General features: G+C 34.0%; 5 protein-coding genes and 2 long non-coding RNA genes across 7 annotated transcripts in view; 6 read left to right on the top strand and 1 right to left on the bottom strand.

Moving 5' to 3' along the window:
• Nucleotides 1-4,602: 4,602 nt before the first annotated feature.
• Nucleotides 4,603-27,414, bottom strand: LOC134250284 (E3 ubiquitin-protein ligase RBBP6-like). The gene is made up of 19 exons (XM_062732630.1): nt 27,295-27,414; nt 23,006-23,225; nt 22,656-22,755; nt 22,488-22,524; nt 19,083-19,136; nt 18,715-18,803; nt 18,442-18,550; nt 18,149-18,285; nt 17,745-17,914; nt 17,090-17,540; nt 14,774-14,834; nt 14,552-14,618; nt 14,397-14,427; nt 14,178-14,248; nt 13,628-13,823; nt 13,325-13,405; nt 12,436-13,197; nt 11,276-12,301; nt 4,603-6,483 (listed from the first exon to the last, which is right to left on the bottom strand). Exons 2-19 carry the CDS (start codon nt 23,169-23,171, stop codon nt 5,316-5,318), a joined length of 4,776 nt encoding a protein of 1,591 aa, XP_062588614.1. The 5' UTR covers nt 23,172-23,225; nt 27,295-27,414; the 3' UTR covers nt 4,603-5,315.
• Nucleotides 27,415-27,804: 390 nt separating this feature from the next.
• Nucleotides 27,805-44,741, top strand: LOC134250291 (coiled-coil and C2 domain-containing protein 1-like). The gene is given in 29 exon segments (XM_062732638.1): nt 27,805-27,981; nt 28,911-29,046; nt 30,331-30,452; nt 30,758-30,949; nt 31,386-31,503; nt 31,756-31,875; nt 32,242-32,357; nt 32,504-32,588; nt 32,792-32,902; nt 33,275-33,384; nt 33,891-33,963; nt 34,184-34,423; nt 34,539-34,681; nt 35,121-35,177; nt 35,308-35,436; nt 35,959-36,017; nt 36,118-36,234; nt 36,683-36,756; nt 36,937-36,992; nt 37,383-37,434; nt 37,730-37,829; nt 37,989-38,079; nt 38,538-38,675; nt 38,891-38,905; nt 39,012-39,046; nt 40,576-40,633; nt 40,990-41,119; nt 42,970-43,094; nt 44,046-44,741. Coding segments are annotated over 29 exon segments (2,907 nt in total). The 5' UTR covers nt 27,805-27,918; the 3' UTR covers nt 44,088-44,741.
• A 2,990-nt stretch (nt 44,742-47,731) lies between these two features.
• Nucleotides 47,732-48,644, top strand: LOC134250270 (uncharacterized). The gene is made up of 4 exons (XR_009988457.1): nt 47,732-47,795; nt 48,159-48,230; nt 48,405-48,473; nt 48,588-48,644. It is a non-coding gene; the product is annotated as an uncharacterized LOC134250270 (long non-coding RNA).
• Nucleotides 48,645-52,607: 3,963 nt separating this feature from the next.
• On the top strand, nt 52,608-55,012 carry LOC134250285 (uncharacterized). The gene is made up of 9 exons (XM_062732631.1): nt 52,608-52,718; nt 53,031-53,145; nt 53,473-53,510; nt 53,770-53,887; nt 54,002-54,048; nt 54,187-54,304; nt 54,606-54,643; nt 54,737-54,853; nt 54,945-55,012. The coding sequence occupies exons 1-8, from the start codon at nt 52,667-52,669 to the stop codon at nt 54,850-54,852; spliced, it is 642 nt and encodes a 213-aa protein (XP_062588615.1). The 5' UTR covers nt 52,608-52,666; the 3' UTR covers nt 54,853; nt 54,945-55,012.
• A 2,327-nt stretch (nt 55,013-57,339) lies between these two features.
• LOC134250260 (uncharacterized) lies at nt 57,340-62,948 on the top strand. The gene is made up of 2 exons (XM_062732612.1): nt 57,340-57,715; nt 62,366-62,948. Exons 1-2 carry the CDS (start codon nt 57,340-57,342, stop codon nt 62,725-62,727), a joined length of 738 nt encoding a protein of 245 aa, XP_062588596.1. The 3' UTR covers nt 62,728-62,948.
• A 173-nt stretch (nt 62,949-63,121) lies between these two features.
• Nucleotides 63,122-65,642, top strand: LOC134250286 (uncharacterized). Its single transcript, XR_009988462.1, has 4 exons — nt 63,122-63,490; nt 63,594-63,640; nt 65,439-65,476; nt 65,561-65,642. It is a non-coding gene; the product is annotated as an uncharacterized LOC134250286 (long non-coding RNA).
• A 5,506-nt stretch (nt 65,643-71,148) lies between these two features.
• The window catches only part of LOC134250273 (uncharacterized), a 5,097-nt gene continuing 4,156 nt past the window's right edge, over nt 71,149-72,089 (top strand). The window contains exon 1 of the mRNA XM_062732620.1: nt 71,149-71,681. Within this exon, the coding sequence (XP_062588604.1) occupies nt 71,339-71,681 (343 nt within the window). The 5' untranslated portion in view covers nt 71,149-71,338. The remainder of the gene's footprint in view (nt 71,682-72,089) is intronic.

The raw sequence follows: 72,089 nt of genomic DNA on the forward strand, positions 1-72,089 counted from the left end.
AGCACAATCAAAGGATCAATGTCCGATGAAGTACTAATGATAAATAGAAGCATCTTCATGGCACGCTAATTTTTGGTAAACAAATTCTTTACCAAAAGACGTTTTGACACAAGGTCATTTTATTGAATGGTGGAACTAGAAGTTGGTGTGAACTTGAGCTTTTGAGTAATACCGATTTGTACACATATGAACCGACAGCTTAGAATTTGGGATAAACAGGTTTGGTCTTTGACACGATATACATAAGTATTTTGATATACTGGAATGCCATTGACGAGAATTGCATGACCAAAGCCATGACTTACAATATAAGCAAGGTTCTCGATCAGAAATCATTCTGAAATCTGAAATTAAAATCTTGCAATCTCGCAAACAGTTTAAAAACTTTATGCATACATTTGGTAGAAGTTAAAAAAAAAAGTTAAGACCGAAAATGTTAAGATCTCAACATCACTCAATATTAAATTTCAGAAATCAACAACTCTCTGAAAGTGAAATTATCAATTTCCGGACTCTTGCGAGACTTTCCAAGCTAAACTTCTGCTCCAGATATTAAAATCAATAAAGAAACTAATAAGCATGCGACATCGGTAAGAACTCATTCAAGGTAGTGAGTAATTACATCTGATCAGGGGATGTATACTTTCTATCTTCTGCAACCATTTCATCGATTAGGCATGACATGCAAAAATTCATGACAACATAGCAAAACAATTCGAAAAAGAGTTCACAACAATGTCCATTAATTGCCAAAAATTTTATTGTTCGCCAAGAGGTTCTGTGATTGTAAACTATCATCATATTGATTTTCTGCTCTGATGTTAGTGTATGTTTGCTAACTAGAGTGTCAATGTTCATTTTAAACAGAACAACATTATAAAGTGTTAATCAATATAGATATAACAATTTTTGTTAAAAATGTTTACCAGCAACAAGTATATACTTATAAATATATAAAACATGTAAACTAAAACAAATATATTGATATTAAAAATGTGATATAGGCCTATTCGTCTTCAAAATCACCCATTACTGCCTTAAATTCTTTACTACAATTGAAATGAAAATTTGATGCGTTTTTGAACACCACTGGGTTTCGTCTAGTCGCTGAAGCTGGAATGGGTGAAAGAAGGCGTGGTATATGTCTCTCCCAGTTTCCGTTGGTGCGTTCTGTATTCTGTTTTTCCTCTTTCGAATCTCCATGTTCTTCATTTTGATGAATTGAAAGTGAGTCAATGCTTTCCAAACTCCCGTGCTTCTTTAATATAGATCTTGGAGTCTTTGAATGATCCTCGCGTGATGTAAATGTGTTCTTCAATGCTGGAAGTAGAACAGGTCTTTGATTCTTTGGAAAGAGATTAAACTCTACTTTACGATATTTTGATTTTTTGTGTTGTTTGGCATGGTTATAGTTTTTGAGAGTAGATGCATTGCTACTCATGGAACCTTGTGTTAGCGTACTAGCTAAGCTAATCGTGTCTTCTTCCGGTCGATGGATGGCGGGTAAAATCACACGACCGTGACCACGATTTTGTTGCGTAGCATCATTTCGGTGGTGGGGGTGGTGCTGTTTGTGGTGGTAAGTGTGTGGCTCCAAGTGGTGCCTCTCGTGGGACTCGAAATGTTTATGCTTTTCATGATCAATATGACCATTATAACGCTCCACAATCTCTTTCGAGTTAATAGAGCTGTCTCTTGAAGAAGATTTTATACTTTTTGAATGCTTAGGATGGTGGAGTTGCGGGGATTCCATGGCCGCCACCTTTTTCTTGGCTTTTCTGGTGGTCTCCTCCAAAAATCCATGGAGAGATGCCACAAATTCACTATTTTCTGCATATCTTTCCTTGATTTCTTCTATCTCATGAATATTTTGCATCCAAAAAGAATCATCTATATCATATCTTGAGAATGAGAATGGGCGGCTTACAGTAGAAGTAGTACTAGTTTCGGAGGGTGCTCGATCTTTTTTTACACAGGGAAGTTTGGTGGTGGATGTTGAAGATGTTGTAGACAAGGCTTTATCTGACATTTGGGAACCACCTAAATCCCTTGTCCGAACTACCTTAATTGGAGAATGACTTTCTTGGGAGTGAGAATCAGACTCCGAATTTACACGAGAGCGTGGCTTCCTTCCATCAATTTCACCACCTCTGAAAATCTTTGGTGATGGAGTTTCGTCACCAAAGTGCGATTTTTTTCCAAGAACATTAAACTGATCCAATTTATGTTCATAAGGCACTGAGAGTACGGTGGTATTTAGACGCTTTCTGATATTCGCATACGTTGAATCATTAGGATCCCCTGACTTATTATGGTTTCTCACAATCTCGCGCTTTGAATATCTTGGGTAACTAGGCAACACATCGAATTGAGAATGACGATCCATTGCGAGCTGTAATCACTGTCAATGCTGTATACACCTGGTATATATATGTGTGTCACATCCTTATTATTTTCCATAAAAAACATAAACAGGTACACTTTTTCATTATCTGATTCATCAATGGCAAGGCACGCTCTGGTAGCACATATTTAAGATGTATTTAACAATCATGCAATCAGTGTAGAAAGTAAAATTTTCCAAGCCACTTCCGATCTTCAGCGTTGTGGTTCATTAAGCCTTAATCCAGTAATATATACATGTGTTTATTATAAAAATCCAAACATGTCCTGTTTTGAAGCATCTCAGAACTCCGCTCTATCAATGAATATATTATTATCTATTCCTTCACTTTCCACACAAAATTTTTGAATACGCAGTCTCAATAAAAACGCCTTTAATATCCATTAGCAAGTAAATAATTGCTACTATGCTTCATTTAGATGTGAAAAGAATTTAACAATCTGATTAAACTTAATGCTCATACGAAACTACAGAATAGAACAGATGACCCGGGACAAATAAGACAGAAATATTGATACACAGAATTAGGCTACGCCTAGTCAATTTGAGATCTTTAAACGAAGAAAACATATCGCTGAAACTATTGAAGGTTTTATATATGCAAAAGATAATTCATACAAATAAATAGTTTTTCAATTTAAAGGGTTCAATTTCCGACCCTTAAGTACAAGATCATGTCTCAGTAAATTTGACAAAGTTACTCAGATCAAGTGAAAATTTTAATAAAGCGGGAAAACAAAGCAATTTTATGGATCACTCCTTCATTTGCATGAAAGGTTTAATGTCTTTGTTTTCGCAAGAAAGAGAATTCGTGGTGACATTCTCTTTAAGATCTTGATTTGTTGGTAAATACACGGACAAATGTTGACTAATGTAATATGATAAGAAACGCGCAGGTCGAAAGTCGATGGAAACCTTCTTTGCCAATTAATAAACCATGTATTTGTAAATAATTAGAATTACTAGATTAATTAGATTAAGAGATTATCCATGCAGGTGCCAAAATTGTAATCAGGGGTTGAAATACTTAAACAAAAAAGTTCGAAACTTAGAGTAACACTCATAGAGTTGAAGAAATAATGTGGACCGAATGAAACGAAGAAAATGTTAAGCAACTGAAATCCGAGCCCGTAGGAGCAGAAGGGGACAGGGGTTAATTTTTTGCCAGTCCATATATAATATAAGCAAAAAGAAAAAAAAGTTAAATTACGTCAAGAGACACTGCCTGGTCCAGAAATCTTAAAAAGGGGGGCTCCGACCAGTTTCGAATCAGGGTGGGACCCACAGCCACACCCTAAAAATTGATTCATTAAAACGTATGTGTGTCATTTGAACACAAGGGGGACACTCTAAATCCATGAGTGAGTGAGTTCTGTAAACCCCACGGTCCCCATCCCCCAAATGAAATTGCTTCCCACGGGCACGAACTGAAACGACCCGAATGGCAATGTATTTTCCTGCTCTCGGTGATCTAAAACAGTACTTTAATACATATATTCATTAAAGGATCCTTGAAAAGGTTAATCTCGCACCACCAGATGTAGATTTTTACCATAATTAAACACATATTTATATAATTAGTCTCAAGGCATAAACGTACAATAATTTTCTTCCTCGGTGTAATTAGAGGTATTGCCACTACTGACCGATGCTTGCCTCTTGAATATATCCGAGTATAAATATTGACTTCCTTTCAAAGGTTTTTGTGTGCACAGAGGCTTTCATTAGCTGTAGATGGCTGTGCTTCCTGCCTTCCAACACTAATTATGCAATAGAGTCTTGTCAAAACAACAAATTTCTGTCTACCAAATATTATTGACGCATAAAATACTTTAATTTTTTTTTAATATTTTCATAATCCCCCCCCCCTAAAAAAAATATCTACTTCCTTTTGAAAATGCATAGAAAAATGTACAATGTATAACAATGAATTAGTCTTCTTCCAATAACCTATTATAGGATGACAAAAAGATTTTTTTTTAATTTTCGCTTTGACAAACAAGTGATTTTTTAAACAAAAATCTATCCATAAAATCACCCTGGACCACTTCATCAATACTCTTACAATCAGTACTGGTCTTTTAAAATATGGATGACTACAGCCTATATGCTTCTTTCTAGTAAAGATATATTACTATTTCACATTTTATCCACCATATCCTGATAACAAACATAAAAGTATAAATTATTCCGTGTTTATTCACTTCATTAGTATTTACAAAATAGTATACACAAAATTAAACTAAAATAGTACTTGATCACTTTGATATACAAATCAAATAAAATATAGTTTTAAGTCATTTAGACTGATTGAAAAGAAATAAATATGACAATGTTTAACCATTTTTAAAATTCTAAAAACTTAAAAAGATGGATAGTACCACATTTCTTCATTTTTAATTAAAAAAAAATGTTCAGTACTTCTAAACAAAACTGAAAATCAGCTTCTTCAGGCAGAAAGACTTTAACCTACCAATCAAATTACTTCATGATTTATTTAACGCAAAAATAACATTTTGTCTCATTTCTTACTAAAAAACATTACATAAAAGTATTTATCAATTCTGTTAACGTTTGTATTACTTAGTAATACTACATAGTAATGTACTGTCCTTAATTCTAGTTCATCACCATTTGTCACACTCACACACATTCATCGAATTGCACAACTTAGTTTGAAGGATCCAGATATATAATTAATGAACACATGAATCAACCTTTTCCTATCTTGAGACTTTTGTAGGAGTTGCTATTAGCATTATCTCCCTTTTGTAATAAAGCAACATGACTGCAAATTGGAAGCAAACCAAGTTTACCAGTGCGTGTACATATGATAATGCCCCTTGCTGATGTGTAAAATAGCTTCCATAAAAAAAGGTCAGTTATAGACAGTTATAAGTATTGTTATTTATTATGAAGACTCGTCACCATCGTCCTGCTTTTTATGCTTTTTCTTATGCTTTTTCTTGTTCTTTTTATGCTTCTTATGCTTGTTCTTCTTCTTTTTATGTTTCCTCTCCCTCTCCTCCCCCGAGCTCTCTTCCTCACTTTCACTCTCCACTTTCTCGCTCTCTGCTGTGGAGTACTGTCTCTTCACCTCCGGCTTTGGCACCTCTTCTTCTTCCTCACTCCCTAAGGCCTCATTGTAATCCGGCTCAAACGAGGACTCATCCATCACCGACTCCTTTCTGTCGTGTCTTAGTGATGACTTCACTTTGTCTTTCACTTCCTCTGATACTTCCTCCTTCGCTGACTTTTTCCCATTCCCTTCCTTCTTCTCTGTAACCTCAGCACTCTCTCTCTGGGAACTTTTCTCCTCATTCTTCCTCTTGTCCTCGTTCTTCTTCTTTTCCTCCATCTTCCCTTTCTCCTCCTTCCTCTCCTGAGAATTTTTAGAACTTTTCTTGGCACCTTTATCCTCTTTTTCTTCCTCTTTCTTGGACCTTTTTGGAGATTCCCTCTCTCTAGATTTCCTTCTACTTTTTTCTACAGTCTTTTCTTTCGAACCAGATCTTTTTTCTTCACCATTGTCCTTAGCACTTGATCGAGAATTTGATGACTTGGAATAACTTTTTGACTTGTTACTTAACCACCCATCATTACTTTTGTCATCTTCTACAAAATCCCAATCCTTTTCCCGGGAGTAATTCACAGAAATCCTGTCATCATGACTGAATCCCTTTCCTCTGGGTTGATCCCATTCCTCCGTTGATGAACTCCTCACTGAAGCCCTTCGCTTTTCCATTAAGGATTCTCGTAAATCTTTAACCTCACCCTTTGATTCCTTGGACTTTTTCTTGGACTTGACATCCCCCGACACAGTGATCTGCATAGACCTATCCCGACTCAACACTTTCCTGCTGTCCTCTTCAACCTTTTTGTTGGACTGGCTATCCATGAAAACTCGGCGAGATTTCCCCTCAGGTGACCTCAATCTGGAGGGAGGGGATTTCATTCTGTGGGGAGGGGATTTCTCCAATCGACTAGCGAGGCTGGATGAGGGCTTAATGGATGATGCTACTGAGATAGGCTGAGGTTGTTTCTGGCTGAAGGCTTTCTCTGCTTTTTCTATGACTGACCTATAATACATGCATTCAACGTTAGAACATTTATATTTCTCCTTTGGAATCTTTATCATAAAACATGTAATTCAATTTTAAATAAATGGAAGACTTATCATCCAGTGTCATATTTATAGTATTTCAAAATCAATTGTGTAAAGCTTGATATACAAGTAAAGTCCAGCATTGGAAATCCAGACACCAAAATATCCAGATGCTAACCTTTCGGAGGGAATTTTGAGAGAAAGTGTTTACATCAGCCAGTTATAAAAGATCAAGTTGCATTTGTATATATGGAAATTTAGCTTGAGTGTCTGAATAAACAAAACTTGACTTTGTACAAGAATGTACTAAAGAAAAATAAAACTGAATGATAAGAAAGAAAAAAATATGAGAAAATTATATTTAAAAAAGTCTGCAAATAAAAAACTTTAAGAGTAGCCACCATGTAATAATTATAGCATAAGCATTTTGTCCTTAAAAGGATAAACAGGTCAGATTGGATGACAATTTCTTGACATTTCATTGGACTAGAAAACCTTTCCAACTTCCAATACATCATGTCACTTAAATGCCACTGTGATTCATTCTGGTTGATAATATGAAAACTGATGCAAAAAAAGAGAGAAAAAAAGAAACTAAGCAAAGTAACCTTTCAAAATAGTCTGTGACTGAGTAAGAAGGATCTAGAAATGGAAAAGATTCAACATTTCAGTTGGATTTAATTTTCAAAAGTTCATACTTTTTACTGCTGGTACAGTACAATTGCTCAATTTTGCCTGAAATTACCCCCCCCCCCCCCCTCAAACATCCACCATTATTTTCTGTTCTCAATATATAGTTCTATCCTTGATGTAACTGTAGTCCCTGTCTAGTTATGTTTAGATCTTTCATTTTCAAATGATGTTGGAACTTCTTAACTCGGGATTATCAAAAGTTTAGAACATTATTCATCAAATTACTTATGTCATTATTTACTCAAAATTTTACAGAAGCAAGCAAATTCAAAGAATATTGTGGTCCCCTACTTTCAGTGTCTTAGAGGGTGTGAAGCAATTATTATGGTATATTTTGTCCAATATAAATCCCCTATCATTTGTCATTCAAAAGTAATCACCAAAATTAAAAGAAAGAGGGCGTATAAGGGGTGGACAATCCCCCTCTGAGACAAAATTTTTCTCAATTTTCAAAATTCACAGAAAAGTTATTTTTTTCTAAAATCATGTTCTCAGTAATGTCATCTTCAAAACATTTCATTTTACTGAGCGACTTATTATTTGATAATCTTTATTTCAAAGTTCACAGTTAAGCATATTTAGTGGAAAATGTGTTTACTAGAGCTCTAAAAAATGAATTTTGAACATGAATGGGTCAAGTCTCCAGTTTTCGTTAACGCTAAAATGATGGAAACGTAAATGTGAAATCTATTTCATTCATCCAAAAAATGGAATCTGAACCCATTCTATACGAAAATCGAAAATTTTCTGAAAAAATGTACGCTTCAACAAACCCGTTCATTTAAATCACACTGAAAGACGTCGATAATGCATATACTTCGTAGCGTAGTGGTTAAAGCGGTCAGTCTTGGACCAAACCCTGCGCTATGGAGAGAGTTCGAATCATACATGAAGTTTTTTCTTTTTTGTTTTCACATGTTTCGTAAAAACATGAGTGAAAAATAAATTATTAATAAAATATCAAAACAATGAAATACAAAATTAAATGTCTAAAAGATGATATAAACAATATAATTTTGAAAAATATAACTTAAAATTGAGAAATGTCTTTTCTCAGAGCGGGGGATTGTCCTCACCTTGTACTTTGAAAATTAGTTCAAACATGAAGGTCATGTCAAGGGGTGAAAAAAATCAAAGATGATAGAAAATATCTTGTCACAGGCAATCTACGTGTCAAATATAAAAGCACTATCTCTTTTCAATCAAAAGTTACAACGAAAGATAACATTTTTGAAAAGTATGTCAAATTTCAAGGTCACACAGTCAAAAAAAACATTGTACAATTATAAAGGTCTTCTCACAGGTAATATAATACATGTGAAATATGAGCCTTATCTTGTCTCTTTCATAAGTTATCACCAATTAAAAGTAATTTTACAATAGGTTAAACTTCAAAGTCAGAGGGTCAATATTCATGATAAATTTGGAAAGATCTTGTCACAGGTAATGTATGTGTGAAATTTGAAAGCCCTATCTCTTCTCATTCAAAATTTATTAGGTTAAAATTTTTGTGACAGACAAACCGACTGACCCCCTAACAGAAAAATGAGATTTAATTTCCCCTCACTTTTGCGCAAGAGGGGAACAATAACAGAGGGATCCTGGACACCCTGCAGAATATAACAAATCTTTGCACCAAATATAGACTTCGTGTTTTTCCATAACAAAGTGATTTTTTTTTTTACTTTTTCAGTCAATGGCCTTGAACTTTCAGAAACGACCTTGGGTAAGGTCAAGAAACATTATGGGATCATAAGCAATCTCTGTACCAAGCTTGAGCTTCTAGTGATTCTCCATTAGTAAAAATTTAAGTGTGGACAAAAATTTTATACTTTATAGTGACCTTTGTTTTGTAAATATGAAATTGGTCAAGGTCATGACATTGTTGGGTCTTGAACAATCTCTGCATCAATTATAAGCTTCCGCAGATCCTTATTACAATATTATGCCCTAGACAAAAAAATTTATAGTTTTACTTTTTATTTGCAATAACCTGCTCAGAAGTTGACATCTCCGATTCCTAACGCCCCCCTCTTAAAATGAAAAAGAAACAGTGTACACCAAAATAAAATGTTAGTGTGAAAAAAATTGAACACTATTTATAAAAAAAAAAACTTCCTGAATATCAGGACATTAAATGTTTTTTTCAACACCTACCTGTACACAAGTTTCATATATATACTGTGCTTTAAAAACTTTAAATCTTTGAACAAGTATGTAATTCAACTACTGCTGTGTTTTATTACAGTTAGTGAATACAAATTTCACCAAGTCATAATTTTCACTTTTGACGCTACCCTGTGGTGAGCTATCATTATTGACAAGCTAAGGCTCTCATATTAATTAGAAAAATAATTAATCTTTACAATGTCACAGGAAACTATTTACCAGGGTTCTGACAAGACTGTGGTTCAACTGGTCTGTATATTTATTCACATTAAAAAATTGATTCATCTAAAAGTTAGTATAATATCATAGTCTACTGTGTAAAGGGCCCCTGTAAAGTCTAATCAAGAGGAGAGGTGTTTTCGATTATTGATAATCGCTCCATTTGCCAAAATAAAAAAAAATGTAACTTTAAAAGAAATTTGTTTTTAGTAGCCTTAGATTTGCAATCAAATGATGATAATAAAGACAAATATCTTTGATGACAAGACCTGCCAATTATCCTACAAGGCTAATTTTTAAGGAAGCAAATTTAAACAGAATATTTAAGTTTGCAATATTTTTTATTCAGTTAAAGTTTTCATTCTTGGTTGTAAATCTTTTGTAAATAAGGGCCTCATTTCCAAAACCTATTTCTCCATGATTAACTTGGGCTTCCCTTACTGTAAAGAACATTTTTTGCTTTCAAAGTCCAGAAGACCTCATGCATTAGTAAAGTGTTTGGTGTTCATCCATCTGTAGACTTTTTTTCCTGAAATGCTACCCCTCCTATTGTTCTGGTCCAAATTCAATGACTGTTAACAGCTAGAAATGTTATTCTGTAATCTTTTTTTTTTTTTTGATTTTTGACAAATTGTTGCCATGAAAGAAGACTTTAGCTGAGAAAATGCTATGTGTATAGTGTAAGGGAACATCATGTCAGCTGATGATCCATGTGTGATAGATGGCTTTTAACCTTATTAAACAATTGTGAAGATCTTTAATTTGTGAAAGACGAGATCTGAGACCAATACAAAACACAACCCAAGGTTTTGTCTTTTTTTTTTTAAAATAAAACATACCGTAACTATGGCCTAGTTCTGCCTAATTCTAACAGAGTTAACAATTCAGTGAGTGATGCATTTTACTAAGCATTGCTGAATCACTTTAGACAGTCATACCCTGACCTATTCACAGTCCATTTCTCTGTGCAAAATGCGATTCTGTGAGGGAAAATCCATGATAGGTAAAAGATACGAAAATGCTAGAACCACATGGAACTTGCTATCAAGGGAATTGTATAGTCAGTATTTTTCCTCAAAATATACATCTAAAGAGTCAAAGTTTTCTCCCTTGCTTATAACAGTTTTAAGATGTATGATGCCAATGTACTTACTTCTCTTTAAACTACAACCCTTTTACATTCATTTTGCAGTCCTGACTTGGTGTTTACAAGCTAATTTTATATATTTTGGGAGTGCAATGATATAGCAAATTGTCTATTGCATCTGGTGTAAATTAAATTGCATCTAAATCTGTTGTATTTATGGTTACAGATCCCTTCCTCCAACCCTTTCAAGCTGTGTATTTCCACAATGTTTTTACTAATTTATCCCTCTTCTTTTTTGTATCCTAAATCTACGGCTTGTGGGTTCTTAGCTTTTCTATACCACGCTATTTTCAATTCATTTGCCTTGTTACATAGAATATAGTACTGGTATTTGTATTGCCTTTTATATAAAACTGAAGTAAAGGATAGAATTTTTGTTAATGCTAAATTGAGATGGTGAGATTTTTCTTTTCTGATGTTTAAAAGTGTAAAGAAAGTATATCCATTTTTTATTGATAATGCCAGAAGTGAAATTTTATTGAACTGCTGTTGCAAAATAGCACAGCCAGCAAGAAACAGAAATTTATTTATCAACAACCTTGGCAACATTTTGCGCTCCTGTTTGGGCTTGGCGTCTGGGGACGGTTTGCGGCTCCTGCGGGGGGATATGTCTTCCTGGTAGTCCTCTTTCTCCCACTTGGACAGGATTGGAGGAGACAACATGATCTGGTCCTTGTCGTCCATCTGCTCCACCTTCTGTCGTTTTGCGGGACTCTCTTCTGCTTCCTCTTCCTCCACCAGCTTCTTGTCTTTTACAGCTTCCTTTGCCACCTTCTTGTGCTTACGCTTGGCCTTCCTATCTTCATCTTTGGAACTCTCCTCTTTTACAGATTTAACCTCTTCTTTGGGGGATTTCATACCCTCCAGTATCTCTCCACCTTCCTTCTTTAAAGAACTGCTCTTTTTGCTTTTCTTTATGTCCTCCTCATTTGCCTTTTCATCGACCACCATATCTTTCTCTTTCTTGACAGCTTTGTCATCCTCCTCCTTCATTTCCTTCTCGCCTTTCTCTTCCTTTATCTTCTCTTTCTTGATCAAATCTTTCTTCTCTTCCTCATCATCAGATGGCACCACCTTTTTCTTTTCTTTCTTTTCATCAGTCTTCTCCTCTTTTGGTTTTACCTCAATCTCCTCTATCACCTTCTTTTGAGTCTTTGAAGAGGTCTTCTTCTTTTTCTTTGAATGGCCTTCCTTGCTTTCTTCTTTCTTTTCTTCACCATTCTCTTTTTTCTCCTCTTTCTTATTTTCCTCTTCTTTTCCTTTATTTGCTGCCTTCTCAATTTTCTTCTTCTTGCTTCCTCCCTCCTCCTTCTTGCTAGATTTGCTTGATTTCTTCTCTGACTTTTTGTCACTTGTCTTTTTGTCTGCTTTGCTAGGCTTATCTTCATTTTTGGGGCGGGGTGGTAGCCTTTCTTTGTATGGTCGTCTATCTCTAGGAGATCGAGATCTCCTGGGAGGATAGGGTTGAGCATCGTACATGGCAGGATTCGGAGGCGGCGGAGGAGGCATTCCATACCGTACGTAAAACTCACGGTAAAACTCATCATAGGCATGTTGATCAAACCTAAAAACAAGTACATGCAGATATAATAAAAGCATTTATACATAACTTTCCAAATGTATGAACTGAATAATAAAAAACTCTTCATTTACAGCAATGTAATATGACTTTTATGATATATTTTCTCAGAAATTTACCTATTATAAGGATCAGGTGGATAGCCATAATGTGGTGGTGGTGGGGGTCCTCTTCCAACTGGTCGGCCTTTTGGACCTCTATAATCACCATACATGGGTGGTGGGGCATCCCACTCAGGTCGGTAGTAGTCATATGGAGGGGGAGATCTGGACCTGCCTCTGTACATAGGAGGAGGAGGCGACCTTGACCTCCTACGACCATAAGGTGGAGGTGACCTTGTCCATCTGTCATATCTACCAGGGCTTCTGGAACGAGATCTCCATCTTGGAGGTGGAGGTGTCCTTGACCTAGAACGGTATCTGGGAGGACTTCTGGTGAATGACCTTGGTCTTGGTGACCTTGAGCGGTACCTTGGAGAGAGTGACCTAGATCTTGATCTGTATCTTGGAGGAGTCCTTGACCTGGGTGACCTTGTGCGAGATCTGGAACGATACACTGGTTTCCCAAAAGGTGATCTTGAACGATTTGGTGATCTGGATCGTGATCTTGTTCTTGATCTGGGTGAGAAGGATCTTTTTCTTGGAGTCAGAGATCTTTTTCTGGGTGTCAAAGACCTTTTCCGTGGAGTTAAAGATCTCTTACGTGGAGTCAAGGACCTTTTCCTAGGGGTCAGTGACCTTTTTCTGGGTGACAGTGATCTTTTTCTGGGAGACAGTGATCTTTTTCTGGGAGACAGTGACCTTTTCCTTGGAGTCAAGCTCCGTGACTTTGACCTGCGTGGAGAGATTGATCGCCGTGGTGTTCTGGACCGAGACCTGGATCTAAAATAAATGAATGGTCTTCATGAGAAACTGACTCATATATGCATGTGCTGAAAATATACTGGTTTAACAAAACTGTCAAGTGTACCATCAGCAAGTAAAGCTGATAATTTCCCCCTTACATTACCTGGATCTTGAAGGAGACTTGGGCTTCTTCTTATAGTCCATGAGCTCCCTTGCAAACACATCCATTGGATCTGCCTTTTTCCTGTAAAAAAAAAAAAAAAAAAATCATTCATCAAATATGCAAGTACTACTGAGTAAATACTTCTGAAATAATGGATAAAATTGGCAAGGCTTAGATATCTTTTTTATTTTGTTTTTGATAAGGATAACCATCTGTAATATTTCAACATTGCTGTAGCAAAGAAATATGAGCTACTTGTCTACCTTTATCCTTTTTTTCTAATAAAAAGAAAAATCTCCTCACTTTTTGTGCTGTTCCTGTAGTTTCTTCTGTTGTCTGTAGAATTCCTCCTTACTTAGAGGCACAGGTGGAGGGGGGCCTGCTTGGAAAGGTGGAACCACAGGGGGTGCAGGGGGGAACCTGGGTCCTGGTCCAAATGGTACAGATGGAGGGGGGCCTAAAAATCCTGGTGGTGGGATGGCTGCATTCACTATTGGAACTGGAAAGGAAATAAACTTTATCTATATATGCTTTCTATTTTAAAGATATAAATACAGTCTACTATTAATTTTTAATACCACTACCATTGGAAGCCAAGGGATTTGCATTTTAATTGAGGGGGTTGGGTCAAAGCTCAAGGTTGAAATATAATTTAATAGCTGCCTGGGGTGTCCAGAAGATTCAAGGAATGCTTTAACATACTTGTTTGTAGGAATGTCAATTTGTGTCTAAGATGATTACACAGTTCTTATTCATATTAAAAAGATTAATTTGCATATCCACAAGTACAAGTGAAATCTTCTCTTTTTAATTCATTTGTTGCAGTTCAAGTACAACATGACCATTAACTTACTTGGAGGTCTGAAAGGTACTCCTATAGGTTGTATGGGGGCAGTCGGAAAATTCGCTGGAATCACTGGAGGCCTGCAATTAAATTGAAACAATTAAATATATAACATGATCTTACTCTGACCACACAGGTTCATGAATCTTGAATGACTTGACTGAAGCAGAACTACCATTCAATACAAACATTATATCAGTGGTAAAGTCTTCAAGAGTACAAATGTACCTTGTTAGCAGATGCTGTGAGGTAGGTGGGCCTGCAATAAAGAGAAGAAAATTCTTCAATTTTACTAAGGAATCAACAAACTGATGCTGCCTTCCAATGTAAGTCGAGATTACAGAATTTCTCCTTTATATACACATGTGAGATGAGAGTCCTACCTGGTAGTCCTGGTGGAGCTGGCCCTGAAGTGGAGGGAACAGACACAGGGGCTGAAGACACTGAGGGCTGTAATAAAGGAACCACATCAACACTGGCAATTCAATTTTTGAAAATAAATCTGGTTTTATTAATTTAACTTTTACTTGCATTTTTTTGGAATAGCTTAAAAAAATTTCAATTTTTAAAAACATTTTGTAAAGGATTGTTTTCCTCTGACTTACTGGATGTATGTCCTTTTCATCCTTGCAAGGAGTGGGTGGACTCAAACCACCAGGGACAACACTGTAAAAAATAAATATAACTAGACATATGTCCATAGGACATGAATGCCCCGCTGAGGATATATTAGTAAAGCAACATGAAAATTCGTATGTGTATAAAATTTGATCAGTTTAGTTCAGGTAGGGGTTATAGTTACTAGGGAATAAAAATGTAGGTCAGATCCAGCATCCGAAGCAAGTCTGGTAGTGTCCATCCCAAGATGCATCATCCATGCAAGTTTGGTTCAGGTAGGGCTTATAGTTACTTGGGAATGAAAATATAGGTCAGATCCAGCATCCGAAGCAAGTCTGGTAGTGTCCATCCCTAGATGCATCATCCATGCAAGTTTGGTTCAAGTAGGGCTTATAGTTACTTGGGAATGAAAATATAGGTCAGATCCAGCATCCGAAGCAAGTCTGGTAGTGTCCATCCCTAGATGCATCATCCATGCAAGTTTGGTTCAGGTAGGGCTTATAGTTACTTGGGAATGAAAATATAGGTCATATCCAGCATCCGAAGCAAGTCTCGTAGTGTCCATCCCTAGATGCATCATCCATGCAAGTTTGATTCAGGTAGGACTTATAGTTACTTGGGAATGAAAATATAGGTCAGATCCAGCATCAGAAGCAAGTCTGGTAGTGTCCATCCCTAGATGCATCATCCATGCAAGTTTGGTTCAGGTAGGACTTATAGTTACTTGGGAATAAAAATATAGGTCAGATCCAGCATTCGAAGCAAGTCTGGTAGTGTCCATCCCTACATGCATCATCCATGCAAGTTTGGTTCAGGCAGGGCTTATAGTTACTTGGGAATGAAAATATAGGTCAGATCCAGCATCCGAAGCAAGTCTGGTAGTGTCCATCCCTAGATGCATCATCCATGCACGTTTGGTTAAGGTAGGGCTTATAGTTACTTGGGAATGAAAATATAGGTCAGATCCAGCATCCAAAGCAAGTCTGGTAGTGTCCATCCCTAGATGCATCATCCGTGCAAGTTTGGTTCAGGCAGGGTTTATAGTTATTAGGGAATGAAAATATAGGTCAGATCCAGCATCAGAAGCAAGTCTGGTAGTGTCCATCCCTAGATGCATCATCAATGCAAGTTTGGTTCAGGTAGGGTTTATAGTTACTTGGGAATGAAAATGTAGGTCAGATCCAGCATCCGAAACAAGTCTGGTAGTGTCCATCCCTAGATGCATCATCCATGCACGTTTGGTTCAGGTAGGGCTTATAGTTACTTGAGAATAAAAATATAGGTCAGATCCAGCATCCAAAGCAAGTCTGGTAGTGTCCATCCCTACATGCATCATCCGTGCAAGTTTGGTTCAGGCAGGGTTTATAGTTATTAGGGAATGAAAATATAGGTCAGATCCAGCATCCGAAGCAAGTCTGGTAGTGTCCATCCCTAGATGCATCATCAATGCAAGTTTGGTTCAGGTAGGGTTTATAGTTATTTGGGAATGAAAATGTAAGTCAGATTCAGCATCCGAAACAAGTATGGTAGTGTCCATCCCTAGATGCATCATCCATGCAAATTTGGTTTGGTTAGGACTGATAGTTCCTTAGGAATGGACCTGCTCCAAAAACTTTAACCTGGTCACTGATCGGGAAAATGTAGGTCAGATCCAGCATCCGAAGCAAGTCTGGTAGTGTTCATCCCTAGATGCATCGTCCATGAAAGTTTGGATTGGGTAGGGCTTATGGTTACTTGGGAATGGACCTGCTCCAAAAACTTTAACCTGGTCACTTATCTGGAAAATGTAGGTCAGATCCAGCATCAGAAGCAAGTCTGGTAGTGTTCATCCCTAGATGCATCATCCGTGCAAGTTTGTATCAACATGTGAAGTTTGATAACACCATCTTGAATGGTACATGTATGTTCAAATCTGAGCTAAACACTAATTTAAGAAAAGTAAGGTCAAGGTCAAAGGAAAGGTCAGGGTCAAAAAATGTTGATGCAGTTGCATAGCTCTCATCAATATCTATCAGCATATGAAGTTTGATGAAAATATCTTGGATAGTTTCTTTGAAACTTAGCTTTAAACAGAGCTAAACGCAAAGTGTGACGGAAGGACGGAAGACGGACATGACAAACACTATATGCCCCGGCCATATTCATGGCGGGGCATAAAAATTCACTATTGTTTATTAATCCACCATTGGGATATAATGGAGTTTCATGAATGGCATGAATAAGAAAGAATGCAGACATAAAGCTATTTGCACAATACAGTTTACTTCATTCGAAAAAAAAAAAAGAAATCATTCTGTAGTTACCTAACAGGGGTATTCACAGTAAGAGAAGGCTTGTTCCCTGGCACATGATCTGTACCATTCTGGGAGTCACTCAACTTTGATGGGGATCTTGGCGACCCCACCCCTTGGGATCCTCGCCCAACTTTATAATGCTGTCCAGATTTCATGCTATACGTTGGAATGACTTGTGGGGAACTATTCCCCATTGATGACATTGCTGGTTTACTTGCCTCCGGCTTGGCTACCACTTTCTTTGCTGCGGCTGCAGCAGCTGCAGCTCTTTTAGCCCTCATCTCTTCTTGCTGTGCCTTCAACATGGCCTTGGTGACTTTAGTGTATCCAGTTTCGTTATGGTAGTTCGTGACAGCAACCCTCAATCCTTTGTTGGCAATAAGGCTGTCTGGTGACTTGTCTGTTTCATGACAGTGAGGACATACATGATCCTCAGAGTCCAGCAAATGATCTCTTATGCCTGAAAATGAGTCAGTTTTACATCATACCATTTTAACTAGATATGCATAACTAGTAAACCAAGTAACCAATCATTGCACATTTTTACCATTCCTCATCTATGTTTTATTGCTCTTTTGTCTTTCAAACAATACTTTCTGCAGACTCCAGTTCTGTTTTTCTTCAATACTAGTATAAATTGTCTTCCTTTACAGTATACACTTACATTCATCACAGAAGCTTGTTCCACAGCACGGAATAACAACGGCATCAGTCAGTAGATCTTTACAGATAGGACAGAGGAGTTCCGCAGGGATCTCCTCCTTCTTAGGCTCGGGCAACTTCTCATCGGGTAGGAATGGTGGACGCTCCTTCTTCTTCTCCTTGTAGGCATTCCTAAAGTGGAGACAGATGATAAAATTCTGAATACATCAACAAGTACAATGTATCCTGGAAGGTAATATAGAATGCTGTGGGATACACAATTTTTGAAGCAATAGCAAACCCAACCATAACATACATTAATGATGGAATCTCAAATTTCTAACAGCTTTTAATCTTCCTTGCTTTAACTTCTCAGTTTAAAACTGATGAGTGATATTATCTCATCTCTATATTTGTTCTGCTTACATGTCAATGGTGGGTACTCCATATTGACCAGGGCCCAGTAACAAGGCCCCCTTGGCATTAGGGTCATTGACTACAGTGAGAAAGGAATGGGGGATTCCTGTCGGTCTCTTGGCCAACTTCTCCTTATCAATCGCCTCCTTTACAGGTAAAAAAGGAAAACATTAGTACTGTCTAGTGAAAAATGCATTATCTCTTTAATGCATAATGATTTTGTACACCACTGTTAAGATATTTTTCTTCTCAACATTCTGCTTAATGTAAGGTTGGCATTATGAATTCTGAATAAGACTTACCCCAGGTTCGACGGGACAGTTCTGGATGAAGTGACCTGACTTTCCACACTTCTTACAAATGTAAGTGGGGGAGGGGGTTCCAATAGGGGCTTTCTTGTTCGTTATATAGCTGTAATAACAGATCAGATACATTATGCTTGTAATAATTAAATTCAGATCTATTTTAATAACATACGAGAATTCATCACTAACAAAACTTGCAAAAATCAAAAAGATTTTTTTTAAAAAACATATTCTTTCTATATTGACCAAAAAAAAAAATCTGAGTCTCACTTTGCTGGATCAAAATCCATTGTTGACTGCCTCATCATGGCTTTAATCTTGTCTTCTTCCGACGCATTGGAATCAAGAAGGTTCCCAGTCTTAATGAAACATATCAACAGATTAATGTACAATTCCTTAGCCCATTAGAACTTCAAAATTAGATTTAATTAAATGTCCCTTTCATGATTTAAGGGGGGGGGGGGGGGGGGGCATATATGAATTCATCCCATACTGCAGATCTAAATATTTACAGAATAAAATCCTCCACCCACCCTTCAACAACTTCAAAATTAAGGAGAAGGTGTATGCCCTGATACTCTAAGATAGGAAATATAGTACAGGACTTTTAAAAACTTTTTTTTCAAATTGATATCTACCTCTAGTAAATCTTGCGTCTTTGTCACTGGGGTTTCCACAACTGATTTTCTGACCTGTTGTTCAATAAAAACTACACTGTAACAATATTAAAGCATTATACCCCTCTGTACAAATGAGGAAGGGTATAATTATCAGATCAAATGTCAATGACTGAGAACTTCCACTGATTTGCTGTGAAAAATCACCAAGATAAACTTATCAACTGCCAAAAAAAGTTCTTACTGTACTTTTAGTTTAAACACACTTATTTTATTTATCAAATTTTCATAAATTTCTATCAAAATATCATTTCCAAAATTGTCACTTTAACATTAATAGAGGTTTCCAGTCAAATTTGGTTTCCTGTCAGTTTAGTCTCCAAGTCATATGATTCAGGAATTAAGCACATTAACTTGAGTTAAACATCTATTTGTCACGTAGGGTCGAGAAGATTTAGGGCATCTCATATTCATCCTTGACTGGAACTGAATTTGAGCCAGATCCCAGTGTATGATGGGAATTTTTTTTATTTTTAATTTGGTTTCTTCTCTCAGTCTCCAGTGTCAGTGTTTGGTATTTCTTTTTCATTAGCTACAACATTGAGAATACTCTGAAAGAGATGAATTTATTAATAACATTCAGTGCAACACTCTTCACACTTGCACAACACTTCCATCCTCTTTTCATTATTTTACTTTGCAAAAATGGAGTTTTCCTCTTAATTTTTAACACTTCCATACATTTTTCCCTACTTTGCTAAATGGACTTTTTCTCTTAAAAATTTTTTTCTCACTTACTAGTATGAATAAATGTGAAGGGGTTAAAACAATAGAAAATGCTACTTAAAAGCAACTCTTTACTCATTATAGCTTTTGTCTTTCTATCACATAGCAATTAGTATGTGTTTAACTTCAATGATGAAATTGGAAATAACTTAATACAGACCTGCCTACACTAAGCAAACGTTAAATGAAGTTTTCTAACCAACAATCCTATAAAATTCAACTTTCATGCAGAATATATTTCACTTTTTGTGCAGAAAATTTGTCATATTCATTCTTGTACTTGCAGACATAATAACATTTTGGACAGTTACTCAAATAGACATGCAAAAATATTTCCATTATATCCCAGTCTTCAATCACAATCTTGGAGTTTATGCATGTCCATTTGGCATGGTAGGCATTTCAATTTGGAAATCACATGACAATTTTCTATATGCACCTGAACTGCTCCTTTTTTTGAGTTCTAAATTTATTTCCAAAATAGTGAAACTGGTAGATATGGCTTTAAATCACCCTGTTTGGAAATAAAAAATCTTATGGGTAATTGGGAAAGTAAGCAGGTACAGTATGTATGTTGAATCTGTAGGCGCAATTTCCTCTGTGTATATCAAAATTTCATCTTACATCCTATTTATATGAAAGAAAATTATTTTTTCTGTATTTATACTTGAATCCCAAAATCAATGAGAAAAGTCTTTTACAAAAAGGACTAAATAGCCGCGACACAAGCATGGAATTTTGACTGTGACCAACCCTTTCAAATCTGCACACACATTCTTTAACTTTCTCACACTTGCACATTTTCGGCCAAATTATGACAATAAGTGGAAAGTCTTTTTGTTTTTATTAACAGTTAAGTAACAAGTGTAAATAAATTATTAGAAATTTTAAATCCATGGTAAATAAATGCATAACATTAAAATAATAAATAGAGATTGGCACATATCAGATAAATATATCAAATGTAAGGCAGTGTGTACAGAAAAATAGCAGATACACAAGCTTCTGTTTTAAACATGCCTAGTTTTCTGCTAATAAAAACAGATTTGAGCATTAGTTCATCGGAACAAACACATAATATAATTAACATCTTTATATCTAAAAAAAAGTAATTTCATCAAATATACTAGAAAATTCTAAGAAATTGCATACTTGAACAAACCTCATGCTTATTTTAACATTTAAATTTTTAGCTAAAAAAAAGAATAGAAAACAAAACAAAGAGAAAAACTGATTACAATGGCCATTTACAACCATTTAAAATCTCTTTTTCACATTAATTTCATACACCCCAGTAGAATTTTCAGGTATATAGTTATAAAATATATCAATAGTACAGTGGAATCATTTGTAGGGTGTCAATGTTCCTGGGCAAGCAAAATTTTACTTGTTTGTGGGGATGTAATTTCAAGAGTGACTCATTTATACCGCAGATTCAATGAATCAATGTTTAAAAAATAAACATTTGTGGGGGTGTAAATTTGTGGGTAAGGTTGACCCACAAAATCCATGAACATTGGTCCCCCACTAACAATGATAATTTCACAGTGTGTGTATATTACCGTAATATTTATGAAATACAGCAATTAAGTACAGTTAATTAAAAAAAAAAAAAAAATCTTGTTTACTACTGTCAAGTTCTGTATAATAATCTAAACATTTGTTTGATTTAAACAAACTTGCAAGTTAAAATAATGAAACTTATAATTCATATGCATGAAATATTAACAAATTTTGAACAATAATACAGTTTTTCTTAATATAGAAATAATAAAAAAAAGGATCATCTTTCCCTTACCTTTCCCAATCACTTTGCAATATTTCCAACAATTGTGATGTAATCATAAGAATTCGAAATAAGAAACACACAAAAAATAATTTCACAGTAACTGTTGACAGAACAATAAAGTCCACATTGAGGTCTCCACTTCCGCATTCAGCTCACACGCGTATTATTTCACCAAAAAAGTCTATTCAATATCGGTCTTCATTAAACTTCTTTCTTCTCGAATGCGCAATATTTAAGGACATGACAATGTAAAACATTGTGGCAATTATGAGATTGCAATTTTTACCTTCCAGTTTAAAGAATTCATACAACATAAATTTATACAATGTAAAATCAATAAAACATTACCTTGTTATATGGATTTATGCTGCCAAAATTTATGAAAACAATATAACAAATGTACTATGCCAGCACATTGCACTATATCATATAAGATTCCAAATACAATATCATGACTAGAACAATACATAGAACACATATGAATGCTTGACAACAAATGATGTACCATGAATGACAGTGAAATAATATTTCATAGCATCCAAACACAATTCCATTCCAGTTGACCTAAATTACTGGAAACATATTGTAAAATTAATTACTACAGTATGTAGGAATTGTCTACCAGTATTCAGATGTGCAAAGCACAAAAGTGTTACCTTGTTTACAAGTACACACAAATACCAATACAGACAAAGTCAAGGTCATATGCAGACAGGTTTGAAATACAAAATTTCTGTTTAATATTTACATCAAATACTGATGTTTCAAGAGGATCAAAACATTCAAGAGATATATTATCAAACAGAGACTGAAATTTCATGATTTATACTATACCAAATATTTATACATACTGGTTTAGGATCCTCTTTGTAGGCATTTGGATGATTGCTGTAAATTGAAAGAAAAATTCATAAAACAGGTAATTTGTACTTACAGAATTCAATTGAAATCAATTCTAGCATGTTTCTTGCTATAAATGACATGAATCAGAGTAATATAATGGACTTTCCGATACATACAGGGTCTTTGGTCCATTCCTGGGAGCAGGGTTGGTGACTGGTATCCTGGCAACAATCACAGAAGAGTTCTTTGGAATCATTTCATCGTCATTGCTGTATGCTGTAATATCATATGTTCAATTCAATTTTAGGTCATTTTCCATCATTTCTCCTTTTATAAAATTCTTGCTCAGTTAAAGATACAGTTACAGTGATTTTAAAAATTCTCATTTTAATATTAATTAAGCACATGAAACATTAAAATTAAAGACATTTATATTTTTGTATCTACTAAACAAAGTACACTCAAACATTATGTCAACTATGAATTAACATTTTACCCTTGAACATGTACAGCCCAGTCGCCTCACCTTTTTTGGTTATAGCATTAATAATCTGCAGGTCGTCATCAGTATCCCTCAGCTTCTTCCTGCTCATAATCATCCTCTTCAGGTCCTTCAGGGCAATGTGTAGACCATCAAAAGTGATGGAATCATAGTCCAGGCTGTTCTTAAACTTGAAATGTATACAGGCCATAGCTGCTGGTCACCAGTTATTAGCACCAAAATGAAGTGTGGAATCAAGAAATTTCTGCAAAAAAATAAGATACTTAGTGATATGCAATGACTGACTATAAATATGCAAAACTATGTACCATAGACTCCTTAACTTAAACATGTTGAATGTGCCATAATTTTTAAGGTATACTTCGATGGTTAATATAGGTCAAAAGGCCCATTTTTAGCTCTAATTTTTACAAAACCCATAGATAAGGCAAATTTGAATATCATATTGAATATGTGAGTGTGTCATTAAATATATTTAATGCTTGCTTCTGAACATAAATGTAATTTGTTGTTTCTGTAAAAAAAAAAAAAAAAAAAAAAAAAAAAAAAAAAAGTGGAGTATCAGACGAAGCTTTATTTATCGATTTCTAGAGATTTTTATGTAGATATTATGCATCGGAACATGCAAATTTCTTAGCTTACCCCTTGATATAATTATTATCATATTGAGAAAATAAAATTGTATTTCTTTTAGTAAAACTAAAAATAGGTTTTTTTTTTTTAAGAAAAAAGTTATCTTAGTTAAATCTTTCTTGAATTCTGCTATACAACATATTTTCTCCAACTTGCCCGTTTAATGTCGTCGTAGTTTGACTCTATCGTTAAACAATATCCATAGATACAGTAGTAGTAAACAGCTATAAATTAGGGAACTATCCCACACCAAAAATTATTATTTCCATTTAAGGACATCATAGATGAGACACATTCTTTCTATATTTTATTTAGACGCTATTTGCAACATTAACTTCGATGACCACCAGTTTTGTATTTCGTGCTTAGGGATTCACTACAACATGCAAACGACTATTATATATGACAGTGAGCAATTAAAATTAATATCTATTTTCATGCTATAATTTGGTCTTTGATGTGAAATTAAATTCAATTAGGAGTGCATTTGGAATTAACAATCATCAAAAATTTCACAGTTTCGTATGTTCAATGATGTGTAGCACTAATACTAGCTGATTTTCGATACTTGTGAACTGAATTAAATACCGAACTCACAACTTATCAATAGCACAATTAATGCTTCTAGTACTCACAGATATCAATGAAAAGACAACATCACTCCATATTTTGATGCAGGTTTTGCACAATTTTAAAATGCACGAAATGAAACAAATCTTGGCGGACTGATAAAATGTTTTCACTGTTCTACCTGTTTGCGGGAGTCCGTTCGCCCGAAATATTCTTCGCCCAATATCTTGTTCGCCCTATGCGTGGTTCGCCCAATACTTACAAGTATATCATTTTTTCTATTTATTTCCCTTATGAACTTGGAATTTTTTTTCTCAAATTCTTATACGAAGAGCAATGTTTATTTAGTCTAAATTAATTTTTGATTTGATTCTAATGTTTTTTGAATGACTAAGTGTTTGCACTATAGTTAATTAGATGATTAATATCAATGTTAATTAGGGGGATGCATCCGTGTTATTTCTACAAATTGCGCTATGTTTTGAAAACACAATTAAAGGACGGAGACGTTAATAGGTGTGACCGCTGATACTAAAACAGGTGTGACCATATGCATATGCATATGTGTCTGATGGACACAGTGACGGCCTGTTTTATTTTGAATGTACGAAAAATTAGGATAGAAATTCATTAGATTTTATTCTACATTAAATTACGGCGAACGGACCCTGTGCGAACATGTTTTAGGGCAAGCAGACTCTGGGCGAACAAAAAATCGGGCGAAGGAACATGGAACCATAAGTTGTGAAAACAGCATTTAATTCAGTTTGCAACTATCAAAAATCAACCCGAGAATGCAGCCTCCAGATGGAGGTGACAAATTTCCATTTTTCATAATAGCGTCGGTCCTGACGTTTTTCTGGGACTTAAAATATCAAAATTGTAAGAAAGCCAGGAAAACATAAGATATTTTGGGCTATGTTGAAATATGACCTAAAAACATTTTTTTTATACATGACATTTACTTATTATCCTTTAACAAAATCTTCGCCACACGTTGTTAATATCCCTGCAGAAAAAGAGTATCACAGTTATCGTGAAAATACTAATTCACTAAATCAAAAATTAAACACATTACAGGGCTCGACATTAACGCTTGTCCGCTTGTCCGGTACCAATGAAAAACAATTACGGACAAGTGAATATTGCTGGGCACTTGTCCGATTGGACAAGTGATTTTTCATGTAAAGAAGTCTTTGAATAATAATAAAACAAGCTAATTCAGAGAATTCGTGTCCCCCGCTTAGGCAAAAAAAAAAGTCAGGAGGAAATTGCTCCCCCTGACTGAATTTGTAGAATTATTAAATGTATACATGTATACTGAAGCAAATAAAATACATGTATGTCAATATGCATATAAAGATTTGATTGCTCATTCTTCATTATGTGTATAGAAGATTTTTTTTATATGGAATTTTTATCACACTGTAATGATGATTTTATAACCTCATAAATTTTTCATTTCACATGCTGAATACTATCATTTGGTAAAAAAAAAAAGTATTTTTAAAAAAAAAAGGTGCGACCGAGATTCGATCCCGGGACCTCTCACACTTGAAGCGAGAGACATAACCACTAGACCACGGAGTCGCTTTACATTGTGTGAAGTATATGCAAAAGTGAAGTCACATACATGTATATATTCATGTTTTCATGTTCGGTATTCTCAAAATCTTACACAATCCATGGTGTTTGATTTATTTAGCCTTTATTAAACAGTTCTAATAGATGTAATAAGAACATAAAGTCCTCGAGAACCTGTTTTATACGCAATAACTCTCCTCATGCCCCTGCGCTAAAAATAGCGACATGTAATACTATAAATACTAATAAAACAAACGGGGCGGGGCACTTTGAGAGGGGCGAGAGACGTCCTAGGGAGTTTTGATATAAAATTACATTGCATAAGCTCAAAATCTTCTTGAAATATCGCCCGGAAATAATAGTATTACACACAGACAGAATGTATAAATTTACGACCTTGAACTTTGACCTTCTGACCTCAAAATCAATAGAGGTCTTCATTAGGCCACAGGGAGTTGTTATATAAAATTTCATTGCAATAGCTCAAATGGTTCTAGAGATATCGTGTGGAATACGAAAGTGTTTTAACAGACAGAATTTGCTTATTTATGACCTTGACCTTTGACCTTTTGACCTCAAAATCAATAGGGGTCTTCTTTAGTCCACAGGGAGTTGCTATGCTAAATTTCATTGCAAAAGCTCAAAGGGTTCTTAGATATCGTGTGGAAACGAAAGCGTTACAGACAGACAGAAAGACGGACGGACGGACGGGACAAACGGACGGACAAAAATTAATATCCCCCACTTTTCAAGCGGGGGACAAAAACAACTATTGATTTAATTGATAAGTTTATCGAATACAAACGGAAGCAGTACATAAACCCCAAATATTTGATATCAATCGCTATGTAAGTTGAAGTTTACACTTGATCGGGATCGATATTCACTAATTGCATCCATACCATTGCATGGCGTGGATCTTGCGATGTTTGCCGATTTGGAATAAATCTGATTGAATTACAGATTCACTTGCAAACAGTTATGTTGTTGTCAGGTCAGGTTGTGTAGATAAAATTTTGTTTTATATGTGTTTGTCTTTTTTATCAATAACAAGACTAATAAATCAAGCACGTTTAATTTATTTTCATTTATGTAATAGTTTTCAAGTTGACAGGATAAGATATTCAATGAAAATTTTTTCGGACAAGTGAAGTTGAAGTTCGGACAAGTAAATATCTTGGTCACTTGTCCGAATGGACAAGTGGGGAAAAAAGTTAATGTAGAGCCCTGCATTATCCACTGCAGATGACTCCTTTGTCACAGTATGGGGTTTCAATGTGACTTTTATCCAACAGAATCCTCCCCCAATACGGATTTCGATTTCATGGCCTGAATGACCCCGTATTACAAATTTATTTCACAACTGAATTCTCAGCAGTCTACACCACGTACACGAAAATGTTAACAATATGGCGTAAATAATGTCAGAACTTGCCCAATTTTCATAGACTCCCTTTCACTGTCAAAGCATCTAGGATATGAAATCTAATCATTTTAAATACAATGATTGAAATGAGTGTACATACCTTATTTTAAAATTTTAAACCTTAATGCTTCAACATTTTAGTAATGGTGACCTTTCGGGACATGATTCTTCCACAAAGAAAATTATTCAATATGGCCGATAAATTTACCGGAAGTTCATTAATTCACTGTGCTTGGGTGATTTGGATGACACTACTTTAAGAAAAATTTCGAAAATGCCACTTAAATATCTTTGCTTCAAACTAGACAAAGAAGAAGAAGTATTCGTGTGCATAAATTTGATTTTTAGTGGAAATGTTGTAGAAAAGGTAGAAAAACACAAAATCATTAAATGAAAATGAAATAAAATTAAATAAAAAATAAAATTGTAGACACTTTTTCATTTAAATTAAACATCATAATTTTTTTTTTATTTTTATTTATTTTGCTATTTTGCTATTAATAATGAAAATAATATCAGTAAAATGTTTTTGACAAATGATAAAATTACCTTTTAAAAAATCCTAGTGCTAACAGGTTTGTGGCTTTTAGACATTCAAACATTTCTGAAACACTACACAAGGAAGTCTTGAAAACGTTTGATGTTATGTTTATTTTGAAATTTTCCCAAACACTGCCAAGCATGTTAAAAGATCTCTCATAAGAAAAGGTGTAAGGCAGTCGAAATGTTTGGACGCAAGAAAGAAAATGCCCCACAGAGGAGGAAGGGTGCCGATCTTATGAATCAGGTAAATCTGACAACAATCCGGATTTCCTCGAAAATACATTGACAGGGCACGCCTATAAAATTATATGTGTATATTTTTGTTTCACTTAGTTGATTTTTGTCTCCTTTGTTAGTGGAAAATATTTCTAAATAACATTTACTGCTGTGTCACAGAGCTAATGCTTTGATCAGATGTTACAGTCTAATGTTCAGTTCAAAAAAGCCCCTTTTGCATAAAAAGTAACATTGTTAGTGTAAAATAGGTGAGGAAATGTGTAGGCCAGACTGGGATTTGAACCTTAGGTAGAATTATTTAACTGTGTGTTTTTCTGAACGGGGTCCGTGGGAATTTATTATTTTAACGATAGAACACTACATCTACCCAGAACTTTGCCACTAACTGTACTGCTAAACTACCTGACCGTCGAGTGACCGACATACCCAACAGCAGTTACACTCTTGACCTCCCTTCCATTAACTAGAGGTTTTCCATATAATAACTTATCTGACTCTCCTACAACCACTAGACTCTGTTTTGGGATGCCAAATATATAACAGAAAGGAAAGTTGTCATTGAGGCTGGGACCTGAACAGAGGTCACCCAGCTACTGATAACACACAAGGAATCATTTAAATATCCATGAGGTTAGGGGTTAGTTGGTTGTAGGCATCCAAAATTTTACAATTTTGTTCGGATGTAATTTTATGAGTAACTGCCACTAACTGGTAGATAACGGTATATACAGAAGATTCGGTAAATCAATACTTTCATAAAGATATTGTTCATGGGGATGTGAATTTCTGGGTAATATAGATTAACCATGAAACCCTCCAACATTATGATAATGATTCCACAGTGTACATGTATAAATCCCACACCAAGGATGTTTTCAGTTGAAACTTTATTAATTACTTCAAAACTGGGTCTAAATTTCACTTTCCCTATTACAGATGGGTTATTCTGACATGGGACAGATAGAGCAGCAACTATATGGGGATCTTGAGAATGACGATGAGTTAGAGGCAGAGTTACTGGCCCTTCAGGGAGAAGATGATGGAGGAGCTAGACCTGCTAGAAGGAGACCTGGTGAGTTAATTAGTGCATATCCATAACAAAGAATGATATTGTCACAGGTCTGTCTTTGAACACTGTTTTTGCATGCTATCATTGGTTTGAATGAAAAAATGACTATTATCAGTTTTAAGATAAAAATCAATTTTGAAACTATTAGTATCTATTTTTGAAAAATAATGAAGTTGAACTTCAGTATACTGTACAGCAGGAAATTAACTCGCGGAGTTAATTTTCGCTATATTCGCGGAAGAAGAAATTCCGCGAATTCAACATACAGTGAATAATTCTTAAAAAGTTTTATAAGGATAAATTGAAATTTTATTGTTTTCTGTGATTAGATGTAGACTGTCTTTATAATTATGCGAGTGTCTGGATCAATTATAAACACGTAGTTGTTGCTGTTTTTAAAGCTTATTAATTAGTTAATTCATTTCTATAGCTAACGATTAATTTTGCCATCTAGTAGACGTGCGATGTAATTATTCAATAAAACATGCTTGTTTAATTTCACCCGTGCGTATCACTTAGTCATTACCTTTAATCAAGGCATTTACTTAGTAAACAGGGTAACGACAATTAATTAATTTCAATTATATGATTGAAAGTTCAACATTTTTTCTACGGTATAATTTTTTTTTCTGATTTGGACCTGGAAATAAAAAAAATTAAATGCGTAGTCCGGTGTTTCGTTATTATGAAATCGGGATCAAAATCGCCACAATATATAGACTTTACTTTTCTGTCTGATATGCGCGATATACATTACAGACTTTAATATTATACTACAGAGACGAGAAATAACAGTTCACACAATATATTCCCACAGAAAAATGCTTGCAAGTACTGTTTAAGAAATTTATGGTTTTTCCTTTTTGAAAAAATATGCTGAAAATTGCACAAATCGCGATCTTTTCCGACCGCGATTTTAACCTGCTATACAGTATATCTAACACCAATATCTCCAATACTAAGGTTATGTTGAATTGATTTGGAAGTCCTAACCACTTACTATAAAATCACATATTTTCATAGGGTCAAATTTTCAAGGTTTGAGGAAAAAATATTGGTTTGTTGGGATTTGATTTCATGGTTTGAAAATGTTTAGAAGTAATGCATATGAAATTTTACATTTCGTGGTGGTTATAATTTGTTGGTCTCTAAATTCTTGGCCTTGTTTAGTTTGAGATAATGAGGTTTACCCTTGATATATCGAATCCTCGGATATCTCGAAGTTTTTTCTCAGTCCCATCAGGTTCGAGATAACAAAATTTGACTGTGCTTTTATTGTGTTTGTAGCTCCCTCTGGTGGTGGAGGGATGGCCGGTATTCAGGCTATGGCCGCAGAAGCGATGCGAGACTTTGGAAGTGACGAGGAAGTGTCGGATACAGAGGATCCTGATCTGCTGTCAGAATTACAGGTTCACTGTCTGAACAAATAGTATTAGGCATCCCATTTATATTTAAGGAGTAAATATTAAGTTTTGCCAAAAAAGTAAAAGATAAATGCAGATAACCATGACATTTCAACTTAGTTTGAATGCAAATGAATAAAACTTCAATTAAGAGATATTAGTGATAACAGAGAAAATTTCATATCCTTTTTTATCATCAAAATAAATCAATGGAAATGTGAGTTTTGCTCTAAAGCATTGTAATAATGTAAAAAAAATTTAAACATTTTTCATTGGATGTAATGATTTAAAGGCTGCCTGTTTTCTTCTAGGGTTTGACAGGGGATGATAATAAGGAGGACAGTAAACCCCCTCCTGCCAGCTCTGTCCCTCAGATCAAGCACCCCGAGATAGGGATGACCCAGTTACTGGAGGAGAGGCTACAGATGTACCAGACGGCCTCGGAGAACGCTCGGGCCGCGGGGGACAGCAGTAAACAGAGGAGGCTGGACAGAGGGATGAAGGTACAGATCACTTATCTATTAAAAAAAAAATTCAGAACCCCCTACACCTTAAGAGGGCTGGGTGGTTGTGGCTATTTTTAGACTATATTGATCTTCTTTAGAAGAAGAGCTCCATATAAAGATATACAAAAATGATCAAAGTTTAAAACTAAATTTTATGAAATTTTTCTCTGCCAAGTGATAGTTGACAGCTTAAGATATAATATCAAAAAAATCAAGTTATATTTGATGGTTTATTTGTTGACCCCCTAGTCTCCTTAATTTTAATTCTGAGTAAATCCCTCAAAATTCTCAAAAGACTCTTTTGACACATACCCAACGCATATTGAGTTTAAATTTGAATATCTTACTTTTATACCTTTTTGCTTGAAATTTAATCATTGTATTATCCTTGTAAGTAAAAAGTAATTTAAGTCTTGTTCCTTTTCAACACCAGACTATTCAAGATTTGCTGAAGAAGGCCAAAGCGAACAAACCTGTAGCAGAGGATGACATTCCACCCCCTGTGGCCCTGGGATCCAATTCAAGGGGCCCCTCTCCAGTAAATGCTGCAGGTAACTTAGTGACATTTTAGACAGTTATTACTGTGTACTTTAGCACACTTTATATATTCAAAAAAAATTTTATTTTTCATTGATGAAGCAATTGAGATTGATATGCAAGTTGACATAATGATTTTTTGTTCAAGGTATACATTTCAGGCAAATTAAGGCCTCTTCATAATACCAGCAATTCTTTACATAATAGATACATGTATATGTACTTGATGTACAAACCTTGGTATAAGTATGAAAATTTTCTTACAGCATCAGAACCTGAGAGGAAACCAGCTGTGTTACAACCGACCATACAACCAGTTCCTGTCTTACCCAAACCAGAACCAGTTTCTCCACCAGTCTCAGCTCAACCAGACATGTCCCAGAAAGGTGAATTATTAATGAAAAGTAGATACAACAGGCCAGCATCTCCTGTCATTTATATCTCTCAACTTTGAAAATTACTGGTCATGTTGATTCTTGTGTCTTGACAGGTTTTTGTCTATCAGTTTACACTTTCGTGTGTTCATAACGTTTTGAGTTACTGTAATAGAGCTTCTAAAAGTGAGATGCAGACTCTTAGGTTATTAAGGTGGTTGGAACCTGTCATGTTTAAAAATGGGTTTTACTGGGGCAGGGCACACTGTTTTACAAACACACATTTCCTCATTCTTTTACCTGTTAGGAACAGATGTTTTAGTCTTTTCTCTTCAGTACACTAACATATACATCTTTTTTTTTTTCTACTTGACACAGACAAGGAAACCCACAGGATGCTGGTGACCAGGAGAGACCAGTACAAACAGGCCGCCTTAAAGGCAAAACATGCAGGGGACATAACTACAGCCACCCAGCATGTCAAAGTAGCCAAGGTAGATTGTTACTGTCATATTCAGATATCTAAACAATCAAAAGCTTATGACATTCTGGTCAGTTAACCAAATTAAAAGTAAGGGTAGTCAGAACTTTTTTTTAATTCACAAGGAAAATGCAAAAAATAAAATTTGGCTCTTTTCAGCAATTTGACCATGTAATAAAGGCCCTGGAGGCAGGAAAAGAAATAGATCTATCACAGATGCCTCCCCCACCACAAGCTGTAGCAGGTAATATAATTTTTTTTCTTTAATCAACAAAAGATTAATATGGCAATGATCCATTTTTTAAAAACAACTGTTGGATTTCATCATTTTACCGTACAAACATTAAACACTATATAAAGTTTAAATATCAAGCACCTGGTACATGTATATTTTGTCTTATAATGTACAACTCCCATTTGATTCCACACATTCCCTGTGTTTTGCAGTGTCCTCAGGAGAGTTTGTATCAGCCAAGTCTAAACCTCCAGAGTTACCCCCAGAACCTACAGCAGAGGGTAAGTCATTGTCACGGGGGGCACCACTTAAATGATACACGGGGCACCACTCTGTGATACACTGCCCCAGGATCATGGTTCAGTCTTAGACTGAAGTCAAAATTTCATTCAATTTTGTCTAAAAAAAAAATATTGATTTAAATCTGACATTTGAAATAATCGACAACATGGATGGGTAACAATTCTTTGTAATACATGTATTTCAAATTTTCTGTGTTTTCTAAGATATAAGATAATGTAAAAATTTTGACTCAAGTGTATTAAAGATTGCTTTGTAATCCTGGGGCATGGTAAAACAATTCACAAAAATTTGATTGATATTTTATGACAATGAACAGTGAGTTGAATGATTACATTTACATTAAAATGATCCAAATTGCTATTACATGTACTGTTTTTTCATGAAACAATTTATGCTAAATGCACTAAAACTTGATGCACTTTTATAACAATATAACAGCTGTGAAGAAGCCAAAAGCAAAGGGGAGTCATCAAAGGCAAGACGGCATGGAAGGATAGTCAAGGTAATGGGCTAGTTTATCAAATTTGTCAAAGTAAATGATGTTTATTAATAAGGATGTCAAATCAGTCAATTTTTAATACTCGATTATTCAGACGTTTTCCGATCGAGCACCCGGGTACTCAGTAAAGGCATGAATAAATATGAACAAGTAACATTGATAACTGTAAAACATTGTAAACTCTTGTAGAAATAAAACCACATGCTCCGATGGAAGGTTTACCTGTAAATCTCATGTAATAATTATGAGCACTTCATGCCCGACTAAATTTAATATAACATTTTTTAAAAGTTCAATTTATTTATCAGATACACACAAGGTATAAATGGTTAGGACAATTGGCAAAAATGTAATGGTGTTGATTAGTGTATGCTACAGTATCAACTTAATATTTAACAGAGCTGATTTAATATAACATTTTTTTTTTACAAATTTTATATTAAATTCGATGAATTAAGTACAAGTAATGCATAAAATGACAAGTTATCTTTTATGTGTATTTTTTACAGCAATATCAAGATGCCATAAAAGCCCATAAGGCTGGAAAGCCAGTAGATTATGATGAGTTACCTACCCCACCAGGTGAGCTCAGTTTATAGAAAAAAAAACACAGATCATAGAAGGATGCTGGTGATTTATTGTTACAAGAAATCAGATATGATTTTTGTAGTCATGTTCTATTCTGTTGTTGACGACCATTTAATAGGATTATGGTATAAATGTATAGGATATTCTTGGAAGATTTATTTCTGTATTTATGATTTAGAAAGTAAATAATAATACATTCCTCTCTCCATGAAAGGATTTGCTCCAATACCTGTTGGTAAACCATCTGTCTCTCCATCACCTTCATCCAATCAGCTTCAACCAGACAGAGGTCAAAGGTCAGCTGCACAAAATCATAGATCCCCCTCTCCAGCAAGAACAGCAGCAGTTGCAGCGGGAACAGCACAACCACAGAAGAGTCCCTCACATCCAAATGCTGCAACCCAGCAACAACCGCAACAGAAGTTAACTCCAAAGGGACAAGCATCCAGACCTTGTGAGATCATTGTAACATTGATCTTTGAATTTGATTGTTTACAGAAAAGATGTTTAACAGTTTAAAATTGATTAATGAGAGTTGACCTAAAGGGATTGTTATTATTTTTTGGCAGCATTAAAGAGGAGTCCCACATCACGAGCAGAGCAGCAGGCCTACTTCCTTACAGACAGAATGAACGAGTACAAACAAGCAGCTTTGAAGGCCAAGAAGAATAATGACATAGAACTGGCCAAAAAGTACATGAGGATAGCCAAGGTAAAATTCTCATCAAACAAAACATGTATTTCACATTAAAAGAAAATAAGGATGCTTGATAACATTTAAGCACACCTCAATGAAGACAGACAGAGCAGAGGAAAACTTTTAATGTCATTCTTCTCATCAGTATGAGTTGAAGAATGTCAGCTACAGTGTATTTCTAGCTCACCTGGGCCAAAGGCTAAGATGAGATTTTCTTATATTTTTATTAGAGATTAGGTGAATCAGGCTAGTATTGTGGCCCTTGGGCCTCTAAGAAGATAAAATTTTAATGTTGTATTAGATACCCACAGCTTTAAAGGTTTTAACCTCAGTTGAATAATCAACAAATTGAAATAAAAAACCCGTAATAGATATTGCTCATGAAAAATTCAGTGAAGTATTAGATAACTGAAATATTAAAAGCCATGGTACAGTATTTTTTTTGAACTTGTAGGGCTTTGAACCAATGATAGAAGCAGCAGAATCAGGACTCCCAGTGGATATGTCACAGGTAGTGAAGCTTTAATTTTTATCAACTATCCGGTATTCAACATTTCAAGATTACATGTATAGAAGAATTACATGGAATTGTGTTAAGATGCCAGGTGTAAGGATTAGGTGTTGTCTATTTTTACCTGTAGATCCCCCCTTCTCTGGATGAGGGAGATGACCCCTCCTTTGTGATGGTACAGAAGGAGGATGTAGAATTGAGTGGGGACAGGACGGAGGTATACAAAAAACTGGAGCAGGACCTCATCAATCAAATCAGGGTAAGTCAGAGGTAAACATGGGATTTCTAGGCAGATCAGGGTGAGTCAGGAGTAGACAGGGGATTTCTAGGCAGATCAGGACAAGTACCTATAGAAAAAGCTCATCAACTAAATCACTAAATCAGTAGCTGCCTTTTTAGTGTTTGGGACTATCAATAGAGGAAGTACCTTTGTATCTTAGCTAATAGTGGAAATTAAATTTTGAACAAGTTAGCGTAGATTTAAATTAGCGCATTTCTTAATGTTCTTATTTATGTGTAAGTCATTTAGCTTTGTACTTAAATTAGTGGAAGCTTCTCTCAGCCAAAATTGCTAAAAAGAATACACAGCCAAATGTAATACGTTTACAGTATATGATAACAGAATTATGTGAAAAACTTCTTCACAAGCTTTGAAAGAAGACTTGGCATTTGGATAGAAAAAATTATGTATGATGAAGTATTTTCTATACATAAAGGAGAAAAATTGAAGTATAAGTACTTATATATAGTGGTTAATATTCAATTGCTTTATTTCTTTCAGATATGTGCTACAAATGGCCAACATTTTACCAAACTTGGAGATGTGGTTTCAGCAGCCAAGTAAGGAATTTAATTTTGGTTATTGGTGTAGTGTTACTGTTAAAAATGAATATGTTGTGCAAAGTTTAGTATATAAGAATCATTCATTTGACAATTCCAGGTTTGAGAAAATGGAGAATGGATGTAGAAAGGACTTGGATGCTTTGAAGAATGCCTTTAAACACAATGATCCAGTGCCTAAGTTCCATTATGAAAATAAAACTTTTTCTTTAGTGCAGTAAGTCATGCTTAATATTATTTTTAATTACCAGTAAGTAAAGTTATCTAAAAAATCATTATCACCAAACAATACATTTCATTAAAAGAATTGTAAAAGGGATGTTCTGCAAATGTATTTTATTTGGCATTATTTAGTGGAAATTGATTTGTTAAGAAGATAGTGTAGATTTGAATAAGTGCTTACTGGGTGTGGTTTATATGAATATGTAAAAAAGACATTTAGCGGTGTACTTGATTTAGCAGCAGATGTTTTCTGCAAAAGGCACTAGATAGAAAACAAAAATTGAGGTTTCATACACAGCCAAATGTAATACATGTTTATTCACAGCAACTCAATGGTAATGATATTATGAAATCATTTGATGTAAAGATATTGCCATCTCCTTCTAAATTAAGAAATAATGTACCGGTACTAAGAACTGTATGAATGTTTATTTTAATTTCAGATGTAATACAGATTTAGGAGATAATGATTTAGAAATTACAGTCGTTAGAGGGTTACAGTATAATTTACCTGAAAGTAAGTACATGGATACATATATTGCATTCTCAAGTGTTTTATACCTTTCTCTTTGGTTCTGACTGATCTCTCATTTTAAACATTGAATATACATATTCTGTATTCCTTTAATTGCATTTTTGAAAATTAATAACTGCTTAGAATTAATTTTTATTAAAATACTTTTAATTTTTATTTCAGAATATTCAGAAAAAGATGTAGATACCTATGTTAAATTTGAATTTCCTTATCCAAGTGTAAGTATCAGTGGTATTAATATAATGTTTACAGGATTATATTGTAGATCCTGTTTACAGCCATTACAGGGTTGTTTTATAGTTCTCTCGGTTGTCTTCTAACTCTCTTCACTGTACTGTATACAGGGTTATTTTCGCCCTGTGTAATTTTTGCCCTTTCACACATGCAAACAATTTTGCCCCGTTCTAAATTCGCCCACTCATAGTTTTTTATAAGAAATTATGCTGTATTCTTTGAATTCGCCCCGTTTTAAATTAGCCCAAATGAGGAAAGGGCGAAAATGGCGAAAATTTCCCTGTATACAGTATTTAATTGGTCTGTAATTCTCTGTTATTCTGTGTATAGGAGTGACCTGTATTTCTCTGATTCTCTGTATTGTTTGTTTACAGGATGATCCACAAACAGCTCAATCAGATACTGTCAAAGGCTCTTGTAATCCAGGTAAATACTTTTAAAATAAGTAATGTATAAGACAAAGTTCAGGGAATAAAAAAAAAATCAGAGAAAAATATTTATTATTAAATATAAAGTAGATTTTTTTCATGTTTTTCTTAACAAATTGTAGAAAGACCTCCTCTTGCATTAACTAGCTATAGAGATGAAAGTCACATTAAATAATTTTAATGCATTTCTTACACAAAATTTTTAAGTACATAAAACAAAGAATTCTGTCAAATAAAGAAAGCTTAGGAGAACAAAGTTTACAAATCTTAAGATCATTAATTGTGTTTTACAGAATATAAAGAACCATTCAAAGTAGAAATAAGTAGGAAATCCCGAGCTTTTGCCAGGGTTGTGGAAAGGAAGTCAGCCAAGTTTGAAATTTATTTCAAGAGGTAAAAAATATGGAAGTTAGCATTTTAATAGATTTAAAGTCAACAATTTTTAAGACAAAGAAGATACAATGTACCTTTGTTTTCATACATGTACTTTTATTTTGAATTGAATACATGAAGTTTATTAATTAGATTTCTGTTGACAAATTCTATTTTTAGAGGATTTTTGAAAAGTGATAAACTGATAGGTACAGCCAATGTCAAGCTTCAGCCATTAGATAACAAGTGTACCGTTCATGACAGTTACGACGTAAGTTATTTATATTAGGCAAAAAAAAATTAATTTCTTGGTTCTCGACGTACCCTTTTTAGTTATTTTTTTATATAAAATTAGTAATTAATTTTGGCCTAAATTAAATAATTTTCCTCTGTATAGAAAACGTTGTGTGTTTCATATTTGTATCATATAGAGTGCTAATTACAATTAATTTGAGAATGCTTATTTGGTATTACATGTAATATGCAACCCCCCAAAAATTATGAAGTTTGGAGTTATCATTGTATGCAATCTTACAATAATACAGCCGAAGCTTTAATGAGCTTGTGATTTTACTGGTATATGTTAATGCAGAAATGATTATTAAAGCTCTCAGGATTAAAAGATAATAAACAGTATTTTTAAATGTGTTAATGGAAAAGGGTGATTTTTCTTTTAAAAAAATACACTTACAAATTTACATCTATAAATCTGTTGTTTGTACTGGACAGATAACGGATGGTAGGAAACCAGTCGGGGGTAAACTGGAGGTCAAGCTCAGGATAAGGGACCCCTTCAAAAGCAAGCAGGTGGAGGAATCCAGAGAAAAATGGCTTGTTATAGACCAGTTCTTCAAAACTATTGATAAGGTTTGTAAATGTCTTTCCTAATTTTAAATGCAAAAAAAAAAATTTAAAAAATTCATGAAAAAATGAATAAATATAAATCAAAGATGCAAACTTATCTTATCATTTTTCAACATTTTCAAAATTCAATTTTATTTTAAGGTTTTGTAATTGAAAGTCAGAATTTTTAGCTGGACATGAAAAGCAATAATTGATTTTATATTAAATCTTTATTTCAGCCAACAAAAGGAAGGGTAAATATTTTCATTGAAATTGTTTAAATCTTACTTAATACGGTATTACTTTCCTTCTCACGTATGTTTTAAAATTGCATGGATTGAATTTTTACCTATTTTTCAGGCACCTCCACCACCAAAACAAGCTGTCAACAAAAGGTATGAATAGCTTCCAAATTTTGAATATTGTTCCCAACCTTTAAAAATGTATCCCATTAGAAACATTCTATTCAATACCCATTAAAATTAACATGAAATTATTTTAATAACTCCAACATATTTATCTATTACCGGTACTCAAAATTCAACTTTCAGCCAAATTTTCAAACTTTATTCAAAATGTATGTGTACTAATACCTCAACCCAGAATCATGTATTTTATCATACAATACAGATACATGTGTACTAACAATTTTCAAATGATCCAATATTTAACATATTGCCTTAAAATTTCTTCATATTAAAATTTCTTAAATTTATTCCTCAACTAACACACACATGCAACTGCAGCAACCGTCAAGTATGGTTTAACCCCCCCTCCCCCCCACAAAAAACAAAAAAAAACCAAAAAAAAAAACAACCATAAACATACATTTAGGTAGCACTTGGCAGAGGTTTGCTCTATTCAGCTGATGGTTCAATGCTTTGTCTTTTGCAGCCTAGCAAAGTCCGTCATTTGTACCATCATCTGAAGACAAACCTGGTGCCATGTCGCAGAAGCAAGACGGGGAATATCAAAAATATCATACATCTTGATCAGTCTAGATGTGCCTTCTAGCATGTGCATTCTGGCAAAACGATTCAGTTCCCTAAAATTTTCATTCCGTATGTCGTCTAGTCTTGCAAAAATATTCTTAAAAACATTGTTTTGACAAAATTTTACTTTAGTGAATTTAAAGAAAGAGGATTGTTTAGGGAGTTTTTCTTTTTATTCTGCTGCATCCGTCCAAAGTGATGATTATTTTGCCTGTTCTTGTCTCAAGACTAGTGCAATTAAACTGTGATAATTAATATGTGATCTTTTATGAAGAGTATTTTTTACCTCATATACACTGTACATGTGTCTTTATTTTTTCATATATTTTTTATACTATATATATATATTTACTTTAACCTCTAATTTTGAATTGATACAATCTTTACTCTTTAGCTTCTGTTACTTTCCATTTCTTACTACACAAATGTTTTCTCAAAATCAATGTTGGGTGATACAACTGTAATGCTGTAGAGATATTTTGATAAAATTTCAATATAATATTCAAAAAAATATTGTTGTTGGTGCATCCCTAGTTTTATTTTTATGAAATCAGGGGAAAGGAAAATATTGAGAATGATGGCATTTTTGGACAATATGGTGTACACATCGTCACATGTTGTGTTTGATACATGAATTGGAATATTTATTTTTGTTTTTCATTTAAATTATTGATTTTTTATGAATTTTTAATAAAATGGTCATAAAAAAGTACATTATTCTGTTTTAATATTTAAGTTAATTTATTATTATAAAGATGAAACATATTTCAAAAGTTAGAATTTAGGACTTTTGAACAATATCAGAAGATCAAATAGACCTTTGAAGAAATGACATACTGATCAGAACTGAAAAAAAGAATGGATTTTGAAAATTTTTCTTCTGTTCTTTATGGTAGAATTTAATCAATTTTATTCATCTTTATTTTTTACAGCCAAGGAACTACCTCATTAGAGGTACTAAAGTATGAAAAACAACAGCTAGATCTACAGGTAATTATCTTCAGAGGTATGGTAAATGATTCAGGTATCGTGGCCAAGGCTGATAGATGGATTTATGGAATAAATCTACAGTTTTAAAAGTACTGCAATTTGGTCCTACAGAAATTTAATCTTTTCTGAATTTATTTTATTTGATAATTGAAGAAGAGGGAAACCCAATATATATTTAATTAAGTGGTAAATTTTCACAGATCATGCACATCTAGATTTATGGCACTTCTAAAAACAACTTTCGCTGCCTTGGAAGTTTCAAATCCGTATTTGCATAATTTAAAAGATTCTATTGTTCTAGTAATTTTCTTAAATATGACTTAGAATGAGTTGCTACACAGCACATCTTATTGTAGATTGCTAGTCTAAGGGACAGATTAACTCCAGAACAAGCAAGGGCATTAATGCAGAAAAGTAAATTAATCTCAGAAAAGATGGAGCAACAACAAGAGGAACTAAAGAAAGGAGGGGCAGATGGTTTGATTAGTAAGTGTCTGTAAAAAGGACAGTGTCTGTGGGAGAGGCAGTTAGTGTCTGGGGGAGGGACAGTGTCTGTAGAAGACAGTAATTGGTTGGAGGGAGTGTCTATGGGATGGACAGTTAGTTTTTGTGGGAAGGTCAGTGTCTGTGGGAGGGGCAGTTTCTTTAAGGTAGGATTCTTCTCTGGTTTCTGACTAGATGAAACATAAAACGTATATTTGCTTATATGTCTTATATATTGAGGTGTAAGGAATTTAAAAGACCATATTTTTCTTTCTCATCACAATTGTACAACTTTAAATAGAAATGGTACTGCATTTGAAAACTAGCAGGGACTATATTTTTGGCGGAATGGTGGCGTATGAAAATATCTTCTTTTCTGTCTCTCAAAACTATAATGAAACAATGAATTTAGTTAAAATTTTTACACAATTGAAGACTTGGAGAAGTTTTCAAATGTAAGTTAGGGAAGAGACTAAACTTTAAAAATATAGTAATCAATATGATTTTTCAAACAAACTAGAACTTTATTAGCTTTTAAACGCTTCCTATCAAAGTGCAGATTTGAGCCAAAATTCCATAAAAAGTAATTTTTCTCTCTTAGTAAACAATCAAAACTTTTTGTTTTTGTATCATTTTGTACATTTATAAGACTACTTTATTATATGTGAAAACAGGAAAAAGTTAAATATATGAAGCATCTGAAAATAACTAATATATCCTAAAAAATTAAGAAAAACAGAGAAAATTCGGATTAGCCAATATCCAGTTAAGTTAAATTATTCATGTAAATTTGGTAATATCATGCTATAGACCCGGTATAGTAATATGTTTTTATGCAAAAAGAACAATCATTAAACTTTTGAAATAGAAGTAGGTATCACGTGATTGGCAACATGCAGTTATTTTTTATTCTTAATGTCAAGGAAAAAGATAATGACCTTGACCTGACCTTGCCTCTAATATAAAACGGTCAAATTTAATTTCACTGACACTATAACTTACTGATATTGTCTTCTTGATTCTGTGAAAATTTCATTAATTTTTAAATATTAGAAATATGAGAAGAATCCTACCATAGAGGGGTAAGTGCCTATGGGAGGGACATTGTTCAATTTATAAAAAGTACTTAGTAAGTGCCTGTGGGAGGGGCAGTTTCTGTAATAGGGATAGAAGTGCCTGTAGGAGGGATAATAATTATCTGAGGAAGGGGCAGTAAGTGTCTGTGGAAGAAAGTGTCTATGGTAGGGGTGGTAATTGTCTAGGAGGGACAGTTTCTGTGGAAGGGTCAATAAGTTTCTGTAGGAGGGGCAGTGTCTTGAGGAGATCCAAGGTCTTTGGGAGGGACAGTAAGTGTCTTTTGGAGGGACGTCTGGAGGAGGGATAGTGTCTGTGGGAGAAGCAAAGTCTTTGGGTGGGACAATGAGTATCTGTAGAAGGGGTAGTTAGTATATATGGGAGGGACAGAAAGTGTCTGTGGGAGGGACAATTAGTAGCTATGGAAGCAGTAGTGTCTTTGGTAGGGACAGTTAGTGTCTTTTGGATAGACAGTTAGTGTCAAGGGATTGGGCAGTAAGTGTCTTTAGGAGGGACAGTAAGCATATGTGTAGGAGGGTTAATGTATGCAGGAGAGAAGTAAGTATCTATGGGAGGGGCAGTGTCTGTGGGAGTGCCGTTAGTTCAGTAAGTACCGGTTTGAAGGGGGCAAATGGATTTGATTAGAAAATGTTTATAGAAGGGACAGAAGATGTCTATTAGGGGAAGAAGGCTTGTCTGGGGGGCAGATAATTATAAATTTTTTAGAGATTTACATATGAAGAGACTGGTAAGTTACAAAATGTTGTTTTTGTTATCAGATTATGTTGAGATTGTGATGAAGGACATGGCAGCGTATGAAGAAGAGGCTCGTCATTTAGCCAAACTCGGAGACATGCATAAAGCTCAAGTCATCCTCACCAAGAAAAAACATGCTGAGAAAGAGGTAATTTTTCCATGAGTATAAATATCTTTACATATTTTTGCTTCATTAGCAATAAGTCAATTACACTAAATATTGTTGTACATTTGTATTTTGTTGTCATTGAAAAATTTGTGGAATATACCACAATCCACTTGGATACCCAGTCAAAATACTGGAGAAATTTAATACCTTGTTCATTTTTAGCTCTACTGGTCAGAGACCAGAAGAGCTTATGCGATAGTAACGGTGTTGTCCGTCCGTACTAAAAATCCGAAATTTCTGTAAACAATTTTTCAAAATGCTACTCCTCCTACAGTTTTGGTCTAATTTCAATATAACTTGGCACACAAGTAGACTACACTAAGATACATAATTCTGTGTATCGGTTTTTGATTTCGATGAACGGTGTTGCCGTGGTTACTAAAAATAGAAATTTCTGTGAAATTCTTTCAAAATGCTACTCCTCCTATAGTTTTGGTTTGATTTCATTATAACTTGGCACACAAGAAGAATACACTAAGATACATAATTCTGTATATCGGTTTTTGATTTCGATGAACGGTGTTGCCGTGGTTACTAAAAATAGAAATATCTGTAAAATTGTTTCAAAATGCTACTCCTCCTACAGTTTTGGTCTGATTTCAATATAACTTGGCACATAAGTAGAATACACTAAGATACATAATTCTGTTTATTGAATTTTAATTTTGATGAACGGTGTTGCAGTGGTTACTAAAAATAGAAATGTCTGTAAAATTGTTTCAAAATGCTACTCCTCCTACAGTTTTGGTCTGATTTCGGTATAACTTGGCACACAAGTAGACTACACTAAGAACATAAAGAGACTTTATCAACGATCATTATTCTATTTAGTTTCAAATCCCAGCTACTTGTGTACTTTTCTCTTCCTTTGCTATAAGTTCAAACCAGTAGAGCTTCAGTCTCGACAGAGACTTCTGGTTATTATTACAGATTAATGCTATAAAGAATAAATACCCACAACTCTTTGGATAAAGAACAACAGTTGGCATATCAACACAAGTGTGATTCAGTGATCAAAACAGTGCAGCACTTCTCCAAGCTGTTTTGTTTTGTCAAGTTCATTCAAGGATTAGATTTTTGTTTGATAATTATGTCATAAATAATCACCTAGCTTGAGAGGCATTGGACATTCATTCATTGTTACCTTGCAGTTGTTATTGTGGCATTATTAGCAAATTCATTTTATGTACAGCAACTGTAATTTTTCTTTTTTTTTTTCAAGAAGGTTTTCTTAGAGGTCGAAATATACAAAAGGTTTTAAAGAGAGCAAATAAATTTTAAATTTACAAACATACAGATGTAACAAATATACTAAGTGCATAATATCATTGCTTGCTGAAAGGAAAATTCAGATATAAACCACAATTATTGTATATATGTCATATTAGATAGAAATACTAGTGATTTTTTTTTTTACCTTAGTTCTACAAAAAGAGATCAATTTGCCTTCAGTATATTCAATAGAATAGGATTTGAATGAGAAAGGTTGTGGATTTAGGACCTTGAACATTAAGTTTATATTGTAAATTATGTTTTAAACAATTTAATATTCATTTATTTGTTATCCGTAGTACATATTGTTATTTACTTGGTTTTATTGTTATGATTAAATTCAAGTGAGACCCAATTTTTGTGTTGTTTATACATTGTGGATAGTTGTCCCTATAGGACAAGACAAATGATCAAATCTGTATTGAGATATACAGATACAAAGCCTGTGTCTTTGCCTGTCTGTCTGTCTGTATTTTAATCAATTAATCTGTATTAATTGATTCTCCTGATGTTATGTTATTTTGTCATGTTCTGATCTCTTAATTAATTAAAGGACATCGGAATATTACAGTCATTTGATTCCATCGTCATTTCCTGCAATTTTTCTTTACCATCAAGAAAGCAGTTGACTGTATTTAACATTAAAAATAGGCCCAGGAGAGGGGGTCTAAGAATGACAAGAGGCCCATAGGCAACATCGCTCACCTGAGTAACATTGGTGTTGCCGTTCTTTAACCGATTTCCTCCCTCGTAATACCTTTGTGGCCTCGCTGTACCATCCCCCCTCCCCCATGTCACAATTTTAAGAATTTAAAATCTACACTACCTAAGGATGTTTCCACATAAGTTTCAGCTTTTCTGGGCCAGTGGTTCTTGAGAAGAAGATTTTAAAAATTTTTTCCTATATATTTTAATGTAAAAATTTGATTCCCTATCAGGGATAGACACTAACTTTAAAACCATAGTTGTCATCAGGGTTAGCCAGTTCAAAATTCTACTAACCCTGTTCATGTATTACTTGTCCAGCAGCCATGGCTGGTGGCCAAGTCGCGAAGCGACGGGGGGGGGGGGGGGGTTCCCCCTCCTGCAGGTGGGGGTACAGGAAATTTTGAAAAAAGAGATACAAAATCCTGCATTCTGGCTGTATTTTGGGTAAAAATTTTATGTCACTCTATGATTGTACCTAAGACATTTTTCTATTTGAAAAATTCCATATTTATAATCATTTAGGGTATTTTGAATCACCTTTAAAGTTAACATTTTGACTTACAAAAATAATAATTATGATGATAAAACATGTTTGAAAATAAATTTAACAATTTTCAGATATATTGTTTGTAAATTATAATTATTTTCTTACTCTTAGTGAATAGTGAGTAATTGGTAAAATTTACTGTAGTCCTGCAGGGCAAGTTTAAAGACATGTTTGGTAGCCCGACCTCAGTATCCAGTTGTCCCGGGCCAGCGGGCTAGCGTTAGTGTCGAACCCTGCCTATTGTGGCTCCACCCAACCCCCTGGGGTCATGATTTTAACCATTAAGAATCTACACTACCCAAGGATGCTTCCACATAAGTTTCAGCTTTTCTGGTCCAGTGGTTCTTAAGAAGAAGATTTTTAAATTTATTTCCTATTTATTTTAATTTCTATGTAAAACTTTTATTCCCTATTATGGTCCCACCCAACCCCCGGGGTCATGATTTTAACAAATTAAAATCTACACTACCCAGAGATGCTTCCACATAAGTTTCAGCTTTTCTGGCCCAGTAGTACTTGAGAAGATTTTTAAAGTTTTTTTTTCAATATATTTCTATGTAAAATTTTGATTCCCTATCGTGGCCCCGCCCAACCCCAGGGGGTCATGATTTTAATCATTTAGAATTTACACTACCCAAGGATACTTCCACATAAGTTTAAGCTTTTCTAGCCCAGTGGTTCTTGAGAAGAAGATTTTTTAAAGACCCCACCTTATTTTTGTTTTTTCTTGATTATCTCCCCTTATGAGGGGTCTTTGCCCTTCATTTTAAGAATTTAAACTCCCCTTTACCTATGAATGCTTTGTACCAAGTTTGGTTAAAATTGGCCCAGTGGTTCTTGAGAAGAAGTCAAAAATGTGAAAAGTTAACAGACAGACGGACGACGGACAAAATGTGATCAGAAAAGCTCACTTGAGCCTTCGGCTCAGGTGAGCTAAAAACATTAGTATAATCCCCCCAACCCAACCCAACCCAACCCAACCCAAATCGAAGCATTGCAACGTCATGGCAAGGTGGCGCTTCAGAAGTTTTGACACAATGACATGATGTCATAATACATTTGTTTTGCAACAAGAAGAGAAGGTAAGTGTTTATTTAGCTAAATCAGTTTCTACCAATTTATTCTTTAAAAAGTCGCATTTTAAAGACGAACAAATATTGGCAAATTGAGGTAATAAAACGCTTAATAATGAGATACTTTTAAAAATATAAAATCCCTTAAAATTATGTTTTTATCCTAATTTATGTAAGCCTATTACAGTATAGGCAAATATATAATATTTATCGTGACGTCATAATAATGTGACGTCTCAGAGGTCTTTGACGATGACCTAATGACATCACAATATCATTTGCTTTGCAACCAAAACAAAAGAAAGGTGTACAATGTAAGTATTACAAATTTGAAGTATTCAGTAAATTTACGAATTAGTTTTCTTACTGTTAAAAAATACCGATTTTTCCTTTCTCGGGGAGGACCTGCTGGCAATACTATCTTTTTATTAATTTGAGCTGTACAAATTAAAGCTATATATAAAGTAAAATTAAGATATTCATTTTGCCAATTGAGACACTTAACATATATCGCTCTTTGAAGTATTCAGTGAATTTACGAATTAGTTTTCTTACTGTTAAAAAATACCGATGTTTCCTTTCTTGGGGATACTATCAACTGGCAATACTATCTTTTTATTAATTTTAGTTGGGTCATCTGGGTGTTTTCAGTATATCCCTCCAATTATAAAATGTGCAAGACATTAGCACCGTACGGTCTTTATCTGAGTAGAACATATAGGAACCAAACCCTATATATTAAAATATAGCTCACCCCCTTAAATATGCATCGACTGCATATACAAACACATTAGTATCCAGCGAATAATAGTGCTAAAAGGGGGGGGGGGGGGAGGGTTATTGATATTTAGAAACAACATGCAGACATTTACCAGTATTTTAATAAACATTTATATGTATAAAAGTTCTATTTCATGTCCACATTTTTTTTACAATCAAATTTCTGTGTTTATTTTGAATTTTTTTCATTATAACAATAAATACTTGCGAATTGTAATTTTTCTTGTAAATTTCAGAATGGCATTAGAAATAGATTACAACGAAGTGTTAGATTTTGGCGAGGAGGCGGTGAAGAGTGTGGTAAGATTCTTTGTTGAATTTGACAATCATTCAAAGACACCCCCTTCTTATCTTTATATGATAAATGCATTGTGTACATCATCTATACTATTATTCTATATCTAATACTAAGAATCAATTAATTAATCTGTAGTGTATTATAAAAAAAAAATTCTTGAGTATAATATAAAAATCTTTGCTTCAATAACTAACAAGCGTTTATTTTTATATGCATCATATCGTTGTTATTTCATGGGTTATGAATGTAATCGTGCATGTATGTATAGGCTTTCCAATTCAAAGATCATGAATTCATGTATTAAAAAACGTGATAATGAAATTATTTACACCGATTTTTTATCAACCTATCTTTTTTTTTATAAGGATGAAAAGATGAGAATCTTAAAGCTTGGATACAATTGGATCGATGTTGTAGAAGAGTCGGAGAAGCAAGAGGTATTTTGATTGAAGTACCGCGATCTCAACATTTAAAAATCTTACTAAACATGATTTACATATCATAGCTGTAAAGTTTTGACCACTGCACGTTGAAAGAAATCATGAATAAGTTGAAACATTAAGATGCGTTTCAATGGAGATGCTAGAAAAGACCATTTTATTTCTTTGCAGACAAAGATTGCAGGAAAAACACCTCGGGATCCCCAAAAAATTCTAAAACGAATGCACCAAAAACGAATGGTAAGAAAAAAGAATTAAGCACTTTCATTTTGCTAGTTAAAAAAGTCTCCTAGGCCTGTTCCATTTGTATAAAAAAAATGAACAAAACGTTAAACTGTTGATGATTATTTGCAGAGGGAAATCGAAGACAAAAGGACACATAAGCAGTTATTAAACCAAGTGCATGAGGAATTGTTGGTAAGCATATAGAATAATATGGATATAGAAATATGATCAGCACGTGATAAAACATACTTTAAACAAAAATCCGGCAATAAGTAGAATTCTGTACAACCATTTGTTTTATTACAGAAAATTTTCAATGCTAAACGAAAAGAACAGGAAAAGAGAGACCCGCAGAAAATATTGAAACACAAACATAACATACTTATGGTAAGAAATCACACTCAAACAAACAAGTATACAAATATTTTCAGAAAAAAAAGCAGAAAATAAGATCATTAAATATCTAATATAAAGACATTTTTTTCTTTGCAGAAGAATATAGAGACGAAACAACAGACTAATGCACTGATCCCGGGTGCACACAGACAAATGCTGGTAAGAAACAACGAACTCGGTAGGTCCTAGATGTATGCAAATTGCATTAGTTTTCATGATCAAAAAATATAATTTAAAACAATTAAGTGACCAATTTTTTTTCTTTGAAGGAGAGGAATGAGGCGAAGAAAATGCACGCAGGTCTGCTGAAAAATGTCCACAATGAACTAATGGTAAGGGCACAATAATGTTTTACAGTTGACATTGCTATAGCTGATGTAGACAGTCTTTATCCTTGATTTTAAACGTAAACTTATGAAGATAACAAGAATTAAGAATTTCTTAATAAGAATAAAGTAAAGCAAATTCTTATTTTGTGTAGCATTCAAACTTCTCTTCTTACGATTTAGAATTTGGTGAAAAGGGAAGAAAAGACAAGTTCAACGGAAAAGAGAACACTTTCAAGGGCATTAAAGGTACAATTCTGATATAGATAATACAAATCATTAATTCATTCGTGTATATTTTTACCTGATATACCTACATTTATTGTTTTTATTTATAGAAGAATATATTTCATTTCAGGTTCTGGCAGACAAGGGGAGACAATTGATTGAAAGGATCTTTCGGTGTGTCCAATGGTTTTAGATTAAAAGAAATTGTCGCACCCATGGACCATTTTTTTTTCATTGAACTAAATACTTTTTTGGATTAAACGTAATTAAACTTTGACCGAGTCTTTTCTCTTTTTTCACGCATTTGTGAGGTATATTACAATCGCAACCAAAAGAGTATGTAAATGAGATATTTAAGGAAGGCCCATACTTTTACGGATCCGGTTTTATTTTTATACACCTTTTATAAACATAAATGAAACATAAAAGCCTTAGTACTGCATGGTCAACAGTTATGGAAAAGGTTATATTTTAAAAAAACTAAGCCAAACTCTAAGGTGTCACCCTCGTGGGGCAGTGGTTACAACGTCTGCTCTAGTCGCAAAGTAAGGAGTTGATCCTTACATCGTGGGTTCGAATCCCACTGTGGGACATGGAGACCGGTCCTTTGAATGAGACTGTATAAACCGAGGTCCCATGTCACAGTAGGTTCCGGGTCAGTGGTTCTTGAAAAGAAGATTTTTAAAGATTTTTCCTATATATTTCAATGCAAAAGTTGGATTCTCTATTGTGGCCCCACCTTACCCCAGGGGGTCATGATTTTAACAATTTCAAATCTACACAACCCAGGATGCTTCTACATAAGTTTCAACTTTTCTGGTCCAGTGGTTCTTGAGAAAAATTTTAATGACCCTAACCTATTTTCTTCTTTTCTTGATTATCTCCCCTTGTAAGGGGACTTGGCCCTTCAATTTTACGACTTCAATTCCCCTTCATCTCCTTACCAAGTTTGGTTCAAATTAGCCGAGTGGTTCTTGAGAAGAAATCGAAAATGTGAAAAGTTTACAGATGGACGGACAACAGACTATGGGTGATCAGAAAAGTTCACTTGAGCTTTCAGCTCAGGTGAGCTAAAAATGTCTATTGAAAATGAATTGTCAAAGACAGACTCTTGGTAGCATATGACTGCCACCACTTGCCAGATGTTTAATTTGTTAATTTGTCAAATAAAAACTTCACAACCAGAAACTTGGGATCTTGTTGTTACAGCATGTAAAGCCACTGATTGACATCTAGTTGTCACAATCATATCTGAACAATTTCACATGATTTAAAGAAAAACTTTAAAATATTCAGGACGAACGTTTATTATTGCCCATTTTAGCCATTTTCTGCCTAAGAGAAATGACAAGAGAAGACATGGGAATACAAGTTCCTCAGGGACTTAGATAAGGGACGTCAGGGGTTGACAGGGATGTCAGATAGAACAATTCTTAGTTAACCTTGGATGTTCAGTAAGGTGTGGCATTTTCGCCGCTACGTAAAAAAAAGTCTGTCAAATGATGAATAGAGTCCCATTGTTTAAGAAATTAATAAATTCAGGAACTTAATTAAGATTTGTTGTTGACAACTATGAGACGACCTAAGCCCCACCTCTTTGTCGTGTGAGACGCTGTTTTGGAGAATTGCTATACTCGTTGACATTCGCCAAGTTTCTATCCCATTTGTATTTCAACACTGAATGAAAAACTGTAAATTTCAGACACTACTTTTGTACCATTGCCACGGCTTACTGAAAGTCCAAGGTTAATTGAGAATTGTATTAATGTCAGGAGACATCGGGGATAGACAGGGTAGTCAGAGACAAAGTCAGCGAGTAGACAGGAATGGTCAGGGATTTATAGGAGAATGTCAAGGAACGACAGGAAAATGTCAGTGACTGACAGGATTTTTTGGACGCTAATTATTATACATGTAGTAGTTAAAATTTGACCTTGACTTTTACACAGTTAGCATAAGTGCTTGAACATGTGGTGGATACCTATATTTTTGACCTTGGAGATTGATCGACATTTGAAAAAAAAAACTTTCTAAAAAAACTTTGTGATAATTAACTTTTGAACAGTTGAAGCTAGGGCTTTAATTATATTTCACGAGTCATGGTAAAAAAAAATTTGTGTAGATGCATGTATAAGATCATATACCTTGTCATGATTTGCATTTTGCTCTTTTAAAGGATTTTTTTTTATTTCTGAATTTAAAATTATTTATGCATATTAAAATAATTTTTGAAAGTGTTACGTATATCTATTTGTTATGATGTTCTTTGGGTTTCATGCATTTCGCTTAGCCTAATAAATAAAAATCAATTTAAATCATTTTGTGTCTAAATATTATATCGAAAGAATTTGTACGTTGGCAATGAAATTCAAACAAACAGAAGTTTACGGAAAAGGATGGTGGCGGAGGGGAGATCTTTTACTGTATACAGGGTCCTGCTTTAATTATGTAAGCACAATAATTACATGTGGTTCGATCAAATCTGAATTCTTGAGGCATTAAGTACAATTTATACATGCATGCTAAAATTAAATCGATGTTTTCTCATTAATTTTGATTTACAAAGTTTCCCTTTTGGTTGGTCACATCGTGAGTTATGCTATATGAATGCAAGAAATCTGCGGAAATCAAAGGAAATATATGGGCCTATACACTGAAATTATTAGACTATAGACTAATAATTTAGACTAAAGGTCTAAAGCAAATCCGGGCTATAGGGCTGTGCTTTAATGCGGCTTTTTATTTCAAAATCCAAGAAAAATTAAAATGCCTACTGTTTAATTTGATATTATAATTAAAGTCCTTGCTTTCAGTAAGATTATAGAATATAGCAACGTTCAAAACGCCATACTTCATTGTTCATAAAGGTATAAGTTACATAAAAAATATCATAACAACACATTTTAAAAGCAAAATAACACTTTCAGAAATGCGCTTTGAAATCTGGTTTTCTTTTACACAGCACATGTTTCGTATATGTGTCTCCCCTTTCTTATTTTAAAGCTACATATGGTCCTGCATGTTATCATTGAATGCGTTCATAAATTTTTGCAATTCCATATCTATATACCAATCATTTTAACTGTCCGTATTCTGGAATTACGACCTTGATTAAAATAGGAACCACATGATTTCTTATCTTCCTTACACAAACCTACAAGCATGGTCATACACGTGAGTACAAATATAAAGACGACTACTCACTTCTATTACAATTCTTTCTGTTCAGCCCTCCCAGAAGTCTTGCTGATTTACGAGATGCTAGCCTTCATTGTGGTGGTTGTTTTCTCCGTTGCAAATGCTGAACATGGTAAGAGGCATAAAGTTAGACAGAGAATCAAAATCTAATAACAATTTAAAGAGCTGACTATTCTTGTCTTTAAAACTTCCTACTTTTAATTAAGTTATTTTTTTAAAAAAGCCAAAAACGGATCTGTCTTTATTCCATGATTAGTGTTGCATTGATTGTAAAAAAAGAACATTGTTGTATTGAAAAATAATCCATACAAACTTTATTTCCTGGACTGGGCGACAATGGAAACAAAAAATGTTTTGTTTCAAATAGTTAAAAGGTAAGCCTTTTTTCCATAATACATATATAAACCAAACTACACAATTGCAGGATGTAACTTTGATGGCAGGGAGTACTCAGTGGGACAACAGGTCGTCATCCAGCACTGTCTCGGCGCCATGACATGTAAAGGAAACGATCTCTGGGACGACCTTCAACAATGGGGGTAAAATTAAATTCAGCAAAGCTATTGGAAAAAAAGTATTCTTACTGAATAGCACTGAAATTATCAGTCTTTTGGATTTTTTTTTAAATTTTGAAATTTAAATATATGCTAATTTTGAAAAAAAAAGGATTATCATTTATGGTAACAAACTTAATAATTCTGAAATCAATTGATTTCCGTGGATTTTAAAAGAGATGAAAATGAAAAAAAAAATTGATGTTCACAACAGGCGAAACCAGACTTGAAGCACTTACATTTAGAACAAGAAGTTATAGAGACAATAACATTGAAATCGTTCATATTTTCTAAATATGATTTACTTTATAGGGGCATCTGTCCAGATAAAAGATCAGACGATGGCCAAAGTAAGTGACTGGTGGAAGTTTTGAGAGCCATTAGAAGCAAATAAATGCATATATAATGTTGTATTTTCTACTTATTGTAGCAAAAAGGCACCCCATTAACTTTTGACCTTTTTTTTCAAAATACATGTATTTCCCTGTTCTCTTTCAAATCGGATTCCCCTTGGACTATAACACTGACTTAATACCGTTGAAAACAGCAATAAATGATCAATTACAATCACGTTCTAAAAATCTAGAACTAATGCTTTTTTCGCTGTAGCTGGGTGTCTCTTTGATGGACATGTTTATCAAAAAATGGACAAAGTCGTCTTCGGTGGGTGTCTCGGAGAAATGACATGCTTGGGTCACAATCTCTACACAAGTATTACACCATTGTTGTAAGTTCTGGCACATTATATTCATTTCTAAATCATATCAAAGTATTTATCAAATCTCAGCTGTGAGTTTTAATTCGTTGAAATACATGTAACAACTTCTTGGGATATTTCCAGCGGCGATTGTTCCAAGACCATGACAAGACGATCTGAGGACGGGCAGAGTAAGTATATTTCGATTTACAACAAGAGAACAAGGAATTTGTATGCGTAACATTGCCTTCCAATTGTCTTCTTTTTGATTTCACTTTCGAAAATTTATGTTAACTGTCTCAAGTTCATTGAGAGCAATTCTTTTACAGGTGGGTGTTTGTTTGATGGGCGTGTCTATTCCACTGGGGAGGAGATTCTTATCAAACCATGCCTTGCAAAAATGACCTGTTTGGGGAAAAATAACCTCAGCAACATTACACCATTATAGTAAGATTCTATATGTCAATGTATATGTTTTGATTTTTAGTATTTGTCAGAATCTGTGAGCATTTTTAAAGGAAATATGCTTGTTTAATTGAAAATAATAATAAATCTGAGCAATGTGATTATAAAATTCCAAGAAACATTCAGATAATTTGTTAACCACATGCACATGACCATTGATTATAGGACTACAAGCCCATATCTTCATCTCATCCAATTGCACATTCTTGTAAATTCTATTTGTTCATATGATTCAACTCTTTATTTTCAAAAGAATAAAACACGTACTTGTCTATAATTTCAGTGGAAACTGTGACGCCAAACGAACTGTAAATGGACAGGGTAATATAGTTTAACCGTATACTTGTAGATTTCTTTTTGTCTGCTTGTTCTTTGGGTTACATTACTTTAGCTTTTTTTCTATTTTATGTACAGATGGATGTCTTTATGACGGTATGGTCCTAAAAGCTGGCGAGACCATCACCATTCAGGGAACAACAACAGAACTCATGTGTCTTGGACACAACTTATATAAAGAATTCATTCATTAAGGTACACTGTTACATGTAATAATTGAAAGAAACAGAATATGGACAAAATTTACCTCTGGCAAATGCAATAATCCTTCTTTGTTTCTTTTCAGAAATTGTGAGCAAATGAAGTATCATACATACCGGTATTTCATCGATCAAATATTTTTTATATTTTGTCATTATGACTTTAAAATAAATTACTTGTTTATCTCATATAAATATTTCACGTTTTTTTTTTTTCAACTAAAATAAGCACTAAGTCTTTTGATCAATTTGTCATTATTTCCCATCGTTCCACAGACGCTTGTGGACACCCGCCCCTGGGTCCAAAATATATTTTTATTAATCTTCTTTCATTTTCTAGTACACATTTACATTGTATTCCACATGAAAAATCAAAAAATAACGTTGAGTTAAAGTTTTATTAAAAAATCATATCCACGGTATCTTTGGATCCAGGATGTATATTCGGGGGGATGGGGGTGTTCCTGTCCCTGGCTTGTATCACGTATACTTTCTGTTCGTAACGATCATACCAAGTACAAATTAGGAATGTAGATGTTGACAGCGACTCCAAAAGATGGAGGGGGGGGGGGGGGTAAGCGAACATATACTTTAATAAGCTTGGGGAAAATGTTTAAAAAGTGTAATCAGGCTATTGTTATTACCTAAGGAGGGATAACAAACTATATTTTAAATCCTCCTGCTAAGGACCATATTTCAACTTAATCAACGAGAGAATAAAAATCTCAGTTGGTAGGCTGCTAGTCAAACATCACATGACAAATGTTTAAAGGGGGAGGAAATAAGCACCTCCTTCAAATTTACCTGGTTTTAGAACCTCTGTCAATCATCTGAAATTAAGCCTGCGATTGGATACTTTGATTTGATTGACATTTAGTTTGCTGCTGTTGTGTATATCTTGTGTACCTTGTCTGGAGATCGAACCGACCATCGAATTAACTTTCAGACTTTTGATGCCTACTGCACTGTATGCCAACGTGATAAAGAAGCAATCAAATCGTTCTTTTCTTTTTTAATTCATAAGAATATGCCATGAATATAATCAATCTATCAAATAATTGAATAAATAACAAGAAAATCATGGCTATATAATATATATTATAAAATTAATTTTAAAAGGGAGGATTTCGTATCACGATTACAATCGATAATTTTAATTTCCGTGTCAAAACATGAGTTAATGTACATTTATTCCTCCATTAATTAACAAAATAAACCGACCTGCGTTTGAAGCTAGTATCATGGAATTAAATAAAATTATTTTTTAAAACAAGTATGACAACATTGTAACATTGTTCATGAGTCAAGCGAATTTATATTTATAAGACAAACTTGCTGTACGTGTCACTTTTCTTCGAGGCATAGTGACGAAGTTACGGTATAATAATAAGTTTTAGAAGAGAAATCACTCGGAATATAACATCTTGCTTTGGATTTTTAATGTTTGAAATTAATAATGAATTCCGAAAGAAAAAAAAGATGCAGATGATTCTTTTCCCGTTTCATAGCTGTCGGGGAATCAACCCCAACCATGCGTTATGGAAAAATCAAGTAGGGTTTATCTTAAAAAGATATTTATTTAGACAATAATATTTCTACTTAACATTTTATTCTCAAAACATCGATTCTAAGTTTCATTCTCATTTACGTAGAGACTGTTTTATGATTCACTTTCTTCTTTCGATTTGCGTAGACGACGTGTAATTTGAATTATTTACTTCCCTTTTTGTCGCCAGATTACAACGACAGATTTTGATGCTAAATGTATTTTCGTTATTACACTTCATTAAGAAACATACTGTATGTAAAAAAAAATGTCGAATTATTAAAAATATTAATTATTTTAAAAGAAAGAAATAGAGAAGGATTCTGTCTGCAACAAAAAATGCTTTATTTCGCATTTCAATTCATGAGCTAAACATGAAAAAAACCGGCCTCGGTTTACAAAGTCGTAGGAAAACACATACAGGTAATACACTCAGGGTCTCAGGTAACATCCTGTGTATATAGGTAGTATACACAAACCAGCGTCGTTCCCTCGGGGCTTCTCAGCCGCTTCGATTAAGCTCCACCCACCAAACTTACCTGAGGAAAACCGTACGGTTGAAAACCTCGGCCTGACGAAATCTATAAGCACATCATATATATAAACTCAAAATTAAAAACATTAACTCCCCTGTCGTGTTAGTGCGTTTAATCATTTCACATTCGCTTTTCTGTTACTCGGTTGTATTATTATTTTAAGTTGGATTTTTTGATAGAAGACGTTTTTTCTCCTTTCATCTCAGTCATTATACTTAAACAATGAACAATTTATATTTCACTGTATGACATGTTTATGTTTTGATTTATTTGATAATTTTTTTTTTTTGGTGACACGACACTAGCACCTGCATTATTCTGCTATCTAAAGTCATATAAAAGAGACCTGGGAAAATGATACTGGTTTAAAAGGCATAAAAAGCTAGTAAGTGAACGACCATGTTTCAATCACTGAAACTCGCTTGCTTCATTGTCATTTCTTTCATTGGAAATGAAAGTGCCGCCTTCCTCTTGGACGGACACGCAAACCCGTCCTCTGCAAGCAGTCAAGGCGTTGGTACCTACAATATTTACGACAAGATAGATGCCATAGAAAGAGAGCTGGATGAATGTAATGTCACTCTAACAGAGAAAGTCCGTGACCTTGAAATGAGCACTCAGAAAAAGATACACGACATGGAGACGATGATGCGACAAGTTTTGCTTACAGTTAATCAGATGGATGTCAAACTGGAAAACAGCGATGTTTACAACACGAGTCTTGAAATTGAAAGACTAAAGAAAGTAGTCTCCAATGACCTAAAAAATTCAACAGGTAAATATTACGGCCTGCATGTGCTTGTTTTCTACTAATTTAGTGTTAATTGCAGAAATCTTAGAGGTTACGTATTAATAGTAGTGGAAATAGAGTTTTACGGTGGGACTGTCTCCTTACTCCTACTAACCTAATATTTAAAAAAAAACTGTTAACAAAAAATTATTCCATAATGTTTATAGTTTTCTGAAATGAATAACGGTCTTGTAGAGTAGGCTTTCCCCCGTAAAATCTCTCTCCCCCCCCGGAAAACTGACTCTAGAGTAGAATCCCCCCCCCCCTCGGAAAACTGGCTCCAGAGTAGGATTTTGGCAAAGGAGTATATCTTAATTAGAGTTAAAGTTTAACTTTGCATTTCGTTTCGCTTAATTTTTTTTTTAAAAACATTACGACGTTTTCAATATTTATTAACAGTTTTCCTTAATGTTTTTCTAAACGGCTGTAGATATTGAACTAATTTTTGGTAGATTAATAAGGGTGGTTACAGAAAGGTGGAAATTTTAACATTACAGTAAGTTTACAATTTCTAAATATTTTATAGTAAGTTTATTGTTATTATTTTTTCAACAAGATCTTATTCACTGATGTTAATGCGAATGGGACTGGGCAGCAGGCTCAGGCTCAGCCTATTTTAATCCTCCCTTGGAGAGTTTTTTTTATTATAATCATTTACAACCAAATAGGTCAAAAAATGTATTCCAATCCATAGACGTCGCGCACGATGTTGGTGTCAAGAGGTCAAAAATTACTACTGCGGCGGCATTTGCCCTATTTTCATAATTTTAAAACAATTCACCATATGAAAACTGTATATCATTCGGTCGGTAATTGTATACTTAATACATTTTAACAAAAATATTCTTCAAAAAATTCCATTTATCGAATATATTAATTCGTTTATTCAGACAATTACGTCAAAAAACGCATGTAGACGGGTAACAGGAGCGTCGCACATGCAATAACAAAATATTGATAACTTCAATAAAACAAACAATACAAGCATGAAATTTGGAAGAAAAATTCAAAATATGATGTAAATGATGTAAATTCTAGCAATTGTGATGTTATTCAATCCGTATGTTCCGAACGCGTCGCTCAAAATCCAAAACAGAGGTGTAGACGCGCGTAAATCGGCGAAATATGGGATACACATAAAAAGTCTTCGGTGACTTAAAAAAATAATTTCATGAGCTTAATCAATTTTGAAATTACATCTCAATAATCCTTTTTGTGTGCAAGGAAGTATATTTTAAATTAGACTGATCGTTTGTGTGGATATGTATGTTGGTTTTCTGCTATTAAGCCGATTAATTTTGAATATATGGAATAAGATGGTGTGTCACAAAGTTTGGACGTTCAATGTCACAAAGTTTTTAAGATTCATAAAATCCCCAATGCTGGGTGAAAAATTAATGTTGAAATTTGTTTTAAATTCTACAAAATGTTGCCATGTTATTAAGGAAAAGATCTCTAGACAGAATTTTAACTTGCGGCATTTTAAATTTGGATAATAATTGCCATGTCACATATATGTACAACACGTAGCTATATATGTCACAATTGAATTTTACGGCAAAAACGTCACATTTTAATGCTACACTCCATGAATTACTTTCATGTTAAGAATGAATTTTTCTAATTTGCTGCAAAACAACATTTATTACTAAATGTGCAAAATCAAAACTTTACTTAGATATGAAAATGAATTGATTCTAGAGGGTTTTTACAAAGTCAACAATAAATGTCACACATTGCCCAAAAGTAATAAATCTAACTATAATTGCATAAATGTTGTGACATAAATCGTATAAGTATTCATTAAAAATAGAAATATTGAAAATTAGAGGATTTTTATGAAATGTGCATCTCTTCAAAAAGTTATTAGTATATTCCAAATTAATTTCAATGGAATGGTGACAAAATCCTACCAAAAAATAAAAGTCAACATGTTATGTCACAGACGTAAAAATATGGCGTTTTGGCGTACGTTATTAAGTTCAGTGCATAAAATGTAATCTAAAACGTCAAAAGATTTTTTTCTCTCCAAAATTTTACTCTTATTGCTAATGAGCCTGATATGGATAAAAGAAAACTACACCAATCATTATTAATTTTAAGAATAGTTTTAAGTTTTGACAGTTGTATTTATATATAAAAGCAAAACATGTACACTGTATACTAGTACACTGTATCAGTATATATCCTTGTCAAAAATCTGTACAAAAGTACCATTCAGAGTTCGAATTAAGACACCAGAATAAAATCAATCAAACCAAAATTTATGTAAGGGTGTGATTTTAAATTGAATTACCTGACAGATAAGTGGGTCAACTCTATTTGATGCTGGCGTAAACTGTTCTATACATGGCGAGTTTACATTGAATAGTCTAATATTGAATAAGGGTTAGGGGTGTTGGAAGTTGTGATGTAGATAAAGTATCATGTTTTCACTTCATAATTTGAAAATTAGTTTTTTTTGTCATTAACCCGGTAGCATCGTATGAAATAAAACGAAGTTGTATTTCATCATGTTAAAAAAGAAGTAGGTGTTTACATTCGAAATTGACGACATTTTGAAACAGGTTATGGCGAGATCAAGTTTATTGCATTATTTCTTTGAATAAAAATAGTTTTCATTAATATATTTGGTCATAAGCTAGTGACGTAGCTAGCATCGTTTTTGAAAGGTAGAGGGGTGCAGCAGGAGAAAAAAATTACTTACCGGAAAAAAGTTGTCAAGCCAAAAAAAGGAAAATTTGTTTGCACAATCTCGAAAATCCTATTTCCTTTGGGGAAGGGGGGGGGGGGTAGGCGAACTTCTTTCAACGCGCAACGCAAACTTCTTTCAGTATCAAATTTTCTTTTCTTCATACAATTACTACATTACCCTTATATTACTTTACTTTTGCCAAAAAGGGAGGGGGGGGGCAACCAGCCTTTCAATGAACATTTCAATAGTAAAAGTTATGTTTAAAAAATTGGGGGGGGGGGGGCACGCCCCCTTGCTACGTGCCTGTAAACAATGTCCTTCCTTTTTCATAATTTATTGAGTAATGTTTCAATTTTTCTTATTTTTTTTAAATGCTTCTTAGCTCATTTAAACCGACCAAAATGGTACTAAGTAACCATTCATTTAATCAAGATCTAGTTTATCTCCATATCCTTCATATATGGGAAAGGATAATGGCTATATACAATCTTCTTAATCTGATTAAAATCTGACCCCGCCGGCACCAAAATTCCTCAACATCAACATCAATTAATTATTTAAAACTGAATCTTGATGAAAGCATACAAAAAACGCTCCTTGAATCACTCTTTACTTCCATTTATAAGTATGAAAAAGGCATACAATCACAAAAAGCAGGTAAACTGCATTGATAACCAAAGGAGTATGAAACCTACAATCGTTGATCTGTGTGCTAGACACATACGTTGCAACGCATGTAAAAAGGGGGGATGAAAAGGGGAGAGAAAACTGAAATATTTTTCGAATAAATACAACTGACGCCTCTAAACTGCACTTCATCGAAAATTCTTTTCATGGACAAGTTAAAATGAGGGAGGGGTCAATTCTCAGATTCGATTCCTCTCCTTTTTTAAATTGAATTATTTGAAATATTTAGATCTACTGTTAGATACAGGTACTCGGTATGTAAGGGTCTGAGTGATGGTGGGGGTTAAAGATGGGATGGAAATAGGGACTTTGAAAGAAAAAAAAATTTCAATGTTAAATCAGCAACATATCTACATGCAACCATACAATTTACTGAAAACAAAGGACAGGTTCTAGCGCCTACTGATATGATATGGAATTGTTTTGAATTTATCTCAATTAAATAAAAAGCATGTAAATTTAAAATGCGATGTCGTTTAAGTTTTATTATTCCTACCAAGCTTTTTAAGCAAATTATGCCTATATTTCATAGATTCCGCAATACTATGCTTGCAAAAGGGCAGAGATTTTAATTACATGCATATATTTTCAATGACCTGCATTATATAATTGGCGGCATTACTGGGTTTGTTTTTTCCTTCATAAAAAATGTTAGCAAAAAAGTAACGTCAAATTAATTTTCTAGAACTTCACTAAAATAACGTCATTTTGACGTTACCGAAAATGACACCAACACCGTGCGCAACGTCATAATATTTTCGAGAATATTAACAATTCGTTTGAAAGCTATATATTTTGGTTGATTCCATGATTTGAAATATACGTTCAGAAAATTCTTACAATATAAGTCGAGAAGAACTCTCATTTAGCTTTTAAAGATCAGTTAATCGTTTATCCTTTTTTCACAAAAATATTGCGGCTGTGGTTTATATTGACTCTATAACGAGGGGTGAAATCCTACTATGAGAAAGAAAGAGGGGAAATTTGGCTCTGGTGTGAGATTTCCCCCCGAGGGGAAATCCTACTCTAGAGTACGATTTCTGGGGGGAAAGCTGGCTATGGGGAAATCCTACTCTACAACACCGGTACGCTATTAAGTCTTTTATACATATTTTGCTTACATTTTTGTTTACAGTGCGATATATTCTTCTTAAGTAATTTTTGACGTTGTAAAGGGTCAGTGTTAATTACACAAATTTAATATATATGATAAATCAACGTTTTCATTTAAAAGACTATTTGATATCTTTCAGATATCGGATTTACAGGTAAAATTGTCGGTACGTACAGCAGCACCTATGACGTCATCAAAGGTTATTCTCCCATGTTTAACTATGGGAATGCGTACAATGGATCAGTATTTACATGTCCCATCCAAGGATTGTATTTCTTCCATGTGTCAGTGTTATCTGATTCAAATACTAACGGTGCATGGATATACAAAAATACTCAACAACTAACACTTGCTTATGCTGGTGGAAGTCCTCAATACAATGGCGCATCTGCATCAGTGGTCATTAGGTTAAACATTGGCGATCAAGTGTACCTACGACCTTACGGCAGTTCACTCCATTTGGATGGTAGTTCTGCCTTCACTGGAGTCAAAATAAATTAACATTCATTCTTTAAAATCAAATATTAAAATATCTTGTATTCATTTTAATGATGTATACGTAGAGTTTTAAAGATATATACTATTTAACCAAATCATTTCCGTTAGACCTGTTAATTGCAGATTTTCTGTAAAATTAATGTACCACAAATGTGAAACTCAAAGTATGAAATACTGAGTATTATTCACGAAGAATTAAAATGATGTATATTCATTTTCTAAATAAAGCAAATTCTTTAATTCTGTCAATTTGAAGTAATATCGGGGAGCTGGAGGAGCTTTTGAAAGTTATGAGGAGCATTTTAAGTTCTTACTGATAAAATCGAACGTCGTTGAAATGTTTCTTTTATTCCGAAATATGGTCTTGTTCTGAAAATTTCCAGGCCATTTATTAACGTTCCAGAAAAACGTTAGAACCGGTGTATATAGACCAATAATGACGCCAATAAAATAATAATGACCGGGGGTCATTTTTGAACGGCCGGTCTTTATTCGAATGAATGAAGAATGACCCCCGGCGTCTCGAAGTTAAAAAATTACCCTTCAGCCCGTAGAAAAAGTGAAATCACTCTAAAAATCTGCATACCCCAGGTGAAGAGAAGACCCCAGTAGAATAATGACCCCTTGTAGATTAGAGACTAGGCAAAGCTGGGTTTCTCTTTGGTGGACATGTTTATCAGAAAATAGACAAAATCGTCTTCGGTGGATCTTTCGGAGAAATCACGTGCCTGGGTCGCAATCTGTATACCAGGATCACGCCTTTGTTGTAAGTTCTAGTACATTTTACCCTTTTAAATCATATCAAAGTATTAATAAAATTTCAGCTGTGAGTTGTAAATTGAAATGACAACTTCTTTTGACATTTTCAGCGGCAATTGTTCCAAGCGCATGACAAGAAGTTCTGAAGACAGTCAGAGTAAGTAATGGAGTATATTACAATTGTCATTTCCTAATTATAATTGAATATAATGAGTACACGACCATTATTGAAAATTCTTGTATAGGACATAATTTATGAAAGGTCTTCCTTATAAATAAACAGATTAAACAAGATTCAAAGTTAGAAAGACATTATTGATGCGTAACGGGAACATCGTTTTCCAATTGTTTTAATTCTTCATTTGATATCATTTTCAAGAATTTATGTAAACCCTCTCAAGGCTGAAGCTCAATGATAAAAGAAGCGCGATTCTTTTACAGGTGGGTGTTTGTTTGATGGGCGTGTCTATTCCATTTGATTCTTATTAAACCAAGCCTCGGTAAAATGACCTGTTTGGGGGAAAATAATCTCAGCAACATCACGCTATTATAATAAGATTCTATATACGAGGGTTGTTCGAAAAGTTCGTGGACGATGTCAATCTTCGTTATACTACTCACTAGAAATTTAAAATAAGCACATTATGATATGTAAAAATATTTGTTTTGTTGATGTGTGAAGTTTTATTTTATTCGATTTAACAGAAATTAATTTACTTCAATTTAAAATCAACATGTTTTGTACCCGCGGAGCACACTTAAAGGCATTGTTACGTCAAAACATAGCGTCAAAAATTTCTAAAAAATACTATCCCTATATGTTTCATACAGTATAATCCAATGTTCCTTCCTTAAATTCTTTTTCTAATACTTGACATGTACATGTATGTTTTAAAAATTGCTCTCGTTGTATAATTTCCTTTGTTAAGGTTTTAATTTCTTTTGTTACTTAACTCTGCTTTCACAGGATAAGCAACTCTGAAGCGCCTATGTCTTTCCTTGACGTTCCAACTTTTTAAAGTTTTTGTTAAGATTTTTACAGTTAAACCATATCATCGCAGATTATCCTCATCCGATACAGAGTCTCTGTCAGTCAAATACTGCCTGCACTACGTGTACACACAGGCACAACTCACTTGTGACATATTTTCTTGATTCCTTCAACATTTTTAGAGTTTATTCAGGAATTTTCCTGAGTAAAACACAAAATTGCATCGTTATCTGCTGCTCCGTGACGTTCTAAAACGTCACTTTTTTGTCGTTTTCAATTAGGACTACCTATCTTCTCAAGTTCATTTCTTTTCAACAAGGGAATTTATTAAGCCGTAATTTGGTATACGAATCGATATATTTATTATTAATTTGAATTTCTAGGTTGTTTTTCGTTTTTGTTCCATTTTACAGAGAATATGACTACAGAATTTATTTAGTGAATTGTCTATAATTTCCTAAATGTTGACCTGCTCCGCAATGCGATTTTTGCAATTCTTAAATCTGAATAAGTTTTGAATAAATCGTAATATTTTGAAAAAAATTAATACAAATCATTTGGATTTTTTGTTAGAATATTTCTACCAAATTTGGTTGACATATGACGTCAAATAAAAAAGATATGACAGTTGTCCACGAACTTTTCAAACAACCCTCGTATATATGAATGAATATGTTTTGAGTTTTAGTAATTGTAAGATTCTGTGAGCATTTTTGAGGGAAATATGCTTTAATTAAAAAAAACCCAATGTATTTAGTTTTGAGTAATGCGCTTATAAAATTCCCAGAGAAAAAATTCAGATACATGTAATTTGTTGACCACATGGTCACATGACCATTGGTTATACGGTACATGCCCATGTCTTCATCTTATCTAAATGCATACTCTTGTAAATTCCATTTGTTCATATGTTTCAATTCTTAAGTTTCAAAAATAAGAAACATGTACGTTTCTGTTATTTCAGTGGAGACTGTGATGCCAAACAAACTGTAAATGGCCAAGGTATGGTTAACTGCTATAATAAATTTCAGGTTCTATATAGTACTTTGGATAACAGTACTTCTGCATTTGCTATTTTATGTACAGATGGATGTCTTTATGATGGTATGGTTCTGAAAGTCGATGAGACCATCACCATTCAGGGAACAACAACTGAACTCATTTGTCTTGGACACAACTTGTATAAAGAATTCATTCATTAAGGTATTCTCTTGTTCATTACTGAGCAAAACAGAATATGGGCAAAAATTTTTTCTAGGTTGCAATAATTCTTTGTTTCTTTTCAGAAAGTATGAGCAAATGAAGTACATATTTCATCGATCAAATATTTATATGAATGTTTATATTTTGTCATTATGTCTTAAAAGTAAATAATACATCACATATATTTTTCGGTTCTTTTATTCAACTGAAAAAAGGAGTTTTATGAGTTCAAATCTTGTCAATTTTCTGTCCCATTCATCTCGTATCACGTTGACTTTTTGTGCGTAACTATCATTTTAAAACAAGTTCAAATCAGAAATGAACAGAGTGTACATGTAGACAGCGGCGACTTTACTACAGGAGGGGGGGAGGGTAAGCAAATAAATTCTTTAAACAACGTTTTTTTTAAGTTATCAGACTACTGTATTAAATGAAAGTGTTCCATAATCTTAAATTAGTATGTATTGGTAAAATTATTGGGAGGGTTTAGGCTACCGTTGTGTTCCTTGGTTTCAAATGATTCTCCGAAAACTGTTAAAGACAATTTCAATTTAGTAGAAAAAGAGACCAAATCTCAGTTGGTGGCAACTAATCAAACATCACTTGACAAATGTTAAAATCAAATCTATGTAAGCATATTATATATAGAAACCCAATTATGAAATATTTTACTCTCCTGCTGTGTTCGTGCGTGTAATCATTAACAACTGCCTTTTCGATACTGAGTTCAACTATATTATAGTTAGATTTTTAAATAAAGATTTTTCAGTTGTATTTTCTTTTTCAAAGAAAAAAAACAGCTATATGTGCAACCAGCATGGAAAAATAGGAATCTAAAATTAACAGTACTGGTATAGTTCGAAAGGGAAAAAACTTATCATTTCCTTCTTTAAAAAACCCTTCCACCACAAAATATAGTCCCTAGCTTAATTCTACTTGAATGGAGTTTAATCGTGGTTCTTCACTGAATATAGTTCAATTTGCATTGTAGAATTCATACAAGTTTATGTTAGAACTTAAAAATGATACAGAATTTTATAAATAAACGACAGAACCAAATTCACTCAAAAGCTCAGGATCGAACGTCCTGAAGAACCCTCTATACACTGCACACTAAAGAGTTCTGATTCTAAGGTATTTTTCTGCCGTTAGAGTTATCTGCCCTTAGATCTAAATTCTAAAAAATAGAAAATTACAATATATTACACAGTTTGTAATGAATTCGAGTATTCTTAACATTTAAAAGACCAAGAAAAATTAACTGAATGTGTTATTTACATGTATTTTCTCTATTAAAGTAATTAACAGTGATTTCATTACTATTCACTGAAACTGTGTTGTCTTTGAACATTTTTCCCGGGAGTAAATGCCAAGCAACATACTGTGAAAATTAAATAAAGAAGCTCAAAATTGACTCCTTTATACAATGTATTTTTCTCAATGTCCAATTGCACTTGTGTAGAGAGGGTCCTTAAGTTACCAAAAATTGGACATTAACCATATGTTAAACTGTGGCCAACATATCCAGTGACCAGAAAAACCAATAACGGTCCACGATGTAATAATATGTATATATAAAGTACATAACTAATGCCAGCCTTTCATCTGTAATATTGACGATGAATCCATTTTCATCAAGTCTATTCCACCTCTTTCAGATATCGCGTTCACATCTAATTTTGCCGATACGTTGAGCAGCACCTCGACTACATCATACGTTATTCTTTAATATTCAACCCCGGGAATGCGTTCAATGGATCAGTATTTACATGTCCCATCCAGGGATTGTACCTCTTTCTAGTGTCATTGGTATCTGCTACAGCTTATAATGCAGGGACGTAGCAAACGGGGGGGGGGGGGGCAGGAGGGGCCTGGCCCCCCACTTTCTTTTGCCAACAATACTTTTACTATTGAAAATGTTCATTGAAAGGCTGGTTGGCCCCCCCACTTTATAATAAAGTAAAGTAATATTAAGGAAATAGAGTATTGTAAGCTAAAAAAAAAATGGATATCGAAAGGAATTGGTAGTGAAAAAAGTTTGCCTCTACATCCCCCCCCCCCCCCTCCCCCACGAAATAGGATTTTCGACTTTGGGCAATTTTCCTTTTTTTTTTTTTGCTTGTCAACTTTTTCAGGTAAGTAAAAAAAAAATTTCAGTGGCTGGCCCCCCCACTTTCAAAATCGATGCTAGGTTCCTGTAATGGTGTACATATCTGCAAAAACGGTCACCAATTTGTAGGAGCTTTTATAAGTGAAAGTAGTGAACACGACAGCGCATCGGCTTCTTTGCTCATTACCTTTGATATTGGCGATGAAATGTATCTAAAACCCTTTAGTAATTCGCTCGTTATTGACCCTGCATCTATATTCACTGGAGTCAAAATAAAGTAACAGTTATTTCCAAAATATTAAAATAGTATGCTACTATTAGATTTGATCATTTGATCTGAAAATATTTTATTCTGTGATTATATACAAATGGATTGGGCAGCACGCAAAACCTATGTGAGGGTCTCTCCACAAGTACAAGGTTCATTAAAAAACACATAATACTACATGTATATATTTACAGGTATCATCAATGAGATATAGATATATCACTGAAATAAATTATTAATTAAATTTTTCGGGAAAAAAAACTCAGATTGTTCAATGCTATATACTGGTACTCTGTTGGGATTTAGGAAAGTAAACAAAGGGATTTTGAAAATAACCGAAAAGAACTTTTCCACTACAGGTGTATGTAAAATCTAGTTAGTTTTTAAAACATTGCTGAAATGCTTATCGTTAAGGATCCATACATCCTCTCAAAGAACTGAGTGCATTGGGCATAATAAAAAATACTATAAAACCTGACCTGGTCCAGGGTCATGAAACATCTTAAGCTTGAGTCAAAATCTTTATTTTATTATAAAATGTTGTAAAGGTTGAGGCGATCAAAATTAAAATATTTTTCTATATTGCTTCTCAAAAGATTTGTTATCTGCAAATTTCTAAATAAATCCCTCAATATTCAAATGAATATTTAATATGCGATAGAAAATTTGACTTAGGTCTAAGTTTTCTAAGTTTGTTTCCTGAACCTTTGGCCTGGTTTTTAGGTTGTCCTTTATTTTGGACTCTTATTTAGCTCCAAACTAACTTTACATACATTCATTTAAATATAGATATAAACAAATTATATCAATTTTTATATGATTGAATACTTAGTAAATTCTATGCTCTGACTGGATGAGATCCAGCTAAGCAGGATATATCTGCACTTGATTATCCAGGTCATAATATGTATTCTTCTTACATTGGGCTAAAACAGACCAGGAAATTCCAAATTCTGCAAATAGTTGAAGTTATTTTACTTCAAAGCAAATGCGAATTCCACTCAGGTGAACATTAAATTCAGGCATATTATTATCTGGGGTGGAGTGGGGGTTGCATGGAAGATCCATATTTTTCCTATAAAATTTTTAAAATTTTAATTATATATAAATATAAAAATGTTCAGTAAACTGCTGGTCTCCCAGTTAATGCACCATACCCCAGCTCCGACTGCAACTACATGTATCAAAGATTGAAACTTTTTAAAATTATATTAATGTGATTGTTTACGTATATTTTAAGTGTTTAACACAAGTTCTCTCACTGCGTCGTCGCCTGCGTGGCGCAGTGGAGTCGCTAAGTAAGGAGTTGATCCTTGTGTCGCGGGTTCGAATTCTACTGTGGGACGTGGAGACCGGTCCTTCGGATGAGACCCGTATACACTAAGGTCCCGTGTCGCAGAATGCGCTAGCACAAAAAAGATCCCTCCCTGCTCAAGGGCCTTGAGTGACGAGAATAGGAAAAAAATTTGCAGCTCCCCACCGGCAAGTGGTTGCGTCTCTATATTAGTGAAAAATTCTCGAGAGGGATGTTAAACAATATACAATCAATCGATCTCACTGCGTCCATTGCTAGGACTTCAGCAAATGTAAAAAAAAAGTCAGATTGCTTGGACTGCTGAATATATTTTGTATTATTCTATAATTGAGTCATCATTAAACAGAATGCCTAAAATATGACATTTATTACCAATTCTAAGAATAAATTTTAAGTGTGGGAAACAGATACAACATTTAGTATTCCATTAAAAGATTGTTGTATTTTATATCCGCAATACAATTTGAGAAGTTTTGGTTGGCGATCACATGCCTATGAGTGAAGCAATGATCGTTAGGTGGAAAATTATATATTTCTTATGTTTAATTTTTCCCACCCTGACTTGCGCCATTAAAAGCATACATGTAATCTGATGAAATAGCGGAATTTAACCCCCCTCCGGTTTATGCATTTCACTTTAACCAGGCAAAGAAATCCAAATTAACGAAGAGAATTAGGACCAAAAAGGAGGGGGTCGTAGTTTTGAGGAAAAAGGACTGAAAATCTCTTGTCTTTCCAACAAAGGCTGAAGATCTAGCTTATAAAAATAAAGAGGATATAAATATAACTTAACTTTCTAATGATTGGTTGGCACTGCCCCCTACCCTACTCCAACTCCCCTCTACCCCGATGGCGTAATCAAAATTAAAGAATGCCAACATCAGACATCAGATTGATCTTTTCCATACAGTAAAGTGGTTACAATTTTAACGGACCGATGACAACAGACTAAATTTTCGTATCTTGTCATGACAACGGACATAAATTGAAATAAATCAAAATTTTCAGTTTAATAATTTGTTCTTATCTTTTCTGTAAAGACTTGCGACTTGTCTTGATACCGTCTGCACCAATCGGTATGTATATTATATTCTGTATACAAAAAAAAACTTTTAGTAGGAAAATTCAAAAAATCCTCTTTTAATTTCAACAGGGTTTAAAATCGCCAAAGCCAACTCTACATTTACATTCGATTCATTACTTCTTTTTTTTGTAGCTGAAATTCATACAACACCAAAAAAAGGGTGTCAATCCTGTTTCCAATTACAATGTCAGATTTGTTATAAATAATTTAACTTGAAAAATGAAAAACTACTCATGACCTGTCTTCTCAAGTAATAACACTGGACGGATTTTATCATAATCTCACCTGAATATTCATGACACGAGCCATTTTCAGTGCTTAACTTTAAAGGTTTCTGACAACAGTACTGTCTAGGACCTTAACGTGTTCCTAGCTGGTCGTGTCTTGGTTCCCACTACAGTCACCAAACTCGCTTGAATCCCCCCAGTATATGTTTAAAATGTACTAGGGGGAAAAAATTCAAGAAAGCTTGGTGCCTGTGGTTCCCAAGGGCCTGCAAATTTGTGAGATTCTCCAAAATCAGCTAAGGACCCCTTCAATGTAACAATCGAAAGACTAAATCTCGGAAGGCTACTAATCAAACATCGTACATGACAAATGATAAGACCAAATCTACGTGAGCACAATATAAATTTGATATCACATTTTCATTTAACATTTGCTTTTCCGTTACCCGGTATTATTATTTTATCTCAAACAGCATAGTTTAATGATTGAACAATTAATTTTTCATTGTATGACATGTTCATTCTTTGATTCACAAAAATGGTGACACGACACCACTGGCATCTGCAGGTTCTGCGATCAGAAGTTTCTATAAAAGAGACTTGGAAATATAACTCTTGTTTAATTTACACATAAAGGGATATAGTCAGCGAACGGCCATGTTACTGAAATTCACTTGCTTGATTGTTATTTATTGCATTGGAAATGAAAGTACTGCCTTCCTCTTGGACGGTCATGCAAATCCGTCCTCTGCTAGCAGTCAAGGCGTCGGTACCTACAATATTTACGACAAGATAGATGCCATAGAAAGAGAGCTGGATGAATGTAATGTCACTCTAACAGAGAAAGTCCGTGACCTTGAAATGAGCACTCAGAAAAAGATCCACGACATGGAGACGATGATGCGCCAAGTTTTGCTTACAGTTAACCAGATGGATGTCCAATTAAACAGCGATGTTCACAATATGAGTCTTCAAATTGAAAGACAAAAAAATTCAACAGGTAATACACTGTATTTAGTTGTAGATGAAGGATATGGAGATATGAAGATCTACTTCGCTTATAGAAAAGATCCAGTAATTGTGGGATTTTAAAAGATTTCCCATGTTCTTACTGAATTATTTTTAAATTTATATTTCAAACTAAAGGAAAATACGTAAACTTAAAATAAAAAAAGGTTATTTTTATAAAAAGAAAGAGGGAAAGATTTTAAAATAAGGTTGGACCCAGCTCCTGATCATTTTTTTATTATATTTTGGAAAACCGTAAAACTATTTTACACCCCCTCCTTGTATTCTATATAATTTTTGACGTCGTGAAGCTCGGGATTCATGGTTACCAGGTGCAAACTTAAATGAGATTTTTATTTTTCTACGTATCCCTCTTTATGAATTCCCATGCAAATTTACA

Source organism: Saccostrea cucullata, unplaced genomic scaffold, assembly GCF_032062105.1.
Source record: "Saccostrea cucullata isolate Sc308-1 unplaced genomic scaffold, CSIRO_AGI_Scuc_v1 ctg473, whole genome shotgun sequence".
In the NCBI taxonomy this organism is placed as follows: domain Eukaryota; kingdom Metazoa; phylum Mollusca; class Bivalvia; order Ostreida; family Ostreidae; genus Saccostrea; species Saccostrea cuccullata.

Coding starts and splice junctions, on each gene's coding strand:
- LOC134250284 (XM_062732630.1), bottom strand. CDS start 23,171: ATGGCCTGTATACATTTCAAGTTTAAGAACAGCCTGGACTATGATTCC. Junction 22,756..23,005: donor TAATGCTATAACCAAAAAAG/GTGAGGCGACTG, acceptor ATGATATTACAG/CATACAGCAATGACGATGAA. Junction 14,249..14,396: donor TCACAGCATCTGCTAACAAG/GTACATTTGTAC, acceptor ATTTAATTGCAG/GCCTCCAGTGATTCCAGCGA.
- LOC134250285 (XM_062732631.1), top strand. CDS start 52,667: ATGCTAGCCTTCATTGTGGTGGTTGTTTTCTCCGTTGCAAATGCTGAA. Junction 53,888..54,001: donor ACAAGTATTACACCATTGTT/GTAAGTTCTGGC, acceptor GGATATTTCCAG/CGGCGATTGTTCCAAGACCA. Junction 54,049..54,186: donor ACGATCTGAGGACGGGCAGA/GTAAGTATATTT, acceptor ATTCTTTTACAG/GTGGGTGTTTGTTTGATGGG.
- LOC134250260 (XM_062732612.1), top strand. CDS start 57,340: ATGTTTCAATCACTGAAACTCGCTTGCTTCATTGTCATTTCTTTCATT. Junction 57,716..62,365: donor TGACCTAAAAAATTCAACAG/GTAAATATTACG, acceptor GATATCTTTCAG/ATATCGGATTTACAGGTAAA.